The sequence below is a fragment of the Bidens hawaiensis genome, unplaced genomic scaffold, assembly GCF_021521415.1.
Source record: "Bidens hawaiensis isolate Kalapana, Puna unplaced genomic scaffold, B.hawaiensis_p1.1 tig00012511_1, whole genome shotgun sequence".
Lineage (NCBI taxonomy): Eukaryota > Viridiplantae > Streptophyta > Magnoliopsida > Asterales > Asteraceae > Bidens > Bidens hawaiensis.
The window spans coordinates 12,329-84,417 of record NW_027492025.1 but is presented as its reverse complement, the minus strand read 5'-3'; the positions used below and the strand labels follow the sequence as shown (position 1 = coordinate 84,417).

The window sequence follows — 72,089 nt, the reverse complement described above, 5'->3', positions numbered from 1 at the left end:
GGCTGTAACATGAGCAGAAAATCAACCTCAGGAGGATGCCAATTTTTGGGTGAAAGGCTAGTGTCATGGCAATGCAAAAAGCAGACTACAGTCTCAATCTCTACTGCTGAAGCTGAATATGTTGCTGCATCTGCCTGCTGTGCACAAGTTCTATGGATTCAAAATCAGATGCTGGACTATGGTTTGAATTTTCTGAACACCCCTATTCTTATTGACAATACTGCTGCATATTTTACTGTTAAGAATCCAGTTCAACATTCTAAAACTAAGCACATTGAAATCAGACATCACTTCATCAGAGACTGGAGTGAAAAAGGTTTGATTGAAATGCAAAGAGTTGATACAAGTGACAATTTGGCTGACCTATTCACCAAACCACTTGATAGAACCAGGTTTAACTTTCTTCTGAGAGCCCTAGGAATGATCAGCTCTGATGAAATCTGATTAAGGATGTGTGCCTAGCTGTGTGTCTCTCTGTGTTAACTGATTATGTTGTTAGAGATTACACATATTGAATGTTTAGTGAATATGCTTGATTATGTTGCTTAATTATGTTACTTGAGTATGCTACTAAATATGTTAACTGTTATGTGCTTTGACTGATTATGTGTGAAAAATTTGACATGATTGAATGGATTTATATGTTTGCATGTTTATCAGTTAATGTGCATTTGTGATGTCAGGATAAGTGTTCTTGTTATGAATTACTTGTTTATGAATTACTTGTTGATGTAAACTTATCTGATATCATTGCTTAATTGCTTGAATATGTGCTTTATCTGATCTTCTGATGTTATTAAGATAAGTTAGAATTTGATTGTTAGTACTGTCTACTTGTCTTGATGATTACATGTTTGATTAAGATTTGGATATGTTACAACTGTTTGTGTCAAAATGTGTTTTATGTCAAAATTAAGTGATGAAATGAAGATTTTCCAATGAATTTTACATAAATACACTATTTTGATCAAAACATGAGCATGTTGTTAATGGTGTAGAGATATGATAAGATTATTCAGTTCAAGCTTTAAAAGATGCAAAGAGTTGATACAAGTGACAATTTGGCTGACCTATTCACCAAACCACTTGATAGAACCAGGTTCAACTTTCTTCTGAAAGCCCAGGGAATGATCAACTCTGATGAGATCTGATTAAGGATGTGTGCCTAGTTGTGTACCTCTATGTGCTAACTGATTATTTTGTTAGAGGTCACACATAATGAATGTTTAGTGAATATGATTGATTATGCTGCTTGATATGTTAGCTTTTATGTGATTTAACTAATTATGTGTGCAAAATTTGACATGATTGATTTGATTGATATGTTTGCATGTTTATCAGTTGATGTGCATGTGTGATGTTAGGATAAGTGTTCTTGTTATGAAGGACTTGTTAATGTAAGCTTATCTGACATCATTGCTTAATTTCTTGAATATGTGCTTTATCTGATCTTCTGATGTTATTAAGATAAGATAGACCTTGAATGTTAGTACTGTCTACTCATCTTGATGATATTATGTTTGATTGAGATTTGATTATGTGTTACAACTGTTTGTGTCAAAATGAGTCTTATGTCAAAATTAAGTGATAAAATGAAGTTTTTCTAATGAATTTTTCATAAATACTTTATTTTGGTTAAAACATGAGCAAGTTGATTAATGGTGTAGAGGTATGATAAGATTATTCAGTTCAATCTTTAAAGAAGTATAAAAGAAGGATTTTTAAAGAAAAGTCTCAAGAAGTTGTTTTTGCTAAAAATTATGTCATTTGCCCAGTTGGAAGGACATGCACTTGTGTATGTTTGGTCCTTAAATCTCTACGGATTCAAAGGATAGCCATTGACCTGAATACTGAATGCATTTGGGGCAATAATAACTTGTTTCTTATTCCTTCACTTAAAACTATGTCAATATCTCTCTCTTTGAAAGGACATATATTCACATGTATGTTTGGTCCTGTTGACCACTGTTGGTCAAACAGGATAGCCATTAACCTGACAATGAAAAGATATTGGGGTGATTGAATATTAAACTGTGTTTATTTGGGAAATGATAGTACATTGACTGCTTAGCCAATCATATGGATTTAATAGGCTAAAAGGACCATAGTATAGTCATTAACATGTATGGTTGCTTTCCCATGATGATGTAAAATCTAAGTGATATAAACATAATGAATATGCTAATCTTTATGTGGAGATACATAGTTGTCTTTGCATGTTTCAAGATAAATCTCTCCAAATAATAGGCAGAAAAGTGAATACCCAGTCATACACAAGCCTGTTGTTATTTGGTCAACCAAAAATGAAACATCTTTAAATATGACAAAGAACAAAGTTTAAGAAAATTTGAGAAAATATCAAAAACAAGGGGAAGAATGAATAAATCAACCAAAAGTTGATAAGTGTTTTAAATATTTTATCAAACAAGAGGGTTACAACTAAGAACTACAAGGATGTTGACAAAATCAGTCTCATCTTGAATGAAAGGCATGTTATTAACAGTAAGTCCAACGTTCAACCTCTATATATGTTTGAATCTCAAAAAATACAAAAATACAATAAGTTTTGTCATACAAAAACAATTTTTGACCAAATACAGGAGGTTGGAGTCAAATTGGGGTGATCTGGGGAAATCCAAATAAGCTTTGAGAAGAGATATGAGGCATCATAGCACAGTGTTGACCATTAATGCATTATGCTTAAATTGAATCTTAATAATATCACCAAAGAAATGAAATTCATGCTAAGTTTATACCTGCTGTTAACCTATCTATGTTGTCATAATAATGCTGAGAATGAAGTATTGAGAAAGCTACTTAGTCAATATGATCCCTTTCTTGAGATCTTTTTAATTAAAAAAGAAACTGTTTTGAAAAGATACACAACTGAAATTTGATCTCTAAATGCACCATTTGCTCTTAAATTATGATCTTTAATGAAAAATATATTTTGACAAGTGGTTTAAGTCAAAAAGTGTTGCATTCTGCCTTTAATTGGCTGAATATGTAAGTTCGGGTAAGGTTTGATGTTTTATAACCTTTCCGGGCACAAAACAGTTGAATATGTTTGAATATGTTACTTCGGGTAAAGTTTGATGATTTATGACCTTTCCGGGCAAGCTTAGTCATTTTTGACTAAGTTTATGATTTTCGGGCATGCTTTGAAGTGTTTACACTTTCTGGGTAGAGTACACTGTTGTACTCATTTCCCGAGCAAGCTTGAAGTCTTGAGATGATTATGTGGTATAGCTAGCTTTTAACAAGACATTCTTGTTTCGGGCAAGCTTTGCATTTTATATGCTGATTGTGAGTTCAAGCAAACTTTGTGAACTTAAGTTAGTACACTGAGTAAGCTTTGTGATTTATGTGAATATGTTGTTAGGAAAGGTTTGTTAATCTTTCCAGGCACACCTAGATATTATTATTTAAGTTTGTCATTTTCAGGTATGGTTTGACATGTTGAAATTCCTGTTGGGTTTCTATGGATAATTTATACTTAGTTAACCATTTAACTAGTCACAATTAAGGCGGAAGCGTGATATTTACAAACTAAACATATGTATCCGTGTGTTTATATATGTATATATTACAAGTTTATATAAGATATGTTCATGAACAACCTAGTTTATTCATGTCATAAGATTACCAATAATCTATTTATTAGAAACCCGAAGCAAGGATCAAATGATACGGAAAAACTAAACTATCAAAACTATAAACACTTACATTCTTAACCTTTTAAGAGTGTAGTTGATGTTGAAGAAGATGATGATGTTGATGCTAGACTTTCAAAGGGAAAATCCTCAAACGGAATATACCCCGAGCCTCCAACACACACCGAGCTATGTTAGGGAGCTTGAACACGAATAACCGAGACCCGAGCCTCTTCTTTTGATCTTGGCCGAAAAACAAGAACCAAGAAAAGGAAAGAGTTGTGTGTGTTATTTGTTACTTGAAAGTTTCTTCATCTATATAAAATCTTCCAATCAAAATCATATATTGTGTTAGGTTTTTAATTCAAGTAACAAACACTCAACCTTTACCAAATCCATGACAAAACTTGACCAAAACCTTGGGGTGTGGGGCCCACCCAAAACCGGCCCCAAAATATATTTTATTTTATTTTTTATTTTTTATTTTATTTATTTTATACTTTATAAAATATATAAACACCCCATCTTTCATAAACCATTTTATAAAAGAACACATAGTTAAATAATAATTCCAATAATAATTATTTGAATAAATAAATTAACCAATTAATTTATTTAACACTTTCAAGTAGGTATTCAGAAACCCGATTTTCTGAATGTATCGTGTTCTGTATTTGTCTCATAGATCTTATCTTAACAAATACATTATTGGTGTGTGTCTAACTCGTTATTGGGTATGACCCGACTTGGATCAAACACAACTAGCCACATTAACCTAATTATGTGTCTCGGGCATACGGTATTCCAACAATCTCCCACTTGCACGTGACTCATAAGAAGTTAATGCTAATTGTGAATACCGCCTAACAACAGGTCACCACCCCTAGTGTGTTTGACTAAGTGCCATTCAATAACATCATCCCCTTCAAGTCCATACTTGATATGATATAGGTAAGTCTTATCATTATATCCCTTTGTTACCAGATGTCCTGTCAAATCGAAGAGACACAGAGTGATCATTCTCTCAATGATTTAACTTAACAGGCCTTAGACATCTAAACTCTCAACACATAAGAGGAACAAATTCCATCTTGACTGCATACATCCTCGTTGACATCTCAAATGATATCTGAGCTCTTTCTTACACGTCATCGTGTTACCGAAATAACAAAGAAGAGAGTCAAGATATCAGACTTGATGAAAAACCAGATCCAATATGCATCTCAGGTCAAAGGACACAATGATACTCGCCTTTACTCAAGGATTACTTATGATCAGTTGCACTAACTCCATGCAGTGATCCTTGAGAGCGGATCATGTCCAACATTTGTATCCCACAAATATCTATGAACCTTGGTGGCAAACCTATGCCCTATATTCATCACATGAATATCAACCAATCCGGGTTCATAATAGTCTTACCTTCATACTTGTTCCCACAAGTATGATCGACTACGGACGTTTAGAACAACATAAGTTATTCATGGATTAAACATGCAAATATAGAACATAACTCATTGAATAATTAAAACATAATTAATTTTCATGAGATACCCATTACATTCATTCTTATACAAACACTAAATACAGATTAAATCCACTCACTAGAATACCGAAGTCCTAATGCACAAACATGACCCTCATGCTTTGGCCTATCGAGGAGCTTCGTGAGTGGGTCCGCAATATTTCGATCGGTATGAACTTTATGAATACATATCTTTCCCTTTTCAACTTCATCCCTTATGTAGTTGAATCTGCGCTCAATGTGCCTCGTTTTCTGATGAGCACGAGGCTCCTTGATCTGTGCAATAGCACCCTCATTGTCACAGAATATCTCTAGGGGCTCCTGAATGGTAGAGATAATCCCTAGATCCATGATGAACTTTTTCATCCATGCAGCCTCTTGGGCTGCCATTGAAGCGGCGATGTACTCAGATTCTGTAGTGGATAACGCGACAACATCCTGCTTCGAACTCTTCCAAGAGACAGCGCCTCCATTCAAAATGAAGACATATCCCGACTGTGACCGAGAATCATCTCGGTCAGTTTGGAAACTCGCATCCACGTAACCCTTTACGACGAGTTCCTCCTCACCAAACCCATATAGTAAAAACATATCCTTAGTCCTTCTAAGGTATTTTAATATATTCTTGACAGCCATCCAATGACTGTCACCTGGGTTGTGCTGGTATCTACTCGTTATGCTTAAAGCATACGAGACGTCCGGTCTAGTGCACATCATTGCATACATAATAGATCCTATTGCCGAAGCATAAGGAACATGCTTCATCCTATCCTGCTCTTCCTTAGAGCTAGGACTTTGGGATGAGCTTAACACGGTTCCTCTAGGAATAGGTACCAAACCTTTCTTAGAGTTTTCCATCCTGAACCTTTTCAGGATTTTATCAATGTATGCACTTTGATTTAGTCCGATCAATTTCCTTTGTCTATCCCTATAGACCTTTATTCCCAAGATATATGTCGCTTCTCCAAGATCCTTAATTGAGAAACGACTACTTAACCACACTTTAACGCTTTCCATACTTGGTATATCATTTCCAAATAAAAGTATATCATCGACATACAAAATAAGGAACATGACTATACTCCCACTAGCCCATTTATACACACACGCCTCATCACCGTTTTGGACGAAACCAAACGCTTTGATTCATTAAAACGATGATTCCACATCCGTGATGCTTGTTTCAACCCGTAGATTGATTTCTTTAACTTACATACTTTGTCAGGATTAGATGGATCGACAAAACCTTCAGGCTGAACCATATGGACATCTTCCTCAAGATATCCATTAAGAAAAGCGGTCTTGACATCCATCTGCCATATCTCATAATCAAAATGAGCTGCAATGGCAAATAATATCCTGATCGACTTAAGCATCGCGACCGGCGAGAAGGTTTCATCATAATCAATCCCTTGAGTTTGTGTGAAACCTTTTGCTACAAGTCGTGCTTTGTAAGTATCTAGATTTCCATGCATATCGGTCTTCTTCTTGAAGACCCACTTACATCCAACCAGTTTGGAGTTAAGTGGACGATCAACCAATTCCCAAACTTGGTTATCGTGCATGGATTGCATCTCGGCGCTCATGGCTTCAAGCCATTTTTCACAATCAGGTTGTGACATAGCATCTTTGTAGGAGATCGGTTCATCCGAATCGACCAAGTAGCAACCATCCACGAGAAATCCATATCTCTCGGGAGGTTGACTAATCCTACTAGATCTGCGAGCAACGTGTGTATGATCAACCATTTGATCACCTTCAACATCCTCGTGTTGAAAACTAGTATCGACCAACTGTGTATCATCCAGTGATTCTTGAACCTCTTCAAGTTCCACTCTTTTTTCACTAGGTCCTTCCATAAGGAACCTAGTTTCTAAGAAGTATCCTTTGCGTGAAATAAACACTTTTTGTTCACTAGGATCATAGAATATATATCCTATATCATCCTTTGGGTATCCTATGAAGATACACCTGATGGATCGAGCCTCAAGCTTATTTGGGGTGTCACGTTTAACATAAACTATGCATCCCCATACCCTTAAATATGAAAAGGATGGAACCTTTCCATGCCACACTTCATAGGGTATTCGATCCACCTTTTTGGTCGGGGCCATATTCAAAATACGAGCCGCTGTAAGTAGCGCATATCCCCAAAATGATGGTGGTAGTGAGCTTCGTGCCATCATTGATCGAACCATGTCCAACAGTGTTCGATTCCTCCTCTCGGATACTCCGTTATGTTGAGGAGTACCAGGAGGAGTGAGCTGTGAAATAATTCCACAATCTCTAAGATGACTTTGAAAAGCATCACTTAGGTATTCACCTCCTCTATCGGAGCGGAGTACCTTGATTGTTCGGTCGAGCTGATTTTGTACTTCATTTTGAAATTCCTTGAACATTTCAAAGGCTTCATGTTTGTGTTTCATTAGATACACATACCCATATCGACTAAAATCGTCGGTAAAGGTAATGAAGTACCTTTCACTATTCCTACTAGTGGGCTTGAGAGGTCCGCATACATCCGTATGTATGATACCTAACAAGTCCTTAGCCCTTTCATTTGTACCTTTAAAAGGTTCTTTGGTCATCTTGCCTTGAATACAAGATTCACACTCATCAAACGAACCTAACTCATTTGTTTTCAAAAGACCATTCTTTTGGAGAGTATTTACACGATTCTTGTTTATGTGTCCAAGACGACAATGCCAAATGTAGGAATCACTCAAATCCTTTTTGAGTCTTTTAGTGGAAGTTTGATATAATGAGCTATTTGAGGTATTGTCATGAACCAATTCATAAATACCGTTGTTTGGTACAGCTTTAAAATAAAAGATACCATTAGATGATACATGCATTTCTGATTTTACAAATTTAAAGTCAAAGTTACATTGTCTAAGAAGGTGCACGGAAATAATGTTCCTAGTCAAACTAGGAGCATACAAAACATTTCTCAAAACAACTTCCAAACCACTTGGAAGCGATAAAGTGAAGTCTCCTCTAGCGACCACGTGCACCCTTGCACCGTTGCCCATGAAAAGACTCACTTCGCCCTTCTTTAAGTCTTCATTCCTTTTGAACCCCTGCAACCAATTGCAAATATGAGTTCCACATCCGGTATCCAATACCCATGTGTTAGAAGAAATAAGATTTAGCTCAATATTAATCATAAAGACATTACCCGAGGCATGCCCCGCATTCCTCTTGTCTCTTAGCTCCTTTAGGTAGACCGGGCAATTGCGTTTCCAATGTCCGGTCTCACCACAACCAAAACAAGGATCATCCTTATGACCCCTCGGTTCCACAACCTTTTGTTTCTTTGCCATAACCGGTGATTTGCCCTTACCCTTAAGATGCATAGGAGGACCCTTTCTTTTTGCTACCTTAGCCTTAGGATTGGGTTGAGATCGATTCTTGGATCTACCTTCATTGATCGCAAACACGGGTAAAACCCTTTTACCCATGCTCGCCTCGGCTGTTTTAAGCATTGAGTGAAGTTCTCCAATGTTTTTGTCCCACCCGTTCATGTTATAATTTAACACGAAAGTGTCAAACCTTTTCGACAAAGAGTTAAGGATCAAATCCGTTGCTAACTCTTTTGAGATGGGACAATTGAGCTTGGCGAGGCGATCAATGTAACTTTTCATCTTAAGCACATAAGTTGAAACTGGTTGATTATCATCCATTCTACATGCATGCAAGGCTCGAACCGTTTCGAACCTTTCAACTCTTGATTGCTTAAGGAACATTTCCTTAAGTTGAGTAATCATGTCGTACACATTATGGTTTTCGAAATCCTTTTGGATTTCGGGAACCATAGTCGCCAACATGAGGCATGACACTTGAATGGAATCTTCCGTGTGTTGGACCCAATTCATATATTCGACCTCACTTCCCTCTTCCGGTTCATTGGGGATAGATGTTTCCAAAACATGATATAATTTTTCTTGTTTTAGAACAATCCTTAAATTTCGGAACCAATCCGAAAAGTTATTGTGGTTAAGACGGTCTTTAGCGAGAATAGATCGGAGAGATACATTTTGGACGTTAGGGATTATGTTGTCGTCGACGTGTGCGGCCATCTGCAGAATTTTAATTAAGTTCATTTTAGTGTTTTACCTTTTTAATTATTAATACCCTTTTATATATACCAAATATAATTAATAATTAAAATCTAGAATCCAACGATAAACCCGACTCCGGTTAGGTGATCTTTTTCCCATTGTCGGTTTATCAAGGTAGTTATTCATAACAATTGCAAACCCTTTTGCAACTTCTAGAGTTTATGGGACCGGTTCGAAATCATATTTCGTGTCGGCATGTTTATCCCATCAACACCTATTAGACCCCATGCTTGGGTGACCCTCTTCACATGATTCTAATTTAAGTCGTCCTACTTGTATCAACTTGTAATATTAACATACAAACGGTTAGGTGACCTTTTTCCCATTTATATGCCAAAATTACCTCAACATATTAATTTACTCTACGCGGTTAGGTGACCTTTTTCCCACTAAGAGCTTACTAATATGTTAAGCGTTATACAAAAGGATGGTGTTTAACTTGTTATCCTTAATTTTAAAAGGGATTTTTAGTTTTAATAATTCTAGTTGTAAAACTTTAAATCATGTTCTAACATGCATTTAGTAACATGATTATTTTGAAACCATTTTCAAAATTCTAATTTATAATAAAACCATTTTATTATGGGCGTGAGACGGCTAGTTAATAAATCCATTTTATTAAACTACGTGTCACGTAATTACCGATAATTATTAGAACCCGTTTTATGCTTTGTTAATTAATTCTATGTGACGAAGTTGATATCCTAATATCTAGCAACCACATAATCAAACAATCATTAACAAGCATACACAATTATACTAGACACGAGCCACTAAGTTAGACCACACTTGTTAGCCGAAACAAGTGTGTGTCTTAGGTCCGATCCTAAGGGACACATGACACATGGATGTTGTAGCTCCCACTCGATCCCGCATCCAAATGCTTCGAGCATCTTCTTCAACCCCGTTGTGATCCATTGGGCTTGAACTTGGGCCTTAGCTTCCATAAGCTTCCATTTGGGCTCAATGGGTGGGCTTAGGTCCTTTTGGGCTTGAATCCCCTTAATGGGCTTGTGAGACCCATTATCACCATACCCGGCCCAATAAGGCCCAAACTTCCAATTTTGCAATCTTCTTTAAATTTACAAAACAAATGTCCTAATACATTTTTCTATAAAATAAAGATATTACAAATAAACTATTTATTACATACCCATATGAATAAATAATTACAAAACTTCCCCTAATTAATTATTACAAACCGAAACTTTGAATAATTAATAACAATCACAACAAACATCCATTTGGTCTACGCCTCGGTCTAGTTTTAACAAACATAACCCGTTATGTCTTAGGAACCCGTTCCAAAAAACCCTCGACCTTATCGGGCCTAGCCCAACCCATTTGGGCTTGACCCAATGACTAGATTATGGGCTTCGGCCCACATGTCCAAAACACATGGGCTTCGGCCCAATGAAAGGTCTTATGGGCTTCGGCCCATTCATCCAAAATGGGCTTCGGCCCATTTCACTCGGTTTTATTTTTTTTATTATTTTTTTTTTTTGAACAAAGCCAAAAAATATAACTAGATTAAATACAAAAAAATTATGCATGTTAATTTTTTGTATAAAATCTTTCAAGGGAAAAATATAAAACCGAAAACCCGAAGCCTAGTTTCCCGTATCCCGGCTCTTGATGCCATTTGTTGGGTTTCTATGGATAATTTATACTTAGTTAACCATTTAACTAGTCACAATTAAGGCGGAAGCGTGATATTTACAAACTAAACATATGTATCCATGTGTTTATATATGTATATATTACAAGTTTATATAAGATATGTTCATGAACAACCTAGTTTATTCATGTCATAAGATTACCAATAATCTATTTATTAGAAACCCGAAGCAAGGATCAAATGATACGGAAAAACTAAACTATCAAAACTATAAACACTTACATTCTTAACCTTTTAAGAGTGTAGTTGATGTTGAAGAAGATGATGATGTTGATGCTAGACTTTCAAAGGGAAAATCCTCAAACGGAATATACCCCGAGCCTCCAACTCACACCGAGCTATGTTAGGGAGCTTGAACACGAATAACCGAGACCCGAGCCTCTTCTTTTGATCTTGGCCGAAAAACAAGAACCAAGAAAAGGAAAGAATTGTGTGTGTTATTTGTTACTTGAAAGTTTCTTCATCTATATAAAATCTTCCAATCAAAATCATATATTGTGTTAGGTTTTTAAGTCAAGTAACAAACACTCAACCTTTACCAAATCCATGACAAAACTTGACCAAAACCTTGGGGTGTGGGGCCCACCCAAAACCGGCCCCAAAATATATTTTATTTTATATTTTTTTTTTATTCATTTTATACTTTATAAAATATATAAACACCCCATCTTTCATAAACCATTTTATAAAAGAACACATAGTTAAATAATCATTCCAATAATAATTATTTGAATAAATAAATTAACCAATTAATTTATTTAACACTTTCAAGTAGGTATTCAGAAACCCGATTTTCTGAATGTATCGTGTTCTGTATTTGTCTCATAGATCTTATCTTAACAAATACATTATTGGTGTGTGTCTAACTCGTTATTGGGTATGACCCGACTTGGATCAAACACAACTAGCCACATTAACCTAATTATGTGTCTCGGGCATACGGTATTCCAACAATTCCCTCGAGTAAGGGCATACCTGATGATTGAATGTGTTTATCCTAGCAAGCTTAGTGCTAACATAGGATTTTCGGGCAAGCTCTTTGAAATTTTAGACTATAGCACACTTAAATGTTTATGTGTTTTAATTTCATTCCTAGCATGCTCTGTGATATGTGTGTTTATGATTTCTTTGATATTACAAGTGTTTTCGGGCAAACTTTGTTTTCCGGGCACACTTTATATTTCGGGTACACTTTTGTTCCCTCAATATACTTGGTAATTTCAAAACTTAACTTTCCGAGTACACTGTCTGCTAGAAATCCTTTTCCGGGCACACTTTGTACTATATGAAGGTTATTCGGGTATACTTTGCATTAGAAAGTTGTTCGGGAACACTATTCTCTTGAAGGTTACTCGAGCACACTATGGTTCCAAGTATACTTGATTAAATATGTTTTCTTTATATGCTTGATTGAATATGTTTCTTATTCTGATAGGGTTTGTGCTAGATTAAGTTTTTAATTTGAATTTGAGAAATCTATATGGGTGTCTTGATTGATTCCTAGTATGGATGTTTATTTGATGTTTATACTTGATTATTTATCTTGTGATTAAGTTCTCAAGAAATCTAGTATTTCGGGTAAGCTTTCTTCATTATGTCTTAACTTTAAATTAATTAACTTGACCGAGCAAAGTTTTATAAATGGAAGTATTCGGGCAACCTTTGTATATTCAAAAATGAAAATTTTCCAAGCAAAGTTTGACCGGGTAAGCTTTGCAAGTGGATGTATACCGAGTAGACTTTGGATATATTAAATTTTTCGAGTAAGGTTTTATTAACTCAAAAGATAAATATTGTTTTTAATATATCAAGTGGATAATGTTACTGTTTGACAGCTAATAATTCACAAAATGACAAAATGCATTTAATACCCACTTTCAAAAGGTATATAAGAGGGAGTTAGGCAAAATTTTCAACATTACTTTTCCCTCTCTCTCCTTTCACTGCAAACTTCTTACTCGCAAAGAAACCTAACCGACTTATCACATTTTGCTTCAATCCAAACCCTAACTTGTATTAGCCCTCTAATTCCGAATCGGTAAGCAATAATAATGTGTTTTCCGGTCACGGTTAGACTAGAATGGGTTTTGACTATGTATCTTATTACTAATACTCTGTTTATGTGTTTAGGTTATAAATTTGTCGAAGAACAGGTTCTTGATGATTTCTCTCTTTTTCTTCTTCATTTTTTTTTAACTTGAAATTATCTAAAGTACTGAACTTTATGACTAATTTCACTTTGAATATGTTTGTTTATGTGATTCAGATATGGCAGACGATGAACCCAAATATGTCTTCGAACCAAAACACAATATGTGTGCACTGTTACAAGTCACACCTGACAATGAGCCGATGGCAAGGATGATAACTTGTATGGCAAGGTCAAATGTCAGTTTCGCGTTCACTGAAAGCCCTGTGATCTACAGAAATCATTCTTTAGATTTCTGGAGATCTGCAGAACTGGTTGAAGACATAAATGGTAAAAGAATCGAAGCAACCGTTGCTAGACAAGAAATACATATTACAGAAAGGATGATAAGAAGATGTCTACAGTTGAATGATGGTTATCATAATTCCATAAACTTCAGCACACCTCACTTGATGAAAATATTTGAAGAAACGATGGGGTATCAAGGAAATGTACATGATGGACAGTTTCAGAAGGGTATGTTCCCTATGTTGTACAGTTTTCTCATTCACCATGTGATACATGGATTTGCTCCAAGGAATGGATCATGGACTTTGATGAGTCATGACTTGGCAAATGCCACTGTTGGAATCATATATGATCTACCGTTCAATTTTTCAAAGATGATATTTGAATGATTAGTAGGAAACTTGAAGAAGGCTGAAAAGAAAAGATTTTTACAATATCCAAGATTCCTACAGATAATCTTCAATAGTGAACTTCAAGATCTACCTACTGTTGGAACTACACACCAACTGCAAAATCCTGACACATACAAAAGAATCAAGAATCCAGGTGTTTCAAATATATACAACTCAAATGTCCCATTTGAGATATTACTATGGTTGTTGGACCATGATCTGAATGTGATGCCAGTGCCTGAGTTAAGCTCAGAGGAGGAAGGAGCTGATGATGACGAGAGTGATGATGGAGACTCTGATGATGAAGATGATGATGTGAATGGAGATGATGGAGGAGATGGGGTAACTATGGACATTGTTGCACCTGATCAGGGGGAGCAACTTGAGCATACATAACAACCTATTCCAACACCACCATAGTCCCCACCACACATTAACCAGCCCAGTGTTCCATCACCACCACAAACTCCACCACACCAAATCACTCACACACCACCTCAAACCCTAACCATAAGCCAACCATAAGTATCAACACATACATCCCCAACACAACAAACACCACCAACATTTAGCCCAAGTCATTCTGATCCATTAATTTCAAGTCTACCTCATACACAATCACCACCACCATCCATTTTCCAAACTCACACCACAGAACAACCTGAGTTTGAACATTTCACCACATCACCACCTTCAACACCACCCGCTGACACTGACCTTCTAACCTTGTTGAAAGAAAATGCTTAGTTGAGAAGAAGAAATGAAGAAGTGACTAATGAAAATGTTATGCTGATAGAGAAATTGGTACAAGCTAATATGAGAATTCAAGCCCTGGTGAAGGAGGTTGAGAAGACCTCAGCTGCCCCAAAACAGGGGGGAATGAATCTATACCAACTGTCTCTGGTGTAAAGTTGAAGAAACTGTAACAGTTGTTGTGACTGCAGACAGTTTAAAATTTATTATGACTGAGTATGATGATGGAGAGGAAAGTAGTGATGAGAGGAGGATTGAGGATGAAGAGTATGATGGTGACAGATCAGATGTTGGTGAACAAGAATATGATTACAATGAAGAGAGGGTTGGAGAGGAAGTTGAGACAGAGGAAAGGATTGAAAAGGCAAATGTTGAGGAGAATATAGCTGCTACTGATAAAGCTACTGATGTCTTAACTGATATACTGACTGATGTAGAGACTGAAGTGTTGAAAGAAGGAAATACTGCTACTGAGGAGCCTGCAACTCAAACTGAACAACCTGAATGCTCCAAGACTGTAGAGTATGATGAGGAAATGGATGAGCTTGAGAAAGACATTGATAATTTCCCTCCTGAAACTGAAGAAGAATTAAAGAAAAGATTAGACAAGGGAAAAGCAAAAGTCACAGAAGAAGAGCCTGTTAAGGCATATTCAGAAAAAGATGTGTTGTTTACAGATGATGATACTGTTGATGCTAATGCCCTGAGAACAAGAGAACATCTTAATAGAAACAAGGGATAGGGAAATTCTAGCCCAATCCATGACTCGTGAAGAAATTGCAGAACAGGAGATCTTGATCAAACAAGCCAACTTGCAAAAGAAATTTCTAATGACGTGGCTGATCAAGAAGTAATTGAAGCCTTGATTAAGCTGAGAGAGCAAGAGGAGGCTAAAAAATCATTGGCTATGGTGGTTAGCAAGTTTCAATCTAAAAGTCAACAATCAGAAACTGTTGAACCAACCAATCTGAATACTGGTCTGATTATTGAAGAAGAAATTGGTGAGTTCATTGCTTCAATGGCTGCCAAGAAATGGACTGAGCAAGTAAAAGAAGATCTGAAGAAAAATCCTAATGACAGCTGGTCAGAAAGGGTGAATGTGCTTGAGCCTCATGAAACACTTAACCAGAAAAGAGAAAGACTTTCTAAACTTCATGAAGAATTTGTTGAAAAAGTCAATAGGTTTGCCAAGACCTACATGAGGAGAAAAAGGACATATGAGCAGACTGAGCATGAAAGAGCTGCTAAGAGGGGAAAGTGGGATGATAAGAACAAGTATTTTGTTGAAACACCATAAGATGAAGCTAGTCCTATAAGGGCTGTCCCACTACAAACCTTGCAACCAGGTGAAAGAGTTCAAGGTGTCCCTGATGTGCCAAACAGAAGTGAACCAGATCATCCACCTTCTGATGAACCAAAGATTGATGCAATGAATGATTTAACTGAAGGAGAGGATGAGTCTGAGGATTCAGATGATAATGATGATGACCCTGAGAATGATCAAGGAAAAACTGTCAAAGCTGCTAATGTTGTGTCCCCACACGTTGTAATGACTGATGAACAGAAGGCAAACATTGAGATTGATTATGAGAGAAGCTAAGAAGAGTCATCCTGTGGTTGTAAAATTAAGAAGATATGGCATAAGTTTTGATTCACTGGCTGATCTTGATGATGATCAGTTGCAGATTAGACTTGACAAAGAGAGAGATGCCCTGAAGAAAAAGATGGAAGAGAAAAACAGGGAAAGTCAAAAATTCAGGGAATATCTCAGAAGGCACAACTATTGAGAAAAAGATCTGTCTCACCTCAATTTTGACAAACTTCAAGATCTGTATAACAGTGAGAGAGAGAAGGTAATTGAGAAGTGTGTGAAAGAAAATGAGAAACTGGAGAAGATGGAAATTTTGAAGAAAAAGTTTGGAGGAATGTGTGGATACCTACTGGAGAGAGGTATGAAGCCTGAAATTGTTGAGCATCTGTCAAGAGAATCAGTGGTAGACCAGTATAATAAATTGAAGAGAAAAGAAAAGCTGAAAAGAGCTCAAACTGAAAGGTCTACCAAACAGGCTGAAGAAACTGATGAACCTCATGCTAAGAAAAGAAGAATTCAAACTTTGAGGGAGAAGACAAAAGAACAAGTCAGATCAGTTGAAACCCCTACTCCTCAAGAAGTAAAGCCTGAACCTGAGGATGAACCATTTGTTCCTTGGGAGAATGAAGAGATGATCAACATTCTGAGGAACATAATGATCAAACAAAGGGGAATGAGTGAAGCAGACTTTAATGTCTTGGAAAGGAGGATATGAAAAACCTTTTCTATCTTCAAAAGAATGAATGGGAAAAAGCTTTAAGAGAAGGTGAGAACCCAAGATACTATGCAGATGGAAGATTTGTACTTGCTAGGTTGGCAAAAACTCCTGGAATGACAAAAATGTTACTAGAACTTAAAGAACATGGAGTAGATGTTGTTGAACTTGCCAATCTTCCAACTGAAATGGTAGAGGCCATCTACATAAAGTTTTTCAACTTAAGGCCTGGGAAACCAAAGAAGTCTATTCCTTTCAGGCCACCAATTTCAAGAAGATTTCCACAAGGTGGAAGAGCTCAATGTGGAAGAGGTGAATCAAGCAGTTCTGCACAACAAAGAACAAGACCACAATCTGATGTGGATCTACCAAGAGAACTGTACTTTGACTCTGTTACTGATTCATTGAAGGTGATTATGGGGAGCAGACAATTGAGAGAGATTGTTGTTAGGAGTGACTTCCGTGAATATAATGAAGAACAACTGGAAAGGATGGTGACTCTTAGATTGTATGATTATCGGAACAGAAACAAAATGGCAGGTAGACAGATGAATGATATGTCAAAATTCTTGTATGAAGAAGCTGACAAAGGGTTCAAGTTCTTGAAAGAAAAGAGAAGTTGGAGAACTATCCAACTTCACAAGTCAAAAAGGACTGGAAAGCTGAAGAGAATGGACATAGCTGAGAGAGATTATCAGATGGCGATCAGAGAAGAGAATCCTTTGTCTAACATTAATACATGCATAAGTCTGGGAAGAAGAATGAGACGCCCCAACTACACAGTGCAGAGGAATGGCATTATAGCTGAAATTGAATACAAAGAGAATGCTGATCACTTTGTACTAAGAAACTCTGATGGAAAAATACTAGGGATTATTAAGAAAGATGAAGACTTGACATGCCTGCATAATGAAGATTTGATGGATATAAGGGATTTGGCTATACCAGAAAGTCACACTCACTACCAAGCCCTTAATATCTTCAAAATGAAAGTTGCTTCTGAGATAGTCAATCGAAGACAAGCCGTTCATAATGCAAGAAAGAGACAAGATCAATAGAATATGCTTTGTTTTGTAATTTCTTCGGACATCTTTTGATTATGTAATCTGTTTATGTTATATGATTATGTAATTTGACTTTGAACTTTGATGTGTATTTTTGACTAAGTGTATGTAACCTTAGAAATGTTTTGGGTCAGCTGAGGTGTTCCAATCTAGGGGAGATTGTTGAGTCAAACAATTGACCTAAGGGGGAGATTGTTGAGTCAGAGATTCTACCAAAATGAAGTACCTGGAAGATTGGAAACTTCTCAACCTCCTCAGTATTCGCTAAGTATGGATCCGAGCACACCTTAGACTTCCAAGCAAGCTTTTACTTAGCCGGGTACGATATTTTGTCTATCGGGCAAGGTTTACTTCAAGTAGTCTTCTTTAGTGGATATCCGAGCAAGGTTCACTTTATCAAGCAAGTCTGTTCTTCATAGCCAGGTAAGGTTCTCTCCCGAGTAAGCTTTTGGCTAACCAATTCCATGAAGCCAAGTGATTGGAAGACCGGGCAAGGTATTCTTTAATAATTATGGTCTGGGCAAGCTTGATGTATAAATGGAATATCTCTAAGTAACATCGGGCAAGGTTCAACTCAAGCAAGGAACTGTACTCCCGAGTACACTTTGCTAATAAGTTATATTATAGCAAAGAGTTGAAATGGACCATCGAAGAACAAGGTTGCTTGTAAGGGTTTGTCGGGCAAAGTCTGGCAAAGTCAAGAAGACTGAAGTCTACTCGGTGAGTATTTTACTTTGTAAAGTACTCTTCAAGTAAAGTCTACCCGGAAACTGATCCCGAGCACACTTCTATGTTACCAAGTCTAAGGCAGGCAGAGCACACAGTCTACTCGGAGAAGTTTACTTATCCAGAGCCTACCCGGAAGACTTGTTTTACACTTAGAATATTTTCTGATTATGTAATTTGAATATGTATGTACGTTTGGGGTTTCTAGAAGGAATATTTTCTGATTAAAATAAATAGAATGTTTTAGGGCACGCCGCCTACGAAAAAAGACGGATTCGAGCCTTTACACTTTTAGATAAGAAAGAATATTTTCCTTGAAAAGTGCGGCTGTCTCTGTACGGAAAAACCCTCCTTCAAGAAACCCTAAACCGATTATCCACTTTGTATGATAAATGTTATATGAATGGAAATCTTTTGAGTGAATCTTGTTTGTGATGGTTACCCTTGAATACTAATTATGCAACCGTATGTTTGTTATTGATTCCGCCTTTAACAAACGGTCATCTTTCTAAATATAGCAACCCGTCATTAACTCCCTTGTCAACACATCAATCTGTGTGAGTTATGATATGATTAAGTAAGATCCAGCTGAAATCGAGGGACCTGACAAAGGCATAGGCGATTACTTTCTTTCGTTTCATTAGTACGCATCCCAAACCAGAATGAGATGCATCACTAAAAACAACAAAGTCTTCGGTACCTTCTGGAAAAGCCAGTACAGGAGCTTGGGTAAGCTTTTGTTTAAGTATATCGAACACCTCTTGTTGCTTTGTTCCCCATTCGTACTTGATATTCTTACGAGTTAAAGAAGTTAGGGGAACAGTGATTCGGGAAAAGTTTTCGATGAACCTACGGTAGTATCCGGCCAGTCCTAAGAAACTTCGAATCTCGGTTGGCGACTTTGGGATCTCCCACTTAGAGATAGCTTCAATCTTAGCGGGGTCCACTTGAATACCATTAACGTTTATGATGTGACCAAGAAATTGCACCTCGTGCAACCAGAACTCGCATTTCGAGAACTTGGCGTACAACTTCTCGGTTCTAAGAATTTCAAGTAAGGTTCGAAGATGATTTTCATGGTCATCCTTAAACAAAGAGTAAATAAGTATGTCGTCGATGAAGACGATAACAAATTTATCCAAGTAAGGCTTGAGATACGATTCATCATGTCCATGAACGCAGTTGGCGCATTAGTAAGTCCGAATGGCATAACAGAGAACTCATAATGGCCATACCTTGTTCGGAAAGCCGTTTTTGGAATGTCTTCGGTTTGAACTTTGAGTTGGTGATAGCCGAAACGAAGATCGATTTTTGAAAAATAGCTAGCACCTTGAAGTTGATCGAAAAGGTCGTCGATTCAAGGGAGTGGATAACGGTTCTTGATTGTAACTTTGTTGAGGGCTCGGTAGTCAATGCACATTCACATGGATCAATCCTTCTTCTTGACGAATAATATCGGTGCTCCCCATGGTGATAAACTTGGTCGTATGAAACCTTTCTCGATGAGCTCATCTAGTTGTTTCTTCAGTTCCTTCATCTCGGTTGGCGCGAGGCGATATGGAGCTTTAGCGATCGGAGCAGTATCAGGAATAAGATCGATTCTAAACTCTACTTCATGATCGGGAGGAATGCCAGGAAGTTCATTGGGAAATACATCGGCATAATTGGAAACAACATGAACGTCTTTGATTTCTTTGGGTTTTGATTCTTCGGTGAAGTAGGCCATGAATGCTAAGAACCCTTGATTTAAACATTTGTTAGCCCTTATCATTGAGATTAGGGTAACTCGGCCAGCGTCTTTATTCTCTTCAATTCGAATAGTTCGTTTATCAGGGGCTCGAAGTTTAACGGTCTTGCTATTACAAAGGATATGTGCATGGTTGTCGGATAACCAATCCATACCCAATACAACAGCAAAACCAGCAAGAGTCATAGGTAACAATTGAATAGGCAAAACATATCCGGCTAATAAGATTGTTCCGTTTTCTAAGGCTTCGGTGATTTTAATGGTTTCGCCATTAGCGGTCTCGACGCTTAGAGTTTTATTTAGTTTGATTAAAGGTTCATTTAATAGACTACAAAAGTTATAATCTATAAAACTTAAATTGGCTCCTGAATCAAACAAGACTCTAGCATAAGCGTTGTTAACAAGGAACGTAACGGTGATAGTTTCCGATGTGTCGGCCGATTTCTTCGTATCTAGGACGAAGACTCTTGCATTGCCCTTCTTGGGCTCGTTCTTTTGACTGCTACCACCCACACCACCAGTCACGGGCTTGTTCTTGGGACACTCGAAGCTAAGCTGTCCCATTTCTTTACAATTGTAGCATGTCATCTTCTTTTTCCAACAATCGGCCGTAGCGTGGCCAGGTTTGTGACACGATTCACAAAGTCGTGGAGTTAGATGGCATCTACCCCTATGGTACTTCTTACAGATTTTGCATTGTGGGATGCCGGGGTTGAAGCCTGACCTTCGTTGGTCAAATCCCTTACCCTTGAAACGGTTATTCCCTTCCTTCTTTAAGTCTTGCATCGTCACGACCTTTTTATCTTCTCCTTTATTGCGGATCATTCCGGCCATCAAGTATCCAGCCAACTCCATCGCAGAGTCGGCGGTTTGTGGCAAGTGTGATCTCACCATGTCACGAATCTCTCGTGGCAGTCCCCATATATAACGTGTGACTTTGCTGGACTCAGGAGTAACCAGCTGGGGAACCAAACGACAGTATTCGTGGAATTTCGTGTTATACTCACGAAGGTTTGTTCCAACAACCTTGTGAGCCAAGAACTTGGTTTGAATTTGGTCCGTTTCATGCATTGGACAGAACTTCGACATCAACAACTCTTTAAATTCGTTCCAGGTCAAGTTGTACATCACCTCCCTTCCTCTACTCATTATTAACGTGTTCCACCACTCTAGTGCCTCACTATTGAACATCAAGGAAGAGTATTGTATCTTCTCCTCGTCCGAACACTTGCTTGTAATAACGATTGTCTCCATCTCTTCGAGCCACCTCACGGTTGTGATGGCTCCCTTGTCACCATGGAACTCTTTTGGTCCATAGTACTTAAAGTCTTTAAATGAACACCCTCCTATCTTGAGTTTCTTAAATTCTTTGCGAACTCCTCCATCAGCGTTTGATTCATGCTCACTTTCTTCCGCACGTGAAGGTCGAGTACGGGGTTTAGAAACAGATTTTCGTGAAGGATTTTCAGATTGAGTATGTTTTGTTTGTCTAGATTGGGATCGAAATTCAGATTCTTCCCTAACAGCCTTTTTGATCATTTGTTGAATTTGATTCATGTATTTGTCAGGAATTGGTTCCATTTGTTCTTTCTCGGGACCTTTCCCCTTTGCTTCACGTTTATCGGCTTCCTTTCGGGAAACCTCTCGATTATCACTTTGTCTAGACATTCTTTTATCTTTTATTCTTTTATCTGAAATTTTACATGTTTCTTTTCTTAATTTACAAGTTTATTTATTTCACATTCATATACATGTCATAAGTGATATGAATATTCTTTTACAACTTACTTATATATCGTTTAAGAGATATATAAAGTCCTATCCTTATTACATATGATACATATATCACACATAACATACAAACTATTTTTAACACATAAATTTTTTTTTCTTGAAAGCATGCCACCATCATCATTCTCCTTAATCCTTCATGAATTTCTTCACAACTTTCGTCAGCTTGTTGCATTTGCGAAGAAGCTTGTTTCCTATCTTCTTCTTTTTCTTCTCATCCACGTCAATCTTCTTCCTCAACTAATCCGTTTCTTGTAGGGCTCGATCCAAATGTTCCTCCTGGGACTGAGGTATATCGGTAGGATACCCGTATCTTGGAGGTGGGTCGCGGTAACCCATTATCACAATGTCGTAGTGGTTCTTCGGGTTTGGATACGGAGATGTTGTTACATCGGAGGGATAGTTGAAAAATGCATCGACAGCTTCAATTTGCTCACGGATTTCATTTGCCTGTTCTTTAATGGATGGAATCTCACCTTGGTATGGTGGGAAACTTGATGATGCTTTTCCCTTGAGTTCATGGAGAAATTTCATATATGGGTCGACAGAACCATAGCTTGAGGTGGAGTGTTCTTCCTCCGGTGTGGTTACTTCATTTGGATTGTCAGGATATTCTTCCTTGGGGTCGGTTTCCTCTTCTGATTCCTCTTCTGGTTCCTCTTTTGGTTCTTCTTCAGTCATTGCCAGCATGTGAATCTTCTCGTATGGCATCGTCACTCTCATCTTGGGTTTGTGAGATTGCCCTTCTTTGTTGATGCGAAAATTGGCAGAATCCATAGTTGAAGTGCCGGTATGCCACCTTCGTTGATCGGAATGGCATTGCATCCAGTCAGATGAAGAAGATTTTGGTTCCTCCTTGATTGGTAAGTTGGAGAGGAAAGCATATGAAGGATGAGGATTCGGTGGTAATTGTGTTGGACCTCCGGATGGGTAATATGGCGGAATTTCAGTCGGTTGATAGGTAGGGATTTCAGTAGGGTGATACGTGGGTATTTCGGATGGTTGATACATGGGTAGACTTGACGGATGATAGCTAGAATTCCTTGGTGCTTGATATGTTTGATGTGGAGTGTTATCTAGGTGATAGATTGGACTTGGAATGGGGTTTTGGTTATGTTCTTCATTGAAGAATGATTCAAAGCAGTCCTTACTCATGATTTCTTTTGGGAATTTGTAATACTTCCTTGCTCTTCTTGCTTCATTATCATAATATTCCATTAACTTCTCGTAAGACATCTTGATAGGTGGTTTAGATTGAGGAGAGGGAAAGAAAGGGTTACCAACCAATCTTATCCCTATTCAAATAAACAAGTAAATATTTCCTACGCTTGGATCGAAGCTTGGGTATTGTTTTATGATACCCAATTAGCTAAGATCGATGGCTCTGATACCAACTTGTCACACCCCCATTTTAGGCCTAGGAGTGTCATCAATAGTTGGTATCACATTTGTAAATATATCAGAGTTGCGGGTTAATGCGGAAGACTTTATAAAACATAAGGATCGATATTATAAATATTTACATTACAAAAGACGAGACGAAAGTCTCGTTTAGTATTTACTTGTTTATATGTTTTACAAAAAGATTATATTTTAATATTTAAACAAAATTATCCGAGCCATCGGATTCTTGAGTTTCTTCGTCCTTTAAGCTCTATTCCTGATTACCTGCAAAATGTTATAAAAATACGTCAGCAACGAATGCTGGTGAATATATTGACGCTAAAATTATTTTCTTTACTTAATCACCCCTCGAGACCACGTAAGTCTCGGCCCATCTTGGCTTAGGAGTAATCAAGTTAAACAATCATCATAATTTCGAGTCTCTACACTAGGTCACCTCAGCAAAACACCGCAGCGTTTCGACGTACTTAGGTATCATAAATATACACAAGGTCATTCTCACTCGAACATACTTTGGTTCGGCCCATCATGGCTGGAGGTCGTGACCAAGCGTGGTGCGATGTGCCCACCGCGTTCCACATATGTAAGGATCTAGACAAACGTATACCACAGCCTGAGGGCTAGGCTCATACTCTTATTTATAATGTTTTTAGAGACACTTAGTCTCATGTAAAGTTTTACACATAACACGTTTGTTTGTTTGAAAACAAGTTTGTAAAAGTGGGGCGTATTCACCTTTTCAATGGGATCGGTTTCCAACACCATCCGTAAGTCTCTCCTTGCTATCTCGCACCTATAGTACGAGTATAAATTTTGTTAGTCGGATACACGATCCGGCTTAAGACCTTTAGTCTTCTTTTATAACTTTACCTTGACGAACCTTTAGTTCGTAAATCTCTTTTACTTTAAAACCTTTAGTTTTAATAGTAATTTATAAACCTTTAGTTTACTTATAAAATCCTATGTTTCTTCTTCTTTAAGAAACGTATTCTTTTCTTTATTATTTAAGTATACTCACTATACTTAAATAATATTCATAACAAAGAATATATAACACATATTTATAAATATATATTTCTTTTCTTTCTTTCTTTTCTTTGTTATATATTTTTCTTTTATTCTCGAGGTATTGTATATAATCTCAACTTAGGGTATTAAGCCTTTATAATATTTTATTATTATTTTCGTCGGGCAGTATGCCTACCTTAATTGGCTTATAGAACCCTATTCACTTGAGCAGCACTTCGTCGCCACTTGATCACTCACTCTTTCTACACTTGGCACGCTTCTCGAGGCACCAACACTTCTCGGCACGCACTTCAAGATGATCGTCGGGACGTTGGGACAGCACCTCCTTCTTGTTTGGAATGTTGTCGGGGCACGTTTAACGAGGTGGATCGAGGGCACGCACTTCGAGGTCTAGAGAGAGGTTAGAGAGAGAGTAATGTGTGTGTTTTGAGGTGTGAATGAATCAAACCCGTGGCTGCCTATTTATAGGCTAAAATTGGACCCCATCACGCTACGCGATGGGTCCCTTGGCAATCCCATCGCGTAGCGTGATGTAGGCTTGCTGAGTCAATGCGTAGACCTGCCACGTGGTGACACGTGGCGGCAGACGTTGCCACCGTGTGCCACGTGGCACACGTGTCACTGCGTGTCAGACACTCCATCGCGTATTGCGATGGAGGTCTCTTCTGATCCATCGCGTAGCACGATGGGTCAGGAAATCAGATTTTACATTTTAGTCCCTTGAGTTTGGAATTTGGCAATTTTAGTCCCTATACTTTGAAATTTTGACATTTTTGGCCCGATATTTACGTGATGTTACAGTTATTACTCTCGATGGTTAACTTCAACAATTTCGTCATTTTTTTAATTATTTTACTAGTTAATTATGTTCATCAATTTTCATTCATTTTTTAGTTCATTGCTTTTGCTCTTGATCAATTTTTAGTTTTCTTTTACCTTTGTTTTCAAACCGCACAATGGGACGAACCATATGCATCATGCGACGACCTAAATAATTATGAGTGCACGCATAATTATGGAAATCCTCGCATGGAACTCATGGTGAATACGGTTGTGTGTCATAACTCGGAACCTAGGGTGATTTTGGGTAACGGTACAAATATCAATGTGATAAGAACATGATGGATACGCCGCCGGTACATCCTATATATAAGTGTCCTTATCATAATTTTCTATTTGTAGCATAATTCGGGTCATTCGAAGGTCAACGTTATATTTAAAAAAAAATCTTTCTTAGACTCTTACTTTCTTTTTTTTATGTTATGTTTTTTCTATAATTTCGAGACGAAATTTTCAAAAGGTTGTGAATACTGTAACATTCGTCAATTTTCGGACCCGAAAACCCGACTTGTTTAAAATTTTCGATGTGATTCAGTTAATGCCCATATGTTACATATTTCATACGTAATAGTTTTTCTTTCCTAAAGTTATTTAATAATATTAATGATACTAATATGTATATAAATAAAAATTATAACACTCATGATTATTTTCTTTATTCAAATATCATATAATAACATTATTGATGCATAACCAAAGTACATCATTTTAATCTAGTTATGTCACATTTATTTTTGTCACGTTTATTGTTACCTAAAGTTATTTATATTTAAAAGATGAAAATATCTTCCTACACCATTCAAATTTTGGTTAAACCTCCTCCCCCAAATCACTCTCCTATCATTAAAACATTCTAAAGAATAACCTCCTTATTTTAGTATAAATAAGAACTCACTCCCACCCCTTTCATTCTTGCACCACTCTTTGACAAGTTCAAGAGATTATTTTTTTTCATTTCAAAGGTAGGGTTTTAATTATTCAAATCTTCTTCATCTTATTTCTATTTATTTTTAATTCTTGTTCATACTAGTTAATCAAATGGTCATATGACCATAACATAATCATGTCTAGGAATCCACATAATCCATACACCATGTTGTATAGGGTGGATGAGACAAAGAACACAAGGAGATGATCGATAACACGAAGGTCAAACTTGAAACGTTCTTACATCTTTATTTTTCGGTTTTGAATAATTATTTTTTTTGTTCAAAGGACCCAATGATTTTTTATGATATATGCTAATAAATGTTATATAATCATATCCAAAAAAGTCCATAATTTTATTTCATCAAAATCCTTTTCGAAATCGTTAGAATATTGCTTTTAGCAATATTTCAGTTTTGACATTAGATATAGCTGTCAAAGAAAGAGACATATCTTGTTTATAACAAACTGAAAAAGTGCAAAACCAAATTCTATGATATACTTCAATGAAATACGGTTCTAAAAACTATTTTTACGCATTTTAATTCATTCCTATGAATTCACAATAAATATTTTAAAAACAGTGCGCAGATTCGCACCCCCTGATTTACATGGCTGTTTTGGCCTATTTATGTTACGAATTTGCAAAACTTTTTTAAATGAAAGTTGTTCAAAACATTCTAATTTAGTATACTGGAAATTCTTGATTTATAATAAAATTATTTGATATTTTAAATAACCTTAATCAAAACAGAACCGTTTGTTGTCCAAAAACTAATTTTGTATTTCATCTTCCTTTTTGATCTTTTCCTTGTTTTTATCTTATTAATTATACATTAGATTTAATATTCTTTAAACTTTCCAATCCCATTAGTTAGTCTTTAATTATTATATTTTGTTTATTTATAGTTCGTGAGGTTCGATCGTTCATTTTCTTTAACGTGCTTTCGGTTGTCATTTCAAGTTTGGCTTTAATCTCAAAGGTGAGTTTACATATCCCCCTTTTTTCATCTTTTAAATTTTGGGGGTGACATGTATACCCTATTTAAATTACTCATTTTTATTTACTTATCTATTCATAACACAATTCAATATATGTTTATGTGTGATTATTGCATGCTCTATAATAATGCTCTATGTGCTTAATTGTTTATTTTATGTTTGGTGGTTGGTATCTCATTCCCATCTATCCTCATCTAGTATGATCATACACTTACCCGAGTACTTTGATTTCGTATCAACAGGAACCGGTCCACATCTATTTAGTTGTTTGCATTTTCATAAGAATTGTAATACTCATCATTTACATATGAATTGTGGTTTTTATCTCTACATATAACTCAACTAAAACTTATGTATTCTCACCAACATTCGTGTTGACAAACTCTATTTTCATACATGTTACAGGTACAAGTAGTTGATATTATTCAAGATTGAAGAAAATAGTTTGACCTTAGGATATTATTCAACATACAAAAATATGATGTAATTGTTATAATTATTGAATTTGTGTACGTGTTTAATATTAATGAAATTAAATGTTTATTGTCGCTTTAATTAGTGTCTTTTGAGCTACTGTCCAATCAATACGTTATGCTCCGGCATGTTCCGCCGCCTTTGGTCGGGGTGTGACATTACATGTACCATGAATCATATTTTGAGTTGTTACCCAATTGAATAGACCATGACTGCTACCATGGTTGTAGGAACGAAAATTGTTTCGAACGCCATGGCCACGATTGGAATAATTGCGACCACAACCACGAGAGACATAATTAGCTTGTGGTTGTGAAGATTGTGGCAGAACAGTGAGACCAATGGAAGAAATAAGTTGTTGAAGAGTGGTAAGGGTCTCAATAGGTATGGATGGAGTCGCAGCAGGTGATGGTGGTGTACTGGTAGTGACGGCGGCAAAAGCTTGAGCTAAAAGTGGGGCGGGTTTCTTGATCATGTAGTCGTGATAAGAGATTAAGCTATTCAATTCAGAGAAAGTTGTAGGGAATTGACGTCCCAATATGGTGGATTTTAAGTTGTATTCTTCACGAAGACCGGTCAAAACATGCATGACTAGGTCTTTTTCTTTAACTGATTCCCAATTTCAACCAGAGAATCAGCATATTCTTGTGCGCGTGTGAGATACGCCATAGTAGATTCATCACATGCCATCTGAATTCGTTGTAGTTGTTGTTTTAAGGTGTATTCTCGAGAGGATGTATTAGGGGCAAAGGCTCGTTCCAAAGCTAGCCATAATTCACGAGAAGTTGTGCCCTTAACATGTTGAAAAGCACCTTCAGATATTGTGGATAGAAGTAACATACGTACATGGGCATCGTTAGACACCCAAGTGTCATGGTTCGGATTTGGTTGGGTTGTGGGAAGGTTGTTTTTGTTGGCTTAGGGGGTGGTAACAGTGGGATCTGGGCATGGAATGGATCCATCAACATAACCAAACAATCGATTTGTAACTAAAAAGGGTTTAATCATGGTTTTCCAGTAACCATAATTGGAGGTTGGGGTAAAACCAAACTTGTGAGAATTATGGTTGGTTTTCTCAGCTGTGGAGAAGCAAGCAAGCAGTGTCATGAGTATTATGTTTGAGAGGTGAGGAAGTGTAGCAGAGGAAGGGTGGCATAATTTGTGTTAAAGGGTGGAGGGTGGCGGCAGCTTTTTTTGGTGCCGGCTGTTTAGGGTTGCAGAGCAAAGCTCTGATACCAAGTTAATCTTGGTAATTGTATATACATAACACCCTCTAATATAAGCTAATACATTAACTGTCTAATACTATGTGTGAAAAAGAGAGAATAGTTAGTGATTTTTTGTAATTTAGAAAAAGTTTGTTTACCCTTAATTATCTTTTAATATTTGTTACAATTGACTGCAAGCAGAAAAGAGAAACTGTAAGAATAAAAATATAAAATAATATTATTTAATTGAACAAATGAGAATTTATAGAGAGAGATGAAGAACATGATGAGAATGCAATTGTATTGTACTTTTGAGCTTTTGATTATAACTCAAACAAACCCTACAAAAAGTTTATTTACACGATAGTCAAACGATTTTACTAAGGTTGATTAATAACAATATAGATGTCAGATTTATAACTACCAATCCAGCCAATGTAAGCCATAGAGACAACTCACAATCAATCTACAAAAAATACAAATGCAAAAACCATCAAAACGACGCGTTTTACCGTCCAAAAACATTCAAACAACAAAAAGATCGTGGTTACGATAAAAATAACTTGCATAGACACTACAAGACCTCAATAGGTAAACAAACAGACTGCTGAACAAAAGACAGCCTTCACACATACAAACATGGTTTATGAATCATTGGGCTGATTGCCATGAACCCGCACACGATATATGCACGTATGTGTCGGGCTTCCATGATTGGACATCAACTGTATCCTGATTGTATCAATAACGATTGGGTCTTCGCCTTTTGTACCCAACACGTTAAATGTTTGTGCAACACTCTTTTCAAGGTCGTATGTGAACTCTGTCAGCAAATGCTCGTTTTGTGTATCTTCATCGTTATATAACCATCCAAAAACTTTGCAGTGTTTAGGTGCACTGGATATGTCAAACGCCACACTCTGTTCATAACACAGAACCAAAAAAAGGTTAATGATGCATAAAAAAGCTTTATGATATCAGTAAAGAGTAAAAACAAAATTTTACAGTTCTAATAATCACAATGATAGGTTGTAACTTCAACCTATTATTATATTGGACTTTAAATATGCTCTAAAGTTTTTAACAAATAACAAGACAAACTGGTAAAATATCAAGGCAAATAAAATTACCTGACAGAAAATCACGTTTAGAAAATAAAATACTTTATTAGTGAAATTATATAAAACTCAAATTTTACAACCTAATAATTTTTATGTATTAAAAACTAGTTAATTTAGTGGCCAAGCCTACTGATGACTGACCGATATATAGGTGAAAATAAATATAGAAATTATAAGTGAACATACAATGTAGCTATTCGGGGGGAAAAAAGTTAACAATTTCTTTTACCTTGTTAAAAAAACTTACTATTTAGCATAGCCACAAGAACAAAGAGATTAAGTTCAACTTTCTAACTGCTTGCTTTTGCAACATAAAAAGGTTCAATACTAATGTGATTATAAGAACAAAAGACAGCAATTATTTCAACCTAATTTTATCAGTATCCTACAAAATTTAACAGAAGAATCAGTCCCTGATTTGATTGTTGACCACACACAATATAAAAATGAAGATTTAAGACACTACTACAGCATTTCAAAAGGAACATATTTCATTACTTCTAAGTTTTAATTCTTGCGAGTTCTTTTATAAAGAGTTTGACTCATTTTCATTACTTTAAAATCTTGTTTCAGGGATTTGAATAACTAAAAACATAATAATCAAAACAGAGCACTTAAAAAATGAGGATCTTTCATATATTGTTATAAAAAAAACATCAAATTTATCTTCATATCCATACATACTCTAATTCTTTGGTTACTTCCAATTAGGTTTTTCTCAATATTTCAAGGCTTTGTTTATTTTTGATCATCAAGTGTTTTAAAAGATTAATTTACATGTATTTAAATACATAGACAATGTTTATATAATAAAGCATTGATCTACTTGATCTAAAAATTATACTCGTGCATGTACTTATGTAGATGACACTGTTCAATATATGCAGAGTGTTAAATATGACAACATATCAAGACAAACTGTTTTTAGTTATCTTTTGTTTTATACATTACCACTCATGACATCAGAGCTTATGACCTATAAAGACAAACACTGATCTATCTGGAGAATGTACATATACATCTAACTCATTTTTGTTGTTAGGCCTGAAAGTAACAATACAAGCACACAACATATAGCTTCATCTTCAACTCAGACCGAACATTCGGCAGGAAGTTCGTTTAATTAAAAAATGAACATAAACAAAAAGAATATGCTCACTAAACTAAATGAACGAACATGAACAATGTCTTGTTCGTTCATCTATGTTCGTTCACCGAAATTAGTTTATGATCGTTTGTTTATACTCATTTATGTTCACAATTTATGTTTTGTTTAAGTTTGTTAGTTTATGCTCGACCACTCGTTAATATATTCATTAAAATATTTTAGGCCATTACAACCTAGTCAGGTTTTATAACTTTGTAGGCCCAACACATTGTTTTCACATTACTTTTAACTAGTTTTAGCCCAATAGTATTCGTTCATCTATGTTGTCCAGTTATGTACGTTCTCTCACGTTAATGAACCGCTTTGCTTATAATGTTAACAAATGAACATGGACAAGAAAACCTCACTCGTTTAACTGTTTGTGTACAATCATTCTGTTGGTTCAATTTGTTCAATTCGTTAACAAGCCTATATTCAACTCACAAGAAACGCTTATCTAACACCTAACAGTCCTATAACATAACTTAGTCAACAAATAAATATCCACAAACAGAAGTGAAAAACAAACCTTGGAAACATGTTCAAGAGTTATAGCCTCGGGAACAATGGCGGTCCTAAGCTTAATATCCACAAAACCCGTGTCTCCTTTAAGCGGAAAACAATCACCCGGCTGCCCAAAACTTGGCTGCAAAACCTTCACTGCATCACTCCTCACATTCCCAGCAAACCAACTCTTAACCTTACCCCCACTATTAAACGCCTCGGAATGCTTCAACACCTTGGCACCACCCGTTGCCACCGCATAATCCACCCGACCAAGCCCATCCGCAGCATGTTTCCCAATCTCCTTGTGCACTATTTCCCGTGCAAACGCCCGAATTTCATCCAGCTTCACTTCACTAACATCATCCACCCCTCTTTTCCCCTTATTAAACTCCTCCACAAACCGATCAAACTCGTCTCTCGATAACCACTCTGCGGCAGTTACTAGCCTCTCCACGGTTTCGACCCGTGCATCGAACTCGCCAAACTTGTTGAAAGCCGCAGCGTGTTCGTCATGGATGCGCTTGGTTACCTCGGTTCTCAAGACATCGATCCCGCCCTCGAATTTCCGATCGACGAGGTCAATCTGCGCCTGCATCATTTTAAGTGTGGTCTTCAAGACGGCCTCCACGTCAGCAATCCGTCTGTCGTAATCGGAATTAACAGTAGCATCATCAAAGGCTAAGGGGTGTTGATTAAACGCTAACCTACGAAGCATCTGGATGAAAAGGATGAGTATGAGTAAAAGCCCTAAATTCTTGACAAGAACGCTTAGGACGGTCTTCCATGGCGGTTTGGTTGTTGGTTTTTTAACTTGGGTTCGTTTTCGTAATTTGGGGTTTTTGGTTGGAGAAGCAGCAGTTGGTTTGGTTGAATCTTTGACCGGAGAAACGTGGATTCCGGTGGGTTTGCGTAAAGAAGCATTGGAACGGTTAGCGGTGATTTCAAGAGTGGAGGATGACATGGCATGGGGATTTCAAGACCAAAACCTAAAGGGGGAAATGGAGAAAATAAGACTTGTTCAAATAACAACCCAATCAACGACGACTAGACAGATTCATTAACTTCACATTTAACAAATTAGTGATTTACCCGGAACCAGTAAAACCCGACCGCTACAACAACGAGTTAATGTGAATTCGGTCGGTATCAGGTATAATTTGAATTCGATCAATAAAACCAGAAGCTTACAAAGTCTAGTCGACGCGAATTTAGTTAGCATTTATTACGTTTGTTACGGTATCATAACTAAACCAATATATATATATATATAAATGGAGAAGGACCAGTGGGGTAGTGTCGGCGGTAAAACCCAAGGGTTGATGGTCCACGGCGATTAGACGATGAGTTGTTATGGTTAGATCGGTTCAATTAAAGAGACAAGAAATATAGAAGGAAACTAGAGAGAATTTAAGAGAGAAGTTTGGAATCAATTTTCTTCATATCCATTAATAAAAGGAAAAGCCCTTTAAATAGGATACAGTACGTGTGCAGAAGCAAAACCTAACCTATATGCATAACCTACACTACATGGTGAACATGGGTTCATGGGTGTAACTACCCACTACTTCCTTTAATTCAAGAAACAAACAAAAACCAAATAAAAACATATGCAGAATTATAAATATGCAAACATTAAAATAAATATGCACGTGACACTAAATGGCACATATCATGAGTTTATGAGAATTCAGTCGATTTTCGTTACGTTAGTTACTTAGCTATTACATTTAAATGTAGATTGACGTTAGAAATATTACACATGTTACAAACAAAAGTTATTCGTGTAATTTGTGACAATAGGTTTGTGTTGGTATATATGCCTCGTATCATTCTAAAAGTCTGTTGTTTATATACACAAGAGTTGTATTATTCTTTATAGGATGATGGATTTTAACTTACTTTTGTTTGTCTTCGTTTCCACGTTGCAATGAGAAAAAAAGTAGATTAGTTAGGTTATTTTTAACAGCAAATTTAATTTGAAGAGATTAAATTCGATTTTTTTTATTTGTGAGCTTATAGCAGTTATAAAATTTACATGACGGTTTTGGTGAGTCTAATTTCCGTGTGGGTTTGGGTGCATGTGAAAAGTATTGTGTTAGTGTTTTTGCACAGTCGTTCATGTATTTTTAGGGTTTACCTTGAGGTTGTATGATTGTGTGGTGCGTCGATTTATGATGTAAGGATGCTGAAAACTTGGAGACACAGACTAAGATTTGTTTTAATCAGCTTGTGTTGAAAGTAATTTCAGACATCAAGTCAAAAGTCGGTGAACTTAAGGGAACAATGTTGACAAGCCGGTCATAGTTGGTTATGATTCCTAATTACGTTATGTTTCCTAATTGTATTGTAATTATATTAGATAATGTCTTGGCTGGCAAGTTAGGTTAGTTCTATATAAACCACGTTATGATTAGACATTAGTGATTGTGTGATGTGAGGTGCAACCGAGTTAGGGTTCATTTAGAGACACACACGAGATGTAACTGAGTTAGGGTTCATGTAGATGTAACCGAGTTAGGGTTTGATAGTTTGTAATCAGTTTTTTAAGTTAGATTTTCTGATTAATATAAACGAGAGTTATTCATTTAATTCGTGTTTGATTATCGATACGGGACTTGAGCTTGATCGTTAAGTTATCGCTTGAAGATCTTTGTAAGTCCTTTTGTCGCATCAAGTTGTTCTGGAATTGCAAGTGGGTCGTAGTATCCTTTGCTTGTTACCAAGTTGGGGTATGCGGGTTAAGTGTTAGGTTTGAGTTCGTTTTCCGCCCATACTCCATCTAAACAAAGTTCTGTTAAAGAGTAATTAATTCCAAAACTATATACAAGAACTAACTCTACATCTTGTACAATAGAACATGGGGTGATTATAGATCGATCGTTGAAACAAGTGGATCCATTTGTAGCTCTTAAATGTTGGAAATCTTGTATTAATAATAACCAGAAAGTAAAGAAATAATAAATAATCGACACAGTAAACCGGGCTTGTGTTTAACACAATTCTCTTAAATAGATTCTCGGTCTAGGAAATCCCAGGGTACTCCAGTTCGAAACAGAATCGGTGCTCTGCCGGACTCGGACACTTGCCTGAAATGCAATCGGAAATAACACTGTTTGAACTAGGAAGAAGATGAAGTGTTTTTGAGTTGGTGTGTCTACAAATGAATAATGTCATGGTATTTATAACCGAGAGTTATAACCATATAATCAACTCTTAGTTATGACCATTAAAGAATATTAAATAATAATAATACTCATCTAATGACCATTATCAAAAAGAATTGAAACTGAAACACAATAATCATAATCATTATGATTATTAATGGTATTGACTAGACCACCATATTTTGAATTTCAAAACCGAATTCAAAAAATCGTCTGACGCGGGCTCGGGTTTTCGGAGTTGCATTCATGTCCGCGGGACGTGCGGGCACGCACGAGTTCGATGAATTTCTAGTCCAGAAACCCAAATTTGCACCCCCACCCCTTGCGCACGCGTAGGACTTGTGGTAAAACATGTCATAAAGAATTCAAATGGGTGTAAGGTCACTACCTTATAAACCATTCATTATTTTGTTCCCAACCCGATGTGGGACAAACATTTACCACTTCCACCACTTCCTTCATTCACACACTTAAAACTTCCAACAATCCCCCACATGAATGGAGGTCGAAACAACCACATTATTCCAATTAGATTTCAACAGTTGAATCTTGCATACAATAGGTAGGTGTTATCCTTTGAACCTTTGCTTATGAAGCATACTTAGCCCACTGGCTCTGAGTAGACGGTGATGTCTTTGAACTCGAGGCCGTTTGTGTAGACGACAATACACTGCACACAAGACTCTCCCTGACAAAGTCAAGTCCTCATAGTTATGTTCGTTATGGTCATGAACATGCGCCTGGTTCTACAAGAGCTATTAAGTATTGTGCCCAACAATACCCTTCGAAGCGACCCCACTTCTCTCTCACATAGGTGATTCACCATGTATGACTACCTTGGTCGAATCATTAAAAGCCATATGCTTAGCCTCACACTTGTCACTTTTAGGAATGGACTAGGAAAGTTACCTTGCCACGTGGTAAACTCCCTCTTAAAATTGTAGGGTTATCCCCCCCAGTGATCGCACTAATTCATACAATTAGGTTTTTCTATTGAACTCAACTCTTGGGATCTCTAGTCTGTTGAGTTAGGTTTCCTTCGCATGAACTTTAATTTTTCAAGGGCTTCAGTCCCATTCCCATGGACGACTTCTGAACTAACTCTCTACTTAGGCCTTTTGTTAGCGGATCCGCAATATTATCCTTTGACTTCACATAGTCAACAGTGATAATTCCAGTAGATATTAGTTGTCGTACCGTATTATGTCTACATCTAGTATGTCTATTCTTACCATTATACATTGTGCTATGAGCTCTGCCAATTGCCGATTGGCTATCACAATGTATATAAATGGCCGATGCCGGCTTAGGCCATCTTGGTATATCCTCAACAAATTGACGTAACCATTCTGCCTCTTCGCCCGCTTTATCTAGGGCAATGAATTCTGATTCCATCGTGGATCTAGCTATAACCGTTTGTTTAGACGATTTCCACGATATACCAGCACCTCCAAGGGTGAATACATACCCACTTGTTGCTCTGGAATCATTCGTGTCAGATATCCAATTTGCATCACAATGTCCTTCGACAACTGCTGGATATCTGTTATAATGTAACCCGTATTCTCTAGTGTATCTTAGGTACCGAAGCAACCGAATCACACAGTTCCAATGACTTGAACTTGGGTTGCTTGTGTATCTACTTAGCTTGCTCACAGCATATGCTAAGTCGGGTCTAGTGAAACTCATAAGATACATCAAACTGCCAATAATTCTTGAGTATTCCAACTGGTTAACGGGTTCACCTCTATTCTTAGCTAGATGTTGACTCGTGTCAATGGGAGTTCTAGCTACATTAGAGTCATTCGCATTAAACTTCTCAAGAATTTTTCTCACGTAATGGGATTGACTTAAAACAAGTCCATTTTGGGTTCGTGTGATTTTAACTCCCAAAATCACATCCGCAAGACCCATGTCCTTCATGTCAAATCTTGCTTTTAACATGTTCTTAGTGGGCGTTATGATTTTGTCATCACTACCAGCAATGAGCATATCATCTACGTATAGACACAAAATGACATATCCATCAGATGTGTCCTTCACGTATACACATTTGTCACATTCATTGATTTTGAACCCAGCATCAAGCATGACATGATCAGCCATTGTTTAGGAGCTTGTTTCAATCCATACAAGGATTTCACAAGTTTACATACTTTCTTTTCTTGCCCAACGGCTATGAAGCCTTCGGGTTGTTCCATGTAAATCTCTTCCTCTAGATTTCCATTCAAGAAAGCCGTTTTTACATCCATTTGGTGAACTTCCAAGTTTCTAATGGCGGCAATGGCAAGCACCAACCGTATAGATGTTATTCGCTTAACCGGCGAATATGTATCAAAGTAATCTAAACCTTCTCGTTGTTTATATCCTTTGATCACCAACCTTGTCTTATACTTATCGATGGTGCCATCAGGTTTCATCTTCTTCTTAAAAGATCCATCGATATCCTAGTGGTTTACACCCTTGAGGAAGATCCACTAGTTCCCACGTATGATTTTGTAAGATAGAGTCTATCTCACATTTGATGGCCTCCCTCCACTGAGGTCCTTCAGCGGAATTCACCAATTGTTGATACGTTTGAGGTTCCTCTTCTACCATGTAGGTAAGGAAATCAGGGCCGAAGGATTTTTCAATCCTTTGCCATTTACTTTTTCTGATTTCAACCTCCTCTGTCTCAGATTGTTCCCAAGGTTCATATCCAGTACTCTCGTTTTGAATACTTTCCTCAACCGGTCTAGAATAGCTCGGTTTCCTTATCCAAACATGGGAACTTATATTCAAACCATGATGCATCCTTTGCTTCTATTATAGTGCCAATGTTTATTCCGGGATTCTTGGAATCATGCACAAGAAATCGATATGCACCACCGGGAAGGGTATATCCTATAAACACACAATCAACGGTTTTGGGTCCTATTAGTAGGCGTTTTGGTGGAGTCACCACTACCTTGGCTAGGCACCCCCACACTCGCAAGTATTTATATGGTGGTTTAATTCTCGTCCATAACTCATATAGAGTTAGATCTTTTTTCTTATTCGGTATCATGTTTAAGACATAATTAGCCGATAAGATTGTTTCCCCCCACATGTCCGGGCTTACCCCAGAACTTATCATCATGGCATTCGTCATTTCTTTCAAGGTTCGGTTCTTACGTTCCGCTATGCCATTTTATTGAGGGGAGTAAGGAGGCGTGACTTCATGTATGATTCCTTCTTTTTCACACAAGTCAATAAAAGGTGAAACATATTCACCTCCTCGGTCACTCCTTACTCTTTTAATTTTTCGATTTAGTTGATTCTCAACTTCGGCTTTAAATAAGATAAACTTATCAATAGCCTCGTCCTTACTCTTAAGTAAGTAAACATAGCAATATCTTGTACTATCATCAATGAACGTGATGAAGTACTTGTTCCCACCACGAGTAGGAATTGCTTTTAGATTACACACATCGGTGTGAATCATCTCGAGGGGTTCGGTAAATCTTCAATGATGAATATCCAAAGATTTGAATATCTCATTACCATATATTAATTCATATGTTACAATTCACATTTAGTGAATTTCAAGGAGTTAATACGTCATTAACATATATTAACTCATATGTTACAATTCACACTTAGTGAATTTGTCATTAACATATATTAAATCATATGATACAATTCACACTCAATGAATTTCCAAGGAATTACACATCATTTTTTTCATTTTAGTATATTCACCTCGTTATTCTATTACCATCTCATGATGTGATTATATATTTGATGTGTTGTCTTAGACTTTAATCTTCGTAACAACTCACAAGTTGTTTATTATACGAAATTATTTTGACGACATTTACACATCAAATCTCCAAGTGTTATTATCTTCAACACTTTCGTCATCCGACATGAATCATCTCAATGATATCGTTTTATATTATGTATACAAGTATTCCCTCAAATAGAAATCCTTGCACACATATCCTCATATCCTCGTTTCACTTTTGAAACCATACTCTTGAACAAATATGTTCAAATAACATCAACTTGTTACAATTACTACACTTAAGTAGCAAAGCTTGAATTTTCTAACACATCCATTAAAAAATTAACGTTTACACAAAACGTTATAAATAAATCGTATCTTACACGCATGTTAGATACTTAAAGTTTACAAGAAACGAATGGTTTACTCAAAACCTTTTCTAACACAATTGTTAGACACAAACGATTGCAAAAATTGTCAAACAAAACTAATAAAATCCCAACGGTTTTACAATATCAGTTCTAACACTATCGTTAGAACACAAACGATTACACAAATCGTTTTCTAAAAACCAAACGGTTGATCAAATATTACGTTTTGTAACACGGTATAGGATTTAAGATTGCATCATGATCTCTAAAACCCAAACACACCAAGTTGTACTACGCACATGATTTCCCAAAAAAAAATATTTATAAGATTATAATATCTAAATATTTTTATTTCAAACCATTTCATGAACCCAAAATCCTTATAAATAAGGTTTTAAGATTGAAGCAACAATCTCATGAAATCTAAAAACGAAAATAATACAAGAATACTAATAAGTAATCTGTTTAAGTTTGTTGTAAATCTTGTATTAATAATAACCAGAAAGTAAAGAAATAAGAAATAATCGACACAGTAAACCGGGCTTGTGTTTAACACAATTCCCTTAAACAAATTCTTGGTCTGGGAAATCCCAGGGTACTCCGGTTCGTAACAGAATCGGTGCTCTGCTGGACTCGGACACTTGCCTGAAATGCAATCGGAAATAACACTGTTTGAACTAGGAAGAAGATGAAGTGTTTTTGAGTTGGTGTGTCTACAAATGAATAATGTCATGGTATTTATAACCGAGAGTTATAACCATATAATCAACTCTTAGTTATGACCATTAAAGAATATTAAATAATAATAATACTCATCTAATGACCATTATCAAAAAGAATTGAAACTGAAACACAATAATCATAATCATTATGATTATTAATGGTATTGACTAGACCACCATATTTTGAATTTCAAAACCGAATTCAAAAAATCGTCTGACGCGGGCTCAGGTTTTCGGAGTTGCATTCGTGTCCGCGGGACGTGCGGGCACGCACGAGTTCAATGAATTTCTAGTCCAGAAACCCAAATTTGCCCCCCCCCCCCTTGCGCGCGCGTAGGACTTGTGGTAAAACATGTCATAAAGAATTCAAATGGGTGTAAGGTCACTACCTTATAAACCATTCATTATTTTGTTCCCAACCCGATGTGGGACAAACATTTACGACTTCCACCACTTCCTTCATTCACACACTTAAAACTTTCAACATTAAATAATAATAATTAAAGAATTTAAAATAAAAAAAGATAGTATAAAACAATAATGCCATAGCATGCCTACTAGGCTACTAACATAATAACTTGATCCAAACTTAAGCAAGATGCATGCTCTAAAACGGAGTCACACACACATTAAAGTTAAAGATAAAAGTAGGGGTTTTTTGATACATCATGGGGTGTTTCCTAAACACCCTCCCATTAAGCCGCGGATCGGGCGATAAGCCGCTTATTGGTTGGGTGTTTTGGAAAGTTGTGTTTTTTTTGTCTTTTGCTGTTTATTATTTTTGTTTTATTATGTTTTTGTCTTTTTGTTGTCTTTTAATTTTATTTTGTTTCTTTTGTATTTTTTTGGCTCGGGTAACCTTTTTTTGATTGGCTTTGGAAGGTCATTTTGATCGGTTTCCGAAGGTCACAACTAGACAACAATTTTAAAATTAATAACGAACAAAATAAAACGAACGACTTTTATATAATACTAATTAGTACATAACTACTTATGTTTATTTTCTTTTTTGTATGTCGGGTGTAACAGATTTTTTGTCTGTTTTAAACTAATAACGAAACAACAATTTTAAAATTGAAAACGAACAAAATAAGCATAACGCATAACCAGGTTTATAAAATAATAATTAATACATTACGAGTTCGAAAAAAAAACCAAACGAGTTCGGGGAAAAAGTAACAGCATACAAAAAAGAAATCTAAAATAAGGCACCACCCGCATCGTCATCGCTCCCCCCTCGTCGAAACGTGACGCTGGTACTGCGTACTGGGCTCCATGCTGCTGGGCAGACATATAACCAACCATCCAGCTCACCTGACGCTCTAGTCTCCGTAGGCGGGAGTTAGTGGCCGCATCCAAATGCACGACGCGATGTGTACGCGGAACGTGCTGCGGGTGTTGTGCGGTGGCTGTTATGAACACAATAAATTAACGTTAATAAGACGAAGATACAAAAATAAATAAAACGATAAAATATAGCGTACCTGATCACCGTCCCCCTCGTCCTCATCACCGTCAACCTCGGCGCCCTGAATATCCACCTCCAGCTCCTCGATTGGCGGATGTTCAACAAGTGGGACCTCTACGTATGGGGGAGAATCGAAATTAGTGACCAGGTGATAACGACGGTTAATCTTCTTGACGATTTGCATGCCCTGTGCCCGTCCACGGTCCAGCTCTCGCGGCGGAAGCGGCGGCTGAATGGGTAGGTCGTCCAGTAGGTTCTCATAGCCCAAAGAAATTGCAATCCGCGTAACGAACGTGCCACCGACCAATTTCCCGCGGCCCTGCCTGTGCGAGTAAATGGCGAAGTAGTCGCCGAAACAGCGAGCTAGGTTGCAGTGTCTCCTCGTAAGCAGGCATCGCAAAAAAAACATGTCACGGAGGTTGCAGTAATCTGCCCCCCCCCCCCCCCCCGTGACGACCCTGTACGGTATGAGCGATAAGCCTGTGTAGGTACCTGTACAAAAAAACAATAAAATTTAATATTATTATATTATAATATAATATAATATAATATAATATAATACATATATGTATACAAACCTGTGCAACGGGTCCCTGATGGCTGAGGCTTTGGCGTCTGGCTTGTATTCTCCTCCGGGGGTAGTAGGCCAAGGTGTATTGCTAATCGACGTCCAAAAACGTCTCAACACGTCATCTGGTGTTTCGTGTATGCTCTCCGTGTAAACAGGGGCGGTTATATCCTCAATTGTGTACAAGCCCAGCGCCCTGGCAAACTCCTCCATCGACAGATAACGCCAATTCCCGAAAATACGGAACCGAACCTCCGCCTGACTGGTATCCGCACCCTCAACCAGCATCGGGACCTGCAAATCTCCCTCTGGGCGTGGCCTGAAACAATATTTACATGTTGGTTAAATCTACTTTATTTATAAGTTAATTGAAAAGGAAAAAAAATACCTGAAAACGAACGTAGAGTAAAACTCTAACGTGAGAGCCCGGAACGCTCCCTGCTGTGCGGTAAACAATCTCTCCCACGGTGTATCCTTCCCAACAATTCTTTCTATCCTGTCTTCCGCCCGAACCATTTTTATAAACTCCTCAGACAAGGTCGAGGAAGGTTGTGGCTCCATTTTCCGAAGCTGCGTAAACCGGATTTGATAATCGGACTGCGGGTCAAACCTCAAATGCTCGTAAACATCAAGTACTTCGTCCCCAAAAATGTATGTATTCGCCATCTATGTTTAACACATAAATATAACCGGTTATTGTCAAACCCGTTACCCAAACCCGTTTCCTTGTCAAACCCGTAACCAAAACCCGTTTCATCATCAAACCAGTAACCCAAACCCGTTTCCTTGTCAAACCCGTAACCCAAAACCCGTTTCATCATCAAACCCGTAACCCAAACCCATTTTCTAACCATCCCGTAACCCAAACCCGTTTTCTAACCATCCCGTAACCCAAGCCCGTTTCACTAACAAACCCGTAACCCAAACCCGATTATCGTCAAACCCGTTTTCTAACCATCCCGTAACCCAAACCCGTTTCACTAACAAACCTGTAACCCAAACCCGATTATCGTCAAATCCGTTTTCTAACCATCCCGTAACCCAAACCCGTTTCATCATCAAACCCGTAACCCAAACCCGTTCCCGGGTCAAACCCGTAACCCAAACCCGTTTATTATCAAACCCGTAACCCAAACCCGTTTTCTATCCATCCCTTAAACCAAACCCGTTTGATTACCAACCCCTAAATCCAAACCCTTAAATCAACCAGTTTGATTAACAAACCCGTAAACCATCAATCTAAATGAACACCTATATCAAAATAGAGTAAAACAGAAGTATCATAGTTACCTTATTGTTGTCGGGTCGGAGTTGGTGTTGTTAAAGACAGACGAAGTTCGGGACTATTGGGGGACGGCGATTTAGGGTTTTTGTGTGAAATGTGGTGTTGTTTGAGATTGAATGTGTAAACTGATGGGGGGCGGCGGGTTAGGGTTTCTTTAACTTCGATCCGCGGCTTATCGCCCGATCCGCCACTTAGTATTATATATATATATATATATATATATATATATATTTAATTTAACTATCTAAGGTATAAATATATTTTATATAAAATAATATTATATATTCATAATATATAAACGGATTTATACTAATAAAAACACAAATTTGATATGGAACCAATACTAAATTACAAATTTGAATATATAAATGAATTTAAACTAATAACAATTAACAACACAAATTTTATATTAAACCAATAATAAATTACAAATTTGAATAAATACATCAAAAGACACTGGATATTACATCAAATTCTATACAGAGACTAATTTCTAAGTTCATCTTCTAATAAGGACTCCAAAAATAGCATCATCACAGCAGCTCTTTGCCGCGGCTCTCCACCCACTGGCAAGCAAGTCATCGGAATCTGTGTCGGCCCACCGCTATAGGTTTCCCACACTAGAAATGGTGGATAATCATTACGCCCGGCGTATCGATCGATCCGCGGCGGATCCGATCTACTTTTGAAGATATTTATTATTATTTTAATATTTCTGGTACTATTTTATATATTTTTTTAATTTACATATTTTATCATGATAATTTTTATATTTTCATAAAAATATATTATCGAAAGTATTATTTTAAAAAATAAATTATTTATAAGTTAGATATTTTATCATGTTTTATATTTTTAAATATCAAGTTTTATATTTTTAAATAATTTTTTTTAAATTTATTATCGAAAATATTATTTTAAAAATTATATTATTTTAAAGTTATATATTTTATCAAGTTATTTTTATATAATAACACAAACATTTTAACCCTAATTATTGATAATAATACAAAACATTTTATTGATAGTATCTCAAACATTTTACAAATCATCCTAAATAAACTGGCTCTTCAGTTTGCACTCGCCAAGTTTCCCTTATTCGCATATACACTTTTATACGATCTTCGTACAAAGACCTCCATTCGTGCGTCGCTTCGTTGGAATATCCTTCCTATTGACATGCTGGTAGCAGCACGGGGAAATTCTCTTCTAATTGTATGTTGAGCCAATGATTATCCTTAACATTTAACACTACTATTACCGGAATCTGAGATAGTGGTTCCGGACTCATTCTCATTGGGAAGTAACTCTCACTGGAAGTCAGATGGAGGTTGATTAAAACACAGTCATACGTCTGAGCCACTACGTGTCCGTGCCCAGGTAACGTAAACCGCCTACTCTTTTGCTGGAATAAAGCAGACGTTGAGTAGTCCAGCGAATCACGAACCGTGTCATAATTACCGGTTACCTCGTAGTTCAACCTGTGGCTCCACCACGATTTGTTAGTGTCCATCTCATTCCTCATGCTTGCTCTGACCTCCTTCCAGTTCTGTTGACGCATGCCTAAGCCGACAACGATTGCTCTGAAACCGCAATTACCATCTGGCTTTACATCTTTTATTCCTGAAATGAACGGGTATGCCAAGGTGGGAATGAGGTGCCTATAACTTTCTATGATTGGGACGCCCTTTGGGTCACGCAGTAATGGAAAACCAAGGTCGGTAGGAGTCTCTTGCTTTTTAGATGAGCGTTTCGGTGGTTTAGGTATCTTAAGTCGGGCTTGTGACTGAGACTGGGAACGCGACAACGATTAGGTGGGGGTTTTGGGTGTTGGTTCCCGTGACAGAGAGGGGGCGTAGGAGCTGTGTCTGTGGGTATCAAATGACGGGGAGGGGGCGTAGGAGCTGTGCCTGTGGGGATCAAATGACAGTGAGGGGGCTAGGAGCTGTGTCTGTGGGGATCAAATGACGGGGAGGGGGCGTAGGAGCTGTGTCTGTGGGGATCAATTGACGGGGACGGGGAGTACGACCTGTGTCTGTGGGTATTAGTTGACGGGGATGGGGAGTACGAGCTCTGTCTAGGGGTATCTCTTTTCTTGGCTTGTTGGTTTAGATTTGGACGCCCCCTAGGGTCCTCTCGTTTCGCAGGCTCCTCCTTGTTTGATTTCCCAGGAAGAACAAACATTATCTTTGAGAATAGACTTTTTTTTGCATTCGGTTGTTTAGTCCTAGAACTTGTTTTTTCACATCTTCCAGTTCCGCTTCATAGTCTGGTTCTTCGTCTCGAGCAAATGTCGGACTGAAATCGAGCTTCCTCCAAAAGGGGTCTATGTCTTTTAATGGAATGCGTATATTGTAAATAGTGTACTAGTTAAGCTTACAAGCACACGGCAAGCCCCATGATGTTTGTAACCGGTGGTCGCACTCCGCCCCGTATCTTGCAATGTGTCAAGAAAGGTCAGCTCTTTGTCAAGTTTAGCGATAGAAAAAAGTGACACCCTGTTATGTAGCTTTTCAAACAAAGTCAACTGATGGTACTTCTTGATCCTAACACGGGAGTCTTCAAGGGTCGCACTGATTTCTTCCATTTGGGAATTCACGACTTCAAGGGCAAACGCCGCAATAGAGTCTAGCGAATTGTTCGGCCCCGGAAGGTAACTCTTCAAGTTTGCGTGCTGGCCCTCTACTCTGTTTGTTGTATGCTCGCCGAAGTTTAGTCGGTCGTCAATCCAGCACGACACGAACTTCTCTTTGTAGGGTACCAACCAGTTGTCGCGAATATAATACCAAGCCTCTACAAACAAATAATAAAAAAAAAACAATTTAGGTAATGTACAACTAGAATCTAAAATCATGTGTACATAAAGGACAAAGACTTACCACGTCTGCCGTGTCCAACTAACGCTGCTTCCATTTGACCGCAGTTGTAGTCGTACATAGATTGTGTTGGCGACTGATACAGTACTTTCCACCAGTAATTGAATGATTTAAAGATATCTGTCTGAAAAAGACTCTTATGTTTTCTCTATATGTTCTGCATGATGTGCCACCTACAAAGGTTTTTGGTAGCATTGGGAAAGACTGTTTCACAGGCATTCATCAAGGCTTGGTCCTTGTCAGTCAGGATGACACGCGGCTCCCTACAATCGACGAGCATCTCTTTAAGTCGTTCCAGGGCCCATGTGAAGTTACACTCTTGCTCCCTAAAGATAACTGCGTGCGCAATACAGAAAGACTTTGATGTCGACGTCACACCAACAAACTGAACGAACGGCCACTTGTACATGTTGGTGTTGTACGTCGTGTCAATCAGCAACAAATCTGGGAACGCACACCACATGGTATGCCACTTCTCGTGACAAAAGAAAACATTCTCCGTCCTATTGGTGGAAGGATTCTCCCATGTGTAAAAGGTAAACCCATGGGTTTGAAGAAAGTTTTCAAGTACCTACGTTGGGTTTAACAAAAAATTAATAAATATTATAAATATTCTTATTAAACATCATAATTATAATAATTTTATTATAATAAAATAATATTATAAATAATATTATTATTAAATCATACAGAATATATATATTTTATATATGATAAGACAAAATAATATATATTCAAAATAATATATATTAAAAACACACTTGCAAAATAATAATATTCTGACAACAAGTACCTGCATGGGGGTTTCACCAATTTTATCTTGGTCATCAACAAGCTTCACGACGTTGTATATATCCCTAGTAATACATTTGTTACCGGGAAAGCTTTTCTTTAGGGCTGACTTAATTTTAGCAGGCCTCAGACCCTGCCTATGCAACGTCGCAGCCATATCAATTTCCTCGTCAGTCAATTTCCTTAGTGCCGGGTGCCCCTCCTCAAACAAACGGGATCGTGGTTGTGCGTCTCGTTGACAACCTCTAGCTTCCAACAACCACCTGGCGCGTTGTACCTCCCGACAAGTTTAAATGGACAGCCCCTTTTAATACTCCCGGTATGCCTCACCGTTGCCTTGAGTTTTGGTTCCCCACCTCGATTGCATACAAGTTCAACACTTCTCTCCCTTGAACGTTGGACTGAGATAACACAACCATGCTCACGTCCTGTCTTCTTAACCCAATCCACCAACTCAGCAACAGAATCAAAATACTGATATCAAGCAATGTACATAAAGTAATATTTAGTAACGTGTTGAAAAAGAATAATAATAATTAAAAAAAAAAAAAATAGGTCATACATTATTAGTTACATAAGAAAATGTCGTCTCCCGTATGAAATGATCACCATCATCATCATCATCAACATCGTCATCGCCTCCTTCGCGGTGAGCCTCTTGAATGCCATCAACGACGTTGCTCGTGACGGGTCTTGACATGTATGTTGCTCTCCTAAAGGTAACTGGTACGAATTCGGGGTTCCGTAATACGGACCGTCTACATGTAACTGCTGCGAAGACTGGCCATAAGACTCCTCGACTCTAGCCTCATATGTATTAGACGATGTCCTATTATCCTCCGGCCACGAAGGGTGACTACCGCCGTATATGATATACCCCTGATAAAAAATATTTTGGCAAGACAACGTATAATATTTAAAAAATAACTAACGCGCTGTTGTACTATATAAACACACTAAATAACCTGGTCAGGATTTGGTAAGTCGTACTGCTCGATATTTCCATACCCCGGCTCATGGTTCAAGTCGGGAAGTTCATTCAAATCTGGCAAGCCCGACTGCTCTGACTGATCGTTGTACGCGTAGCCCGACTGCTCGTCGTTCCCGTCACCAAACAAAATATCATATAAATCCATTGTATTTTAACAAACACAAAACACAAATATTATAAGTTGGATCGACCAATATTATACAAAATAAACCATCTAAGATGGATATATGTAGAGAAAGGGAGACGGGTGTGACAAAATCAACTTATTGATTTGATCCGTCACGTATCGGCCGATCAGTCGCGTATCATGTAGGATGCATGACTGATTTGATCTGCCAATGTTGACGTGTACTCAATAAGCGGCGGATTGGGCGATCAGCCGCGCATTTGGTACAAATATAATAAGACAAAAGTTATTGACATAATAGGACAAAAAAGTGTGATCCTCGACGGATCGGGTGATAAGCCGCATAGTGGGTGGATATTTTCATTTTTAGGTGGTGTCTCTAGCAGGACCCTAAAAGTAACCAAATGTGATAGTTGAAGGTCTTTTTTATTGCAATTAACCAAACGTGGGACCCACACCTCACCCCAACAAAACAAGATCCGAATAGGATGTAGGCTCCAAGTCGTGTTTGTTTTATAGGGGTCTGGGGCAAAATAAGAGAGGATTGAAGCTGTTAAAATCATGGATCTGAATCCCGTATGTTTACCGTATCTATATTCTTCTCTTTTTATGTTTTGATATTCATGTATTTCTATTTCTAGTTAGATCGAAACTAATTAGGGCAAATGCGTTTATTGGTTTCGATTTCAATTTCGTAGGCAGTTGTTGTTGTTGTTGTTAAACGTTGAATCTTAAACGATTTGATTTCGAAGAAAAGAATTATGTGTTAGGATCTCATAAATTAATCAAACGAGGAATTACAACTACAATTAGCTTAGGGGGTAGTCTTATGCGCTTGCTTCTTTGGGTCCAAGACAAGGAATCGAACTTACATAGATTTCAGGTGATTAAGATGTTTTAGGGTAGTTACGAGTGTTAATGACATGATTGGATCAACTTGGGGTGGGTATATCATACTCATAGGAGCGCACCTCTTTTCCTCTTAGAGAACAGTAAACATATAAACAAGCCATAACAAGAGATACACGCCCGGTCCATAAACCTCCCATATCTTCACAATCTTCATGTACAATTCGCTTTCCTATAATTACCGATAGTTATAAGGTTTTATCATCTGACTTGAAAGTTGCGACTATTAACATGCACAATACTCAATCTTTTATTTATTATTTTTACGAGACCTTATTACTTATGATGCTTCTGCGTTCGGTATCTTTTCTGTTAGCCGAAAAGTATAAACTAACATATTACTGTAAATATTTTAAATTTTAATTTTAACATGCAAAGTACTCAATTTTTACTTACCTCTTTATTTTCTTTTCAAGACCTTATAATACTTCTCTATCTTTTGTGTTAGCGGATATGTATAAAATTGCAATATTTGTTACAATCCTTTTATTTTTCTTTATGTTTCCATCTAATTCTCTATAATTAGTGATTTTCATTTATAATAAATATATTTTTTTTGATTTTTGTGCTCAGCCTCCAGGAGAAAACTATGCAAATCCCAGAATATGCTTCTTTCATGTGCTCTTCAAGGTCTAGTTTTGAACTTTTATATTATACAATTCCACAATTTTCTTTTTAGGTTTAACTATGTTTCATTTAAGTCTGTTTTCGTGTGTTCAAGCAGGCTTCTGCATTAGCCTTTTACATATTATCAGCCCTCTTCTTCGACAGTTTTGTCATAATATTTGTGGTCACGGTTCTTCTATCCGCTCTTGATTTTTGGGTGGTGAAAAATGTCAGTGGTCGGATATTAGTCGGTTTGAGGTGGTGGAATGAAATTGATGACAACGGCGAGAGCGTGTGGAAATTTGAATGTCTTGACCAAGAGGTGAGTGTTTTTTGTTTGACTGGTTTTGACTTTTTATTTTATTATTTTTTTATTATATGTTAATGTTATAACCCTTATTCTACAGGCGTTGGCTCGAATGAACAAAAAAGATTCATGGCTGTTTTGGTGGACTCTTTACTTAACTGTAAGTCAACATCTGTCCTCATTTTGATTTATTATTTTAAATAAATTATTACCTTTATTATTAATAGACCTTCAAACTCTAATTACTTTTACTTTATTAAAAATAATTATAGAATGGTACTTTACCTTTATTTTATTAAAAATTTAAAATTTTCCAATTTCATATTTACCCTAACTAGTTTTTTACTGTCTTTTTTACAACTTTTTTTTTCTCTATGATGTCCATACTCACAAGTAAAACTAGTTAAATTTGTTTTAGTAAAAGCTTGTAAAAAGACGAATAAAACTACTTAAAAATGGGTAATTATGAAAATATGGGAAGTTTGAAGGTTTTGGTAAAAATAAGGGTAAAATACTTATTCAAGATTCATTTAATTACATAATTCAAAATGGGTGAATTTGATATTTTTTTTCTCAAGGGAAGGGACGTGCGCAAGTTTGGTTTTGTGTAAGCGGGTTAGTGAAATTTAGAAGGGGTATATGCAGTTGTCCCTTTTGAAGTGAAATACAAAATCAAATAATCAGTAGAGTTTAGGGGATATGCCAATTGGTTTCATGTATAATTTGCAAAAATAGATCTTAGGAATTTTATTATATTGTGTTGGTCAACTTGTTTAGCGCGTTTGTTATCCAAAAGAAAATACTGACTGTTATTTTTCTTTTTTAGGCGGTTATTTGGATATTCTTTGGAATATTCTCTTTAATAAGGTTCCAAGCTGATTATCTTCTTGTTGTTGGAGTTTGCTTGACCCTTAGCATTGCCAATATAGTCGGCTTTACAAAATGTCGCAAAGGTATTTAAACTTATCATTTATATATTCTTGTTCGTTCATTTATGCTTGTGAACGCTTGTATATGTTTATTTATTTTCATTTAGTTTTTTATGGCCCATTACAAGTTAATCTAGTATTTATAACTTTTTAGGCCCAATACATAGTCCGTATTTCTTTTTACTAGTTTTAGCTTAGTTATGTTTATTCATCTATGTTTAGTTATAATTGTTCGTTTACGTTGTTGAACAGTTTGCTTATGCAGTTAACGAATACTCATAAACGAACACACATGCTCATTTTCTTAACAAACGAACACGAACAAGAAAATCCGTTCTTTAATTGGTTGTGTTCGATTGCTTGTTCAGCTAAATTTGAATGAACGAACATGAACATGCTCCGTTCATGTTTGTTAGGTTCGTTTACAAGCTTTGGAACAAATTCTGCATTAGTATATGATTGATATTTGGATAATAATGCTCCCCATTTTTATTTTTTTGACAAGGTTCACTTGATAGAATATAATTAAAATATTGTATGTCGGTTTCGGTCTTACCATTTGGGCAAAAAATGGCTTAAAATAATAAATTTGGTCAAAAATATATCTGTTAATCAATGAGTAATTTATCATTATACTTTTGGGTCTACGCATATTTGGGTTACTTATAAATTTCATATAAATTACTTAACATTTATAATAATAAGTGAAAATCTTTGAATTCGGTTTAGTTTTTCGGTTAATTACATACAAAACCAAAAGCGAACTGAATATTTAGTTTTTACGAAAATATAAAATCAAACTGTCAGTTTTTGTTTAGGTTCGGTTTCACAGCTAAGGATCGGTCTATGAAACACTTTTGTGCATATTTAATATATTTTCTGATTAAGTGTGTAAAATGTATCTACCAAATTTCTATCATTTAAATATATATCTAACTTTGTTGTTTTTGATGCATTTTAATTCCTTTAGCCTTAATAATCTTTTTTATTTACAATTACAACTATATGCTATGGATTTTGAATCATTTTGGAAAATTTGTGTTTATTCAGATGCAAAGAAGCAGATTCAACAATTTGCGTCTCAGACTATTGCAAACCGGTTTTCATCTACGATACAGTCTGCTTTTAGTGTCGTGTGATTTTGATACAGTATGGAGTTGGTTTGTTATTGTACCTGATAAAATCTGATATACCTATATGAAATCGACTCGTGTGTGGTAACAAAATTAGATAATGTTAGCAGAACTCAAAAAAGTTCTTGTTTGTTTTAGATGTGAATTCATTTATATTTTTGAATCATGTCAAACTGAAACTTGTTATATGCACTCCATATCCATGAAACATTAGATAATGTTACAAATAATATTAGCAAAATGTGATAAAAAAAACAATATTGTTACAGACTGACAGTAATAACTAGCGTATTTAATAAAATCGTTTCATAACTGGTTTATTTATGAATAACTGAGTACGCTTTTGTGGAAACGAGGATAAACTCTTTTTGCTCATTTTCTGTTTAGCTAGCCAAATATATTAATTACTAGTTTTTATCCCCCGTATTACGGGGTTGTTTTATATTGTTTGTTCTAATATTTATTTATGTTTTGAATTTATATTTTTTTATTGTATGAAAGTTAATAATATATTTATGGTTTGATGATAAATTGTTTCACAAATAAATGAGATGTTATAGCCCGGTTTAAAAGCTATATGGTTTTGATGCGACCCAAGACCCGTTTATTTTTTTTTACTATAAAATTGGTTTTTTTAATTGTATATAATATTTAGGAAAGTTAATAATATACTTATGGTTTGATGAGACCCGAGACCCATTAATTTTTTTACTATAAAATTGGTTTTTTATTTTGAATAATATATATATATATATATATATATATATATATATATATATATCTTTTTTAAAATAAATAAGATATTAATTTAAGTATATCCTATTTTATAGGATTTTTACATCAATAATTTGGTAAGAATAATATTTTATTTAATGGGATGTTATAACCCGTTTAAAGAATATCTGGGTTTGGTAAGACCCATACCCATGAATTCGGGTCAAATGCATGAGAAGCCTCCATTTAAAAACCAAGCAAATCTGGTGACTCCAAAAAAAGGGGAAACGACCACATCGCGACACGTAGGATTTTTATGTTTTCGTTTATATATATTATAGATACACATTTTGTAACACCCCGTAACCGCAGTGGAAACGTAAACGGGATGCAACAGACACCTCTGATATCAACCACATTGTTTATAAAGAAAACTGAATACATTAATATACTTTAAATTACATTATCTCATATTTCATTACCGTCTAGGTGATACACACATCATACAATACGATACATAATTCTATTTATTATAATGTATCCTAACATCCCGCACGCAAATCTTACACACATCAAGCACTTAGCACGTAAGCAATCACTTCATCTTAATCGTACCTGAAAAGCATGTGAGAAAACGGGTCAACTACGAATAGTTGGTGAGTTTCACAATTTGAGTAAACCATGATAAATCCATATCATAATATAATATTATCGATGTAATTATGCTGAGCCCACAAGTGAAACCTCTGACTATCCACACACAACCCCCGTGGCATACTCCGCCCACGGACCTGCCCCAAACCGCTATGTCTAACATTACATAGCAAAATATATATAACAACAAAATAGACATGTGCAACTGGCTGGGAAACATCAGCAAGTCCATGCCGGACCAGTTGGGTTTGTCAGACCAATAGTACTATCCACACTCTACCGGCTTTCAGTTAATCACTCGTGTTCCGGGGCCTTTGAATGTTAGCAACTCAGACAATTACCATCTTAGTACATTTCCGTACGATTCCCGTACAATAAAATATATATAAATCCACGCAAATCCATGCGTTCAGTATGTACTTAAACATTTCAGTAGTAACATGCTTCCGCCCCGAGAAAATATTTAAAAACAATTAAGAAAAATGGGCTCGTGAAACTCACCTTAGCACATGCAAGCAGGTAACAACAATCATTATCAGTTAACACGTCCAATCTGTAATATGATCCCTACGATCGTTATTATACAATTATAGTTTATATAATCTTTAACCGTGTTAACCAGTACATCTGGGGACACTGTTAACCCAGTACTGTACCCATTCCGGGGGCAATGTTAACCCAGAAACACTTCTCCGGACTCAGATTGTGATATCGTTTAGAGTTTACTAGTCAAAATTACTATTAGTCGTTTTTCCCGTTTTGCGTGCCTAGCACGGTTATCCGTTTTTACGTTTCAAAAATGAGTTTGGTCACACACGACCCGAAAATAGTGGTTGACTGATAATTTAATTAAAGTTATGAAATTAGAGCTCGGTTTAGACGCCCCGATTGGCCGCGGAACCCGTCTCCGTCTTTGGTGCACCGGAAACTGTTAAATCGTTTAAAATTACCCAAATCATCCGAATTATTTTCGGATGATTTATTTTTACTTGTTTAACTCAGTTATATGAAAATAGTTCATTTTTAGGGTTTTTATACACCAGTCAGTTCGTCTACCCGAACTTTGCTGGTTTACCGCGTTTTATATTATAAAAGTTCACTTTTATTCCAAATAAATATCCGTTCATCCTCGGATCTTGAGATTTTGCACAAATAACATTTTGACAGTGGGAAAATTTATAAAAATATTTTCAAAATTAATTTTTTATATTTAAAATTTATTTATCTATTTTTAAACACCATTTAAACACTAAATATGTCGTAAATACCAAACGAACTTAGAAAAATCCCAAATTTTTCCTGGATGTCCCCTGCCAACCACATAGTCCCCTGTAATTTTTCCAGAACCAAATCTTCTTTTTACATGCCGTTTTCACTAAAACCGAGCTAGAAAACCCTAGAACTCGTTTAACCGAAAAGCCTACTTAGACTTCTCCAACTGACCTAAAATTTTGTGTGTGACTTTTACATGATATAAAAAGCTTATCTGCAATTTTCCAGAATTTTTCATGATATTTAACTATTTTTCACCATTTTTAGCCAAAACCGAGCATTAAATTCACCAAATAATCATCCTTTGTCCAAAAATTACCAAACATTCACAGAACTCATATTTTCATGTATTTAACACCTTTGTAAAATTTCCTGACCTAACTCTAAACCCTTCACAATCTGTCCAAAAACTCATAACCGAACATCAACCGAATATACTTTTCGATCTCCGCCACCACAAGCTACAAACTCATTTTTCCGCCTTATCTACCACTAAATACAGAACCTACAACCAACATACCACAATACCAAGCAAGTTACACTCACGATCAAGCCTCTTACACTATAGTTTCGGTTATTGTTTCAAAACTAAAGTTTAAACCGTAAAAATTCGTTTTTGGTTCTTTTAACTCCTTTCATGGACCAAGATCCCTTGTATAACCCGTATACATCACTTGATCATGCAAGAATCGGTTTTCATCTTTGAAACCTCATTTTCTTGCAAATAAACTCAAGAAACGAAGATGAAAACGTAAATAACTCGATCCTTACCGTGTTTTTCTTGCTACAAATCTCGGTTTTTTATCATAATGTGGAGAGGAAGATGGAATGTTGAATGTTTGTGTTGAGAAAAAAAAATAATAAGGATAAGGGGTTAATACCCCCATCTGATCGGATCACATAGGAGGGTGGGGTGGGACCCACCTTTCCATTCTTAGCCACCCATTTAGATTTCGGCAATTTGGATAATGTTTTGGATAATCTGGTTCAGTTCGTTTTTCAGTTAAATGTTTAATTCGGCTTAAAACGAGGCTAAAACGGTCGTTTTCGGCTTAAAAATGAAATTTATATAAAACCGATTTAAAAACTTTAAAAACTTAAACCATGACATTTATTAACTTAAAACATCATATTATTAATAATTGTGCATCTTTTTCGGCTTGATCGATCGTCTCTTGCTCGGTTTGGTATTAAAGGTTTCGTCTAACGCACCGACGTACCATTAAATCGAAATTCTTTTTCTGTGCCGTACTTTACTTATCCTGAAGCATTAATGCTTCGTAAAATCACTAAATATTATAGATATCGTCTATAATTGAACCCTCGATTCGTTCGGGTTTCAATAACTATCAATCGATTAATCGCATATTCAATACGATGAATTATATATTCACGTACAATCAATACAGTGAACCATGTATTCTCGTATAATTACTATGGTGATCCATGTACCCGACATTAAATATAACGTAACTATTGTCTACCGGTTAGAGTATACCTGGTTTCGTCGGAATCGTTACATTCTCCCCCCGTTAAGAAATTTCGTCCTCGAAATTTTACATGCCCACTATCCCCTTCCGAGAGAAAGGTGGGGGTTTTTGCTTCAGAATTCACCCTTGCGTTACCAGGTATAATCTGGTCCCCGCTGTGAATTCCACATAATCTTAATCAATAAAGCTTGGTGTGTCTAAACTGTTTAGTTTTCCCGTCTACTAACTCTACGGAATTATTTATGATAACAAGTATGTCTTCTATGAGTACCTCCATTACTGGTACTTTCGTTGCCTCATCGCTTAGGTACTTTTTTCAATCCGTATACATGGTAAAACGTCATGTATAGTACTTAGCACCTGGAGTACTTTAATAGATAAACTAAATGACCAATCATGGAGATAGTCTCATGAGGTCCAATATATTAAGGAGCTATTTTCGGTTTTGCCAAACCTTATATCACCTCTCTAAGGTGATGCCTTAAAAATACCTTGTCGCCTCTTTCCAACGACAATGGTTTCCTTTGAATGTTGACATAAATCCTTTGCCAATCTCGCGCCGCTTTCAACTTATCTTAAATATTATAAATCCGATTGGTTGTTTCGCGAATCAATTTGAAAGAAATGGCTTGGTTGACGCCCATTTTCAATTTAACAATTTGGTGATAATTACTTCACCCATAGAAAGCTTCAAGCTCTCGATGCTTCCTTCCCCGCCTTCCAATAATGGAAGTAGGATGACTATTTCGATATGAGATAATTGAAAATGGTACTCCACGACGAGATACCATTTCACCGTCATGAACTTGGGCGAGAATTCATTGTGGTAATCGTCATGGATTGGGATGAAATGCGAGAATTGGTTAATCGATCCGCGATTACCCAAATTGCATCATGTCCTCGGGACGTCTTAGGGAGATGTGTCACAAAATCCATCGTGATTTGCTCCCACTTCCATTCGGGAACTTCCGGTTGTTGTAATATCACAATTCTCGCACAAGTCGTACACTTACCGACATACGTTGCTATATCCTTTTTCATACCCGCCCACCAGTAGATCTCCTTCACATCCTTGTACATCTTATCCGATCCCGGATGTATGGAATATTTCGATCTATGCGCTTCGTGTATGATCAATTCACGAAGGTCATGGAGGGTCGGGATTCAAACCCGATTTTTGAAATAGAGAATTTCGTCCACGCGCTGTTCGAAATTCTTCTCATCGCCGTAAAGTCCCTCCTTCTCCAGTTGTTCCTCTTTTAACGCCTCACGTTGAGCGACTCGAATCAGGTCCGAACGGTTCGACTGGACTATCATCCCCAGCGCCCGCACTCGCAATGGCTTAACCCGATCTTTCCTACTCAAGGCATCGGTTACGACGTTAGCCTTGCTGGGGTGATAACGGATGTCACAGTCATAATCGCTTAACAACTCGACCCATCCTCGTTGAATATGAGACTGCGGTCTCTTATCATCTATAAAATTTGTACATTTGCGTCGCACAAAGGATTATGAGTTGGGTAATGCTACAAATTCTTCAATAAACCGCTGATAGTCTCCGGCTAGTCCTAAAAATTGGCGCATTTCCTTTGGTGTCTTGGGTGACTGCCAATTTTAATGGTTTCTACCTTATTTGGATCTATGTGAAATCCTAGTTGCTTTACAGCATGACCAAGGGATTATGCTTTCTGTATTCAAAATCGCATTTTGAGAACTTCGCGTACAACTCCTCTTGCTTTATCACTTCCACAATTTTCCTTAACCGTCGTTCGTGCTCTTCTTTACGTTGCAAATATATCAAAATATCATCAATGAATGCTATAACAAATTTGTCAAAATAAAGTTTACAGACTCGGTTCATGAGTTCCATGAACACTGCCTGCGCATTCGTTAGCTCGAAAGGCATAACTAAGAATTCATAATGGCCGTAACGAGTCCGAAACGCTGTTGTTGCAATGTCCTCCTCTTGGACTTTTCATTTGGTGAAAACTATATCTAAGATCAATTTTCTAAAAAATAAATCGCCCCTTGCAGTTGATTAAATAGATCATTTACTTCGAAGAAGTGAATACCTATTCTTGATCGTCACTTTATTCAATTCTCCCTAATCAATACGTATCCTAACACTTCCGTCCTTCATTTCCCAAATAACACTGGCGCACCCCATGGTGACTAACTAGGTCGTATGAATCCTTTATCCAACAATTCTTGCAACTGATTGGATAATCCTTGCATCTCGGACGGTGCAAGTCGGTAGGGTGTTTTAGCAACAGGGCCAGCTTGATGTATTAAATCGATCCTGAATTCGACCTGTCGGGTTGGCGGTAATCCAGGAAGTTCTTCTGGGAAAACTTCTGGATATTTACGTATCACCGGAGCATCTTCTATATGTTTTCTTTTAAATCGTACACCTTTCTCTGTATCTAATTGCTTCATCGTCCGAAAGAGAGCTTCTAATCATCTTCTTTTCATATTTGATTTCAGCTTCATGTTGAGTTAGCCAATCCATATTAACTATTACGTCAAAACTTCTTAACTTTACTTGGTCGTAGGTTAATAAGGAAAGGTTAATCGTTCAGAATAATAGGACAATTCCGAACAATTTAGTTAACCATTAGGGATTTACCGTTAGCGATTCTACAGTATAGGGTTCTATAGTTTCACTAATCGGTATCTTTCCAAATGATAGGAGGTTAACAGGAACTAACCTCTATCGGCGACCGTAAAAATATCACTGAAGCCTATTGATTTAAAACTACAACATATTTAATACCACATTTGGATCATGACGTGCTTTATTCGAATTACTCACAAAAGCACAGCTCCTTGCTTGATCAGAGGTTGATGCTTGTCATGAGGTTCGTCTGCTAACGACACCTTGGTTCAACTTTGGGCAATTTCTCTTGAAACGTTCTGTACTGCCACATTCATAGCAAGTACAACTGTTTGGCATAATTTGATTCTTTGGATGGATTGTTATTGAAGCTGTTGGGTTCGGAGTGGTTGTACACGAATGGGTTGGGGTTGCCGGTTCACACGGCTTCAATTGGTTCTACAATTGGGGCATTACGTCCATCTTTACCACACCTATGGCCTACTATCACCCGATATTCTTCTTCCTACCGATAACCATATTTTCCACATTTAGGGAAGGACCCTTCATGCGGTTCATGTTTTCACACCGGAACTAGTCTTAGTATAATTCTGGGTTGTAGGACATACCTACTTACTCAAAAGCCTATCTTGCACTATACCTTTATCACTTCTCTTCTTTAACACTCGACGTCTCATCTAACGTCCTTCCAGTCTACTTCCTATAGAGTCAAATATATCAATGCTGGCTTGTGACACAACCCTTCCAAAGGTTGTATATTTTACAGGATTGACTATACTCCTTATCGATGGAGTTAGTCCCCAATATAGCGCTCACTTCGCTTAGTTTCAGGAGTAATTAGCCATGTTACCAGACATGACAATTCCTTCAAACGATCAGCGTGTTCTAAGTGATCAGCACACAACATTTCTATCTTCCATAGCTCAGTTTCCAATCTCTGAACTTAATTATTCGAATAAAAGTGCCCTAGCACAAGAATTTTAAATTCTGACCATATCATCTGAGTAATAATTTTCTAACTATAATTTTGTACCATCGTGTTCCATCACGATACAACATAATCTACCAACATATCTGTAGCATATTTCACTATACAATGTTCTAGACTCTTACCAATATCCTTAACCATTTCGATCTTTTCTATCCACTCGCTGATCTATTCCTCCCTTTACCATCAGTAAACTATTAATAATTTCCTTAACACAACCAACAAACATATCCTTCATACCGGATCTAATTCATTACGACTACTATTCATGTTTAGTTTATAACTAATACTTGTAGTCATAATAGTATTCGGTGGGACATTATCACTCTTAGTAATACCACTAAGAATTGAAATATTCATATTCATGTGATTGCTCAATCTATAATTCTGCGATCACATTTGCATCAACACTAGCAGTGATCTGTGATACGACATTCGGTATCATCATCTGCTATCTTTGAGCAATCAACTGAATCATATCAATCTTCGTCGTTGGAGTTACTCTTTTTATGTCATTCTGCCGTACCCATCCCGTATGCAGTAATCAATACTAATCTCACCGTATAACTCGTTACCAGCTCAATCATAACAGCAGGTACACATACACACCAAATATTATCATACATATTACACATACCAGTATCTAGTATATATGTCCCACAAATATAATAACATATGGACTTAACCTGACGTCGGTTAACGTTTAAATATGTTTCATAACCCTTGTCTCCAACTGACATATAGATCTTTCTCAACAAAGATTAATGTTTAATATGCTTGATTTCAATATCCTTCTGCATGTCAGCATAACTGATACATGCTCACCGTGAGCACCAAACGATTACGTACCACGGAGTTATAATATCAGTGTCTATTTGTATATCCGGCATACACGGTATACTACCTACGAACGAACAACCAACTATGCTATAATGATTCCCACACCTCTTTGTGTATGGGTAATCATTATATTCGAGTATACATGGGTATAGGCATCTAACGGATGTAAGGATAACATAGGGAGTTGCAAGGTTCAAGGTAATCGCGCAACATGGGTTGCCTTCAAATATTATCAATTACTATTATGGGAAACTCTATCGCTTGCTCAGTCAATGTCCTCAGGCGTTCTAGGTTCGCTAAGATCGGTGATTCTCGATCTGGAGGTGGTATGACTCATATATTTGAGAGTGAGAAATACATATATATATTTCTATATATTATTTTTATCTGCTCATTTATTATCAAATTTATTATTATTATTTTTTTTATTTTAATGGAATAAGGATGGGTTCAGGTACAGGTCCGTCCGTACGTGAGGGCCGATGGTTCGGGTGAACATAGGGGGCTATTAGGATATACGGTACCGGTGTTGGTAGAGTAAGGGATTTATCAATTTTGGTTGGGAGTGACGGTTACTAGATATTTCTGGTTAATGTCAAACGGGAGATCTAACTTGGTACCATCATAACTATGGCCCGATAAGTCAGACTTATCATCAACCGATGCTCTAGAAATTTCAGCATCCTCGGTACTTTTATTATTTCATCCCCCGGTTCCTTATCCGGGTCCTATTTCTCAATACATGTACCCACAAGATATGCACATATATATAAATATATATACACATTAGCACGCATAAATAATATTATATACTTTACACATATGTTGCCATTTTTACCTATTAATGTTCCCCTCGACTTCCCCTGAATTCCCTCGTGCGGACAAGTCTGTTATTATGTTCCGGACCATAATAACTCACTTGTCCATCCAAGTTCATCCAGACCTCGTCACTATAAATTATTAGTTGATATTCAGATTCTATAATACTTGAGCTACTGGTTATATTTTAGGTATCTTTTAAAGACATCCTAATTCTTTATAACCAATGGCTCTGATACCAAGTTCTGTAACACCCCGTAACCGCAGCGGAAACGTAAACGGGATGCAACAGACACCTCTGATATCAACCACATTGTTTATAAAGAAAACTGAATACATTAATATACTTTAAATTACATTATCTCATATTTCATTACCGTCTAGGTGATACACACATCATACAATACGATACATAATTCTATTTATTATAATGTATCCTAACATCCCGCACGCAAATCTTACACACATCAAGCACTTAGCACGTAAGCAATCACTTCATCTTAATCGTACCTGAAAAGCATGTGAGAAAACGGGTCAACTACGAATAGTTGGTGAGTTTCACAATTTGAGTAAACCATGATAAATCCATATCATAATATAATATTATCGATGTAATTATGCTGAGCCCACAAGTGAAACCTCTGACTATCCACACACAACCCCCGTGGCATACTCCGCCCACGGACCTGCCCCAAACCGCTATGTCTAACATTACATAGCAAAATATATATAACAACAAAATAGACATGTGCAACTGGCTGGGAAACATCAGCAAGTCCATGCCGGACCAGTTGGGTTTGTCAGACCAATAGTACTATCCACACTCTACCGGCTTTCAGTTAATCACTCGTGTTCCGGGGCCTTTGAATGTTAGCAACTCAGACAATTACCATCTTAGTACATTTCCGTACGATTCCCGTACAATAAAATATATATAAATCCACGCAAATCCATGCGTTCAGTATGTACTTAAACAATTCAGTAGTAACATGCTTCCGCCCCGAGAAAATATTTAAAAACAATTCAGAAAAAGGGGCTCGTGAAACTCACCTTAGCACATGCAAGCAGGTAACAACAATCATTATCAGTTAACACGTCCAATCTGTAATATGATCCCTACGATCGTTATTATACAATTATAGTTTATATAATCTTTAACCGTGTTAACAGTACATCTGGGGACACTGTTAACCCAGTACTGTACCCATTCCGGGGGCAATGTTAACCCAGAAACACTTCTCCGGACTCAGATTGTGATATCGTTTAGAGTTTACTAGTCAAAATTACTATTAGTCGTTTTTCCCGTTTTGCGTGCCTAGCACGGTTATCCGTTTTTACGTTTCAAAAATGAGTTTGGTCACACACGACCCGAAAATAGTGGTTGACTGATAATTTAATTAAAGTTATGAAATTAGAGCTCGGTTTAGACGCCCCGATTGGCTGCGGAACCCGTTTCCGTCTTTGGTGCACCGGAAACTGTTAAATCGTTTAAAATTACCCAAATCATCCGAATTATTTTCGGATGATTTATTTTTACTTGTTTAACTCAGTTATATGAAAATAGTTCATTTTTAGGGTTTTTATACACCAGTCAGTTCGTCTACCCGAACTTTGCTGGTTTACGCGTTTTATATTATAAAAGTTCACTTTTATTCCAAATAAATATCCGTTCATCCTCGGATCTTGAGATTTTGCACAAATAACATTTTGACAGTGGGAAAATTTATAAAAATATTTTCAAAATTAATTTTTTATATTTAAAATTTATTTATCTATTTTTAAACACCATTTAAACACTAAATATGTCGTAAATACCAAACGAACTTAGAAAAATCCCAAATTTTTCCTGGATGTCCCTTGCCAACCACATAGTCCCCTGTAATTTTTCCAGAACCAAATCTTCTTTTTACATGCCATTTTCACTAAAACCGAGCTAGAAAACCCTAGAACTCGTTTAACCGAAAAGCCTACTTAGACTTCTCCAACTGACCTAAAATTTTGTGTGTGACTTTTACATGATATAAAAAGCTTATCTGCAATTTTCCAGAATTTTTCATGATATTTAACTATTTTTCACCATTTTTAGCCAAAACCGAGCATTAAATTCACCAAATATTCATCATTTGTCCAAAAATTACCAAACATTCACAGAACTCATATTTTCATGTATTTAATACCTCTGTAAAATTTCATGACCTAACTCTAAACCCTTCACAATCTGTCCAAAAACTCATAACCGAACATCAACCGAATATACCTTTCGATCTCCGCCACTACAAGCTACAAACTCATTTTTCCGCCTTATCTACCACTAAATACAGAACCTACAACCAACATACCACAATACCAAGCAAGTTACACTCACGATCAAGCCTCTTACACTATAGTTTCGGTTATTGTTTCAAAACTAAAGTTTAAACCGTAAAAATTCGTTTTTGGTTCGTTTAACTCCTTTCATGGACCAAGATCCCTTGTATAACCCGTATACATCACTTGATCATGCAAGAATCGGTTTTCATCTTTGAAACCTCATTTTCTTGCAAATAAACTCAAGAAACGAAGATGAAAACGTAAATAACTCGATCCTTACCGTGTTTTTCTTGCTACAAATCTCGGTTTTTGATCATAATGTGGAGAGGAAGATGGAATGTTGAATGTTTGTGTTGAGAAAAAAAAATAATAAGGATAAGGGGTTAATACCCCCATCTGATCGGATCACATAGGAGGGTGGGGTGGGACCCACCTTTCCATTCTTAGCCACCCATTTAGATTTCGGCAATCTGGATAATGTTTTGGATAATCTGGTTCAGTTCGTTTTTCGGTTAAATGTTTAATTCGGCTTAAAACGAGGCTAAAACGGTCGTTTTCGGCTTAAAAATGAAATTTATATAAAACCGATTTAAAAACTTTAAAAACTTAAACCATGACATTTATTAACTTAAAACATCATATTATTAATAATTGTGCATCTTTTTCGGCTTGATCGATCGTTTCTTGCTCGGTTTGGTATTAAAGGTTTCGTCTAACGCACCGACGTACCATTAAATCGAAATTCTTTTTCTGTGCCGTACTTTACTTATCCTGAAGCATTAATGCTTCGTAAAATCACTAAATATTATAGATATCGTCTATAATTGAACCCTCGATTCGTTCGGGTTTCAATAACTATCAATCGATTAATCGCATATTCAATACGATGAATTATATATTCACGTACAATCAATACAGTGAATCATGTATTCTCGTATAATTACTATGGTGATCCATGTACCCGACATTAAATATAACGTAACTATTGTCTACCGGTTAGAGTATACCTTTGCTTTCGTCGGAATCGTTACACATTTTGACTTAGCAAGGGTGTAGATGCGTGTCATAAATTCATAATTGACAGTTACGTAAGGCTAAGACACTACTATTTGTCGTGTTTATGCCACGTCAGTTTTCTTCATCATTCAAGATCACCCTTCATCTAAGGTATACACCACTATTCTTATTCTTCATTTTCTATTTTTTTTCTTTTTTACTTATTTATAATATTTATAAAAAAAATTTAATACAACATAATTTATAAAATGAAAAAAAGCTTGAATTTAAAACTTATACTATTTATATATTTTTTAATTTTAAGTATTTATTTTTAGTTTAAGTTATATCTAAAAACTAAAAAGTATACACTAATATAATGAAGTCTTTAAAAAAAATTTATTATATTGAACCAGCCCCATCTTCATCTTTATCCTAACCTTTCAACATACACATCTTCTTCACCACTAGAAAACTCGCCGAAAAACCCCACCACCGTCGGCCTATTTCTTTCTCCTTAAAATAAAAACCCATCCACCACCTACCCACTTCTTTCAGCTATATCTATACTATATATAATGTGCTAATGTAGGTGAAGGGTAAATTAAGACGCTTGGATTAAGTGATTTACAAGTATTAAGGCACAAAGTACAACTTTGAACAAGGGCTAAAATGTCATTATAATATCAAAACTCACATGTTTCTTAATTTGTTTTAAAACAGTTACACTTTCCCCCCCTCAATTATAGTAAACTTTTGTAAATTTAGTATATAGTTACAATTATTACCCTTTAACTTTAATCATATTTTAATTATATTTTCAATTTTAACCCCCAACTTCCCACCATGATTTTTAAACGTTAATAACTTTTTTCATACGTTAATATATTTTTTTAAAAATTCTACCATAAAAACGAGAATATTTCTCTCTTTAATTTGAGTATCATATTGTTATAGTTTTTTTCAGTTAAAAAAAATAGTTTTTTGTGTATGGGTGTTTGCGGTATGATTTTGATAGGTTTCAAGTTAAACTGTGAACTAAACTATTAGTAAAGTTTTTTTGTCGTCGAAAACCGAAACCGAATCATTGAAAATTTAAAACGACTGCCAAAACCTAAAGAAAAAAGCAACCGTGAAATCAAACCAATGATCGGTTTGAATTGTTGGTTTCAAACCAAACAATGAATACTCATAAACTTGATCCGAGATTACAAAGTTTATGTTTCCCGCTGCATCGCGCGGACACTTGTCTAGTGTGTGTGTGTGTGTGTGTATTTATATACTAGTTTGATCCTCCCGTGTTACGAGAGTTTATTTAAAGTTTTGTTTTTAATCGTTTTGCTATTTTATGATGATTACTTTAATTTTAATCGTTTTGCTATTTTATGATGATTATTTTATTTTTAACATAGTTTTGTTTTAATTTAATACATATAGTTTGTTATTATATTTTTTAATGTTTGGGTTTTATTAGTTGAGATGTTTTGGTTTTTTAAATTTTTAACGAACAAACATAAACGAACACGAGCATGTTGATTTTTTTAAATGTACATACATGAACACAAATATTTGTCTAATGAAAAAAGAGACGTTGATTTAGTTGACGATGGTGGGTAGTATTGGAAGTTAACCGACGATGGAGATGATAGACCAACAACAAAGAACATATGTAACATCCTAAAATTTTCGTATTTAATAAAAGAAAGTCGTGTTTAGCTATTGGGCCTAATAATTAATTAGTATTAATAAAGATCAAGGACTTAGACTAATTATGAGGGATTAAAGGGAATGGGCCTTAGGTCCATGGGCTTTAAGGGATATAAATATCCTCTTAAACCACCCTAAAACCCTAAATCCTCATTTCTTTCCATCCTAATCTCTACACACTCAAAAACACACACATACACTACATCATATTCGGCCGCGAGCGGGAAGGAAGAGAAACGAGATCGAGCGAACACCGGTTTTGGTAGATCTTTGCTATACGAATCATACGCAAGGTTTAGAGTCCACAAACAAGATAACCGAGACCGAAGAACACACAAAGGTAAGCCTTTTACCTTTAAAAGTTTACGTTTTATAGACGTTTAGCCTTGAAACTTGAGTCTAGGATAGATCGGGTTTAAACGAAACATAAAGTTGTAAACTTGATAATAAACCTGAGTGTTATGAACCCGAAAAATGGAAATGGCTCGATTAAATGAACCCTTAAAATAGTGTTAAACGTTTTAACTTAGAGGACCAACCTTTACGCGTTTTCGGGCCGAATCTTATTCAAAAACGGCCATGGGAATGTTCACGAGATTGATTAGCATCATCTCTAAGGGTTACGGGTTGAACATGGATGTTAATGAAGTTAAAATCAAAACCCGCCGCTACTGTTGATAACTTCGCCTATCCATATGTTCGCCTGAGGATAAGTTCGCACGTATGCAAGTTCGCCTGGGTTAGCCTCGTTACATGTAAGTTCGCCTATGGCTAACTTCGCTAGACACAAGTTTGTCTATGGCTAACTTCGCTAGCTATAAGTTCGCCAAGATGTGAACTTCGCTAGTTATAAGTTCGCCAAGCTGTGAACTTCGCCTAATACAAGTTCGCTAATGTTAAATTCGCTTAATATTAAGTTGGCCAAAAGTTAAGTTCGCCAGCCAGGGGCTCTGCCCCTTGGACCTTGCTAGGGGCTGCCGCCCCTAGAACCCCGCTGCCAGGGGCGCTGCCCCCGGACCCCCATTCGTTGTGGGTAATAACTAAGACTAGAAAGATGACGTGAGTAGTGATAGTTAATTGATATGTGTAATTATTATACAGTCAGCCGTGCACAACTGAAGAAAGGGATTACCATTAACGGTGAACGTAACCGCATTCAGGTGAGTTTCTAGCCCCACTTCCTTGTTATGTTTTCGGGGCTGTGTGCATACTCGATGTGAATGTTAATACACTTACCTTAAAATGGTAAGTGTATGTCTTATTGACGATTGTGATAGTTATGTATGCTTAAATGAGATGTTATAACTCATTTAAAGACTATCCGGGCTTGGTGAGACCCATACCCGTGAATTCAGGTCAAATGCATGAGAAGCCTCCATTTATAAATCAAGCAATCTGGTGGCTCTAGAGAATGTGGGGAACAACCTGAGAGCGACACCTAAGATTTTATGGTAGACAATTATATAGATAGTTAGATATAGTTAGTTAGTTAGTTAAAAACGTACGCGAATCACGCTCAAGCCAAAACAAAAAACGCTCAACCCGAAAAACAAAAACGCTCATACGCTCAAGGAAACCCATGTACACTCATGTAAAAAATTGATTCAATTGAAGATCCAGAACTGTTTGTTTGGATGAATTGATGATTAATTAGATATAAATTAAAGATTTTGATATCATTTAATGTGATTTCATAGATCGGTTTCAAGAAAACGCACATACGCTCAAGGAAAAACCAGTCCCGCTCTAGTCTCTAGATGTGTTTGTTTGGAAGAATTGATGATTAATTTGATCAATTTCGAAGTTTAATTGATCAATTGTAAAAACAATTGCTTAAAAAACAAAAGTGAGAACAATAAGAAAGAGTGGGTTGTCAACGTTGGTGATTGTGACGGAGGAGTGTTTGATGCCGACGATTGGTGGACCTGTGACGGTGGAGATGGCTTGACGGAGCGGTGGCGGTGGAGATCACTGTGGAGTATTTGTGATTTAGGGTTTTCTTTAGATCAGTGGTTGTGAAATTCACGTACGTTAATGTACGATAACAATTATTCTATTTTATTTTTTATGTATCTATCTATATATATATATACATGCTATATTAAAATATGTATAGAAAGGGTAAAAAGGTCTTTTCATCAAAAACTCTGAGTTTTACATATTAATAAGCACAAGATACAAGATGTTGAAGCATACAAGCCTAACAAGTAACACTAAAACCTGATGAAAATTAGAAATCCCGCCTATCCTACACAGGTGACCACCCACAAGATTCTTCGCCTGTAATCTTGGACATTTGACCTCCAATCGCAGGATTCTTTAATCGATTAATAGACCTCAACTCCAATAAAAATTCACAGATCGTAAGTTCATCTTCTTCTTTACATCTCACACTGATATAGTTTGTCTATTAATCAATTTTGTTGCCTTCTTTACAATCCATACTTATTTTGGAGGCCATTTCAACCAAATTGCTCGATTTGACAGGGTTGAATTGTTGACAGCAGAGATGGTTGCTCGATTTACAGTCTTTGTCACCGTATTAGAGGTCATTTCAAATCATTTTTCACTTACAGTTGTTTGGGTTCATTAATTGAACTTTCTTTAAAGTTTTGGTGCTATGACTTTTGTGGCAATTGAAGCTTTGAATAGAGATGGAAGGTTTAAATGCATCAGCTATTTTAAACCATATCCAGTCAACTTGTCTGATGCCTTGAGATTGAGTTTGATGTCTAGATCATACTTTTAGTGCTTGCATATTCAACAAAATTAATATGAAAAGGTAAAAGATGTTTTAATCATGACCGATTAATATTTAGTGCCAATTTCAATGTTTATTTGGGTGATCCCGTGATAATCATGACCAATTAATTCTTAGGTGCTGAAATTTCGGAACTGCTTGCGTTGTTAATACATGTGGACGGCTCTCGAAAGTGCTGAAAATATATGATATATAACTATTATTATTTTCTATTTTGTTTGAACACAAATGTTTTGAACTGTTGAAAGACAGTGGAACTATGATTTTTCTATGTGAAGTTTTCGTTTATTTTTTTTATACATGTAGGTGTCAACAAATTTTGATACATTACTTATTTATAAAATTAGATAAAATCTGTTTTTAGTTAAAAAAAATTACAAATGTGAAGTTGTGTTTTGCTTTAACAAATGGTGTTGCTTTTATGCTTCAAATGTTGGTGGAACCGAAAACAATCTTGGAGCATTTCTAAAGGGTATCACAGTTTGCATATTTATCTGTTTTATGTCAATGATTTATATTTTAGGTATTTATATATTCAACTTTTATATATGATTTGGGTATTCATTATTTATTTGATTGATTGATTTCCTTGACAGTTTTTTAGGACCATTTCATTAGTCATAAGTTTTAGAATTGAGTTACTAAAATACTATATGTTGAACTACTATAATGTTATTGAAGATTATGATAGCGTTAGGTCGAGGCAAAGAAGGATGTTCCTAGAGACCAGAACACAATTTGTAGAATTATAGTAGCATTTAAAGTCCACCAGTCCGAACCGAACATGGAAGATATCTGTAAGCAGTTTAGCATCAACAGGCATTGGAAGTAATTTCAAAAGGTACTTCGAACTTAAAAGTTGTTTTAAGACAATTTGTCCACGGGTCACATATGGCTGCTAAGAGTCCTAAGATGATTTTGGTCAAAATAGATTGATCTTCGGTAATTCAGTTATCAAACTGTCATGTTTTGAAAAGTTATACACTGTCAAACTGGTAATTCGGTTAAAGTTAAACTGTAAATTTTTTAAGTCAAACGGTCAATTTTGTGATTTGGTTAACATCAAACTGCCAATTTGAAACTAGAATAACAGTTTGACATCATTACTATTTTGATGGCTGCAATGTAACTATGAAAGTAATATTGTATAAAATGTAATGTGTATCTATATTGCCTAGATCAATATTTTTTACCCTTACTTTTCTTAAAGGTATGAAATTTAATATTTAATTTATCTTTTTGATGTTATTCAATTTTTCATTTCTGATTCGGGTGCATATTAAGTTTTGATTTTAGGCTTTGCGGTGTACAATTTATATAGTTATAGCAACATATTCAAGTTTTGAACTGTAATTGAGTGATACTGAATTCTAAAGGTGTTAATTTTGATTCATTGAAGTGCAAGAGAGATGAGCAAATATGAACACGAGTGATTTGTTTTCCCAATTTGAATTTTGCAGTCACACTCGCTAATATAAACCCTTCCACAGGTTCATGATTCTCATTTTTCCCATAAAATTGATCATAAACAGTGCATATAGTATATTGATTTTTGTTTGAATATTAGAACTTATTATAAATTTATATCGGTTTATGTGAACTAGACAATCTTAATTACATTTTAATGCTTCTTTATAATGGTTCATGTGAACTAAACAATCTTAATTACATTTTAATGCTTCTTTGTATGTTTATGCATCATTGTATCTTCTATATGTTGTGATTTTTAGGGCTTTTTGAAATGACGGGTTTTATGAGCAATTGACTAGCATTATAGCAATGACTGTGCATCATCCTTTTACTATCAACCCTTGAGTGCTAGCCTGAAAAGGACAAGCTACAGATTTGACTGCATTTTCGCATGACAAAAGCCTGCTGTCGACTATCGAGTGTGTGACCCAGCTGCAACTTTGACTGCACTTCAGGTACAAGTTTTGCAGCAATGTTGCTGCATATATGGGCTGCTTTTGCTATTGTTTCAATTTAAAAATGTATGCAATCCGGTTTGTAGCGCGATCCATATTTGGACTGGTTATCGAATATAATTTTTTGTGACGCTTAGCTAGCTGTTTTGTTGTTATTGTGGCAACCAATTTTAGAGGATCACTTTTTGTAACAAAAACGAGTACAACTGATGTGCTAAAAGTAGTCTAATAATTATTAACTTAAATTATGCTAATCTAGACACTAAGTAATACTCTAGACTCTCTAAAACTAGACTATACTACTAACCGACAAGTGAGCCGATCGACTCTAGTACAGCTAAGTAAGTCCGGATATCGAACCCACGAGACTCTTTAAATTACGTATATTAACTAATTAGACTCGATTACAAGACACGACTGTTTATTAATAATATTTGAGGGGGATTTTAAAACTAATTAATTAAAACTCTAATAATAATTAACTAATGATTACTATAATTAAACTATTAATAAACTAATTAATATAATAATAAAATAAACCCTAATTATTATAATAATAATAATAAAACATAATCATTACTTATTAATTAATTAATAAAACTTAACCTAATTTAATATTAACTAATAAATAATTTAGAAAACTTGGATTGATTCAGATGATTAAAATAACTACCCAGGCCGGAATCCCTAAAGTTGCGGTTAGACGTGCACAAAAAAACCGGTTCCGGAACCTAACTGGTGGAACCGAACCGGAACCGGTTCCAGTTCCAACCCGGTTGGAACAATACCCGGTTTGGGTATTTTTGTACCCGAAAATCGTACCCGGTTCTCCTATTTGTATGTCAGTACCAGTTCCAACCCGGTTCTTAATTGGAACCGGTTCGGTTCGTACCCGGAAAAACCGGTTCCGACGGGTTTTTTTGAAGGGTCAAACAAAAGTCAAACTAGCCGTTGGAACCGGTTCCAACGGTAATATAGCCGTTGGAACCGGTTTTTTAGACACCAATTAGCTGTTGGAACCGGTTCCAACGGTAATATAGCCGTTGGAACCGGTTTTTGAGACAATAGATCCGTTGGAACCGGTTCCAACGGTAATATAGCCGTTGGAACCGGTTTTTGATGCCCAAACCTATATATAACTTGTTTCCATTAAA

At 36.4% G+C, this 72,089-nt stretch overlaps 2 protein-coding genes across 2 annotated transcripts; one reads left to right on the top strand and one right to left on the bottom strand.

Moving 5' to 3' along the window:
- Positions 1 to 29,479: 29,479 nt before the first annotated feature.
- Positions 29,480 to 32,813, bottom strand: LOC143541306 (SUN domain-containing protein 1-like). Its single transcript, XM_077034165.1, has 2 exons — positions 31,875 to 32,813; positions 29,480 to 29,997 (listed from the first exon to the last, which is right to left on the bottom strand). The coding sequence occupies exons 1-2, from the start codon at positions 32,811 to 32,813 to the stop codon at positions 29,722 to 29,724; spliced, it is 1,215 nt and encodes a 404-aa protein (XP_076890280.1). The 3' UTR covers positions 29,480 to 29,721.
- Positions 32,814 to 48,408: 15,595 nt separating this feature from the next.
- Positions 48,409 to 52,031, top strand: LOC143541304 (Golgi apparatus membrane protein-like protein ECHIDNA). Its single transcript, XM_077034164.1, has 6 exons — positions 48,409 to 48,537; positions 49,444 to 49,500; positions 49,595 to 49,798; positions 49,884 to 49,943; positions 50,610 to 50,736; positions 51,763 to 52,031. The coding sequence occupies exons 1-6, from the start codon at positions 48,523 to 48,525 to the stop codon at positions 51,849 to 51,851; spliced, it is 552 nt and encodes a 183-aa protein (XP_076890279.1). The 5' UTR covers positions 48,409 to 48,522; the 3' UTR covers positions 51,852 to 52,031.
- The last annotated feature ends 20,058 nt before the right edge of the window (positions 52,032 to 72,089 follow it).

Coding starts and splice junctions, on each gene's coding strand:
- LOC143541306 (XM_077034165.1), bottom strand. CDS start 32,813: ATGTCATCCTCCACTCTTGAAATCACCGCTAACCGTTCCAATGCTTCT. Junction 29,998..31,874: donor CTCTTGAACATGTTTCCAAG/GTTTGTTTTTCA, acceptor TGTTATGAACAG/AGTGTGGCGTTTGACATATC.
- LOC143541304 (XM_077034164.1), top strand. Junction 49,501..49,594: donor TCTTTCATGTGCTCTTCAAG/GTCTAGTTTTGA, acceptor GTGTTCAAGCAG/GCTTCTGCATTAGCCTTTTA. Junction 50,737..51,762: donor CTTTACAAAATGTCGCAAAG/GTATTTAAACTT, acceptor GTGTTTATTCAG/ATGCAAAGAAGCAGATTCAA.